This window comes from Homo sapiens, chromosome 18 (assembly GCF_000001405.40).
Source record: "Homo sapiens chromosome 18, GRCh38.p14 Primary Assembly".
Classification (NCBI taxonomy): domain Eukaryota; kingdom Metazoa; phylum Chordata; class Mammalia; order Primates; family Hominidae; genus Homo; species Homo sapiens.
This window is the reverse complement of record NC_000018.10, coordinates 4472334-4544422: the sequence shown is the minus strand read 5'-3', so window position 1 is coordinate 4544422 and position 72089 is coordinate 4472334. Positions and strand designations below refer to the sequence as shown.

The 72089-nt window shown below is 36.5% G+C and overlaps 1 long non-coding RNA gene across 1 annotated transcript, besides 2 other annotated features; it reads left to right on the top strand.

Moving 5' to 3' along the window:
- Positions 1-48029: 48029 nt before the first annotated feature.
- On the top strand, positions 48030-51172 carry LOC105371968 (uncharacterized). Its single transcript, XR_935109.2, has 3 exons — positions 48030-48238; positions 49148-49236; positions 50867-51172. It is a non-coding gene; the product is annotated as an uncharacterized LOC105371968 (long non-coding RNA).
- Positions 49017-49673: an enhancer, noted in NCBI's record as "OCT4-NANOG hESC enhancer chr18:4494750-4495406 (GRCh37/hg19 assembly coordinates)". NCBI's record gives its function as "activates a minimal SCP1, AML or CMV promoter by ChIP-STARR-seq in primed H9 embryonic stem cells {active_cell/tissue: H9 hESC(primed)}" and the evidence as "EXISTENCE:reporter gene assay evidence [ECO:0000049][PMID:30033119]".
- Positions 66190-66832: an enhancer, noted in NCBI's record as "NANOG-H3K27ac-H3K4me1 hESC enhancer chr18:4477591-4478233 (GRCh37/hg19 assembly coordinates)". NCBI's record gives its function as "activates a minimal SCP1, AML or CMV promoter by ChIP-STARR-seq in primed H9 embryonic stem cells {active_cell/tissue: H9 hESC(primed)}" and the evidence as "EXISTENCE:reporter gene assay evidence [ECO:0000049][PMID:30033119]".

Sequence of the window (72089 nt, the reverse complement as noted above, 5' to 3'; positions counted from 1 at the left end):
GTGGGGAGCGTAGACCACGTGGGTAGGCTGGACAAAGGATGATTCACATCCCAGTAGGACACAGCAGGATGGCACGAGATTGCATCACGCTACTCAGAGCTGCAAGGCAGTTGAAAACTTATGAATGGTTTACTTCTGGAATTTTCATTTACTGTTTTTGGAATGCTATTGACCTTGGGTAAATAAAGCCACAGAAAGTGAAACTGTGGATAATGGGGAGCCATAGTTCCCAATCCTGACCAATCACACAAATCACTTGTGGATTCTTCAACTTTATGCATTTCAGAACACAGAATAAATTCATCCTGAGATAAGGAAGAGCTTTCTGGCTCAGAGGTTCTCCATGTTTTTTCTTTTGCCAAATTCAGCATCCACTTGTGGGTATTGCAGTCCACTACCTTGCTCCCTTCCAAATTCTTGGTTACTAAGCAACCCAAGGAATAAGATGCTTCTTTAGTTAACAGTAACTTCTCCATTGCATTTTTAATACTTAGCATCTTCTAATATACAACATTTCCAGTTTCACTATTTGCTTTCCAACCCTGTTTCAAACAGCATGTCTGAAAATTCTTACCACTTGCTAATTACATACATAATTTCATTTTTTACTGATGTATATGCAAAAAATATGAGCTCTCTTCTGCAAAGGAGTTATATATAGTGGAGTAGAACTTGGATTCTGAAGACAAACTGCCAGTGCTCAAAGTATTGAGACCATGATCAAGTTCCTGAATCCTATAATGCCAGCTTCTTTATCTATAAAATAGGAATACTAATGGTACCAAAGCCATTGAGATGTTGGAATGATTTAGTGAGTTATGTGTGCTTAGAACCATGTCTTGTATGTAAGAACTGCATATAGGTACATTTTCTATACTCGATGTAAAATTTATAGGTATAAATGCATTTAAAATGTTATTTTTCTTTTGTAACCAGCACTAATACAAATTGTTAGTTATAAAATGCTCAAGCTGCTGTATGAAAATGATACTGAAGTGAGAAAAGTGGACATACGATAAATATCCTAGGCAGAATTTATTAAATTGTACATCTTAAATGTTCACAGCATGTTAAACAAAGAAGAATGAGCAAGCAGTACTAGAAAACATAATATTCTTTAAAAAGCAAACTAAATTTTGAGTTAAAGTGAAAATCAGTTATCATATTTCTTTGCTTTTCATTTGTCAATTTTTTTAAAGTTGAATGTAGATCTCTTAGGACACTTTCAATGAAAATTCTATGTTATATTCACAACTTCTTAAAGACAAACTACATTATCAGCAAAGCTTTAAAGGAATCAAATTCAAATATACAATTTAACTTTTATGTATTTTTTCTACTTTTCATTAAAGGTACTGAAGATTATTTCATTTCAATGTCATGCAATTTTTACATCATCTCTTTTGTATCATAATTATGCAAAGTTATTTAAATATAAATTTGTGAAACTAATATTTAATACTAATATATCTTGATGTATAAGAAAATAGACATAGTTATGGAAAAATCTGAATTCATTTGGCAACATACATTTAACAGATTTTTATTTGAATAAAAAGTTTTAAGCCAACAGAAATGTGAAAAAAATTTTTACACCTCTAGTCATATTAGTAAATTGTAATGTGTACCAACAACTTAATAGCAATTTTACATGGAGAGAAAGATTCACATATTATATGTATACTTTCAGATTTCAGAAAAGATAACAGATGAAAAGAAAATGTATAGTTTTGAATTGAAGAAATCTGGCCTATCACATTCTACCATGAATTGTATTTCTATCATCATAATTGGTTTTTATGTAATACAGAGTGCTTACTTTGTGGCAAGTATTCTAAGTACTTTAGAAATGTAAATTTATTTAGACTATATTAGCATGTATTTGTATTTCCTCAAATTTAGGCAGATAATATAGTTTATTATATATAGTAAACAAATGTTTCTGTTATACTCATGTATAAATTATGTATTATTTTAAGTTATACTAACTAAACAATATAACCACATAACTCACCAGCCTGACCCCAGAAAAGCCAGTTAGTTCACAGTGGGTAATGGTGGGATACCAGAAGCTTAACTAAGTTGGATTCGCAGTTACAGATGCTGTGGCAGATGTAATCTCGAAAACAGATGGGCACAGCCTCTGGAACTTCTCATATGTGGCTACTGATGTGGTAAATACATTCTTTTAAATTCATGACCAGAAAGAGGATTAGAAGCAGTTTGCATTCCCGTGGAATAGACGAAAATATATGTTCCTTGTCTTGCCCAGGGCCTTATATTACCTAAGTGACTCCTGTTCTCTGTCTCAGTAGAGTCTAAAGAGAGCTAATTCTCTGGACATTCTACAGACTATTACCTTTGTTCGCTGTATTAACTGACTTCGGAGTCATAGAGGGATTCTTAAATAAGACCCAAAAACGTACAAATAACACACTGATGCATTTAAAAACAATAAATTAAAAATTAAAGACCAAGAAGAGAATGGTTGTCTGTAATTTTAGGATCCAGATCATCTGATGTAGAGGAATGAAAGGAAGCCTCAAAAGTCAGGGCCTCAAAAGTCCTGGTTAGGATCTATTTCTTAAGCAGGATGTTTGGTAAATACATGTTTTATTATCTTTGTTATTGCGTAAACTTAGCATTTACTTGTTAAATCATCATTTTATGTATGAAATGTTGCACAATAAGTTTTTAATGAGCTGGTAGAGTTCTTTTAAAAGAAATGAAGATAAAATTGAACCATTATAGAAACGAATAATGAATCAAAGACATAGCAATCAGCGTAAACATCATTGGAAACATAGAAAGCTGAAGGATGGGCTTGAAACACTCATGAAAAATTAAACGGAAAAGAACATAATGTTTAAAATGTTGAGAGAAATAAATGGAACTATAGGCAAAGATGTGGAGCTTCAGACAACTCAGCATCTGCTGTCATTAAAGAAAAGAGAAAAGATAGAAGATAAATATATTTTTTAAATGTAGAGGAAAATTTCCCTGATATAGAGGAAAAGAGAAAAAGTGTACAGTGATACAAAACAATACATATCAGTAGGTAGTTTAGTAAAGTTGCTGGACTTTAACAATAAAGAAATAACTGCATGGGCATCTGAACAAAAGATTGCCCATACAATTGATAGAGTTACTACCATATTCAATAATGTGATAATAAAAAAAGTCTAAAATTTTAATGAAAGATAATTTTACCCAGAAAGTTACTATTCAAAGATCAAGAGACACATACTCTCAAATATTCAATAGTTAAAAATTTATAGTATCTATAAATATATTTCTTAAAAAACACTCATTGAGAATAAATGCCAATCAACACCAGAGTTGACTGCCAAAGCTATGATAAAGAGATGGATTTTAGCATTAAATCATTTTCATATGAAACCAAAGCTAACAACTGTGAAAATTATCAAAGAACAGAATAAAATATTATAAGTCTATATATTATAATAGTGATGATGACATAACTAACTGCATGAATATGTAGGGGAATAATAGTAGGCAATCTAGCTTTTTGTTTGTTTTTTTGAGAAGACGTCTTGCTCTGTCACCAGGTTAGAATGCAATGGTGCAATCTCAGCTCACTGCAACTCTGCCACCCGGGTTCAAGCGATTCTCCTGCCTCAGCCTCCCAAGTAGCTGGGATTAAAGGCATGTGCCACCAAGCCTGGCTAATTTTTTATATTTTTAGTAGAGACGGGGTTTCACCGTGTTAGCCAGGATGGTCTCGAACTCCTGACCTTGTGATCCGCCCACCTTGGCCTCCCAAAGTGCTGGAAATCTTACTTTTTAATAAAATAATGTTTATAACTATGAGGACAGGGAAATAAAGATGATTTAAATTTATCCAGTGGTGGCTAGTGCTGCACTTTACCAGTTAGAAAATATTTTATTTAGACATTTCATACCTTGTAAAAATTTTTTTCAAGTATTGTTTTTTCACCCTAAATATGTATTTATGTAGCTATTAATTATTTTTTCAAACATTTTATTAAAATATGTAATACCTACAGAAAAACCACAAAATGTAACTGTACAAATAGATGAATTATAACAGTGAAAATATCAATGTTAGTACCACCAGGATTAGAGCAATACCAGAATGTTAGAAGTCTCTTTCGCATCCACTCCCAATCATATTCCCCATCTCCTTCCCAGATGTAACAACTAATCTGATTTCCAACATCACAAAGTTTGTGAAATTTATATAAGTAGAAAATACTGCTAGCTTCTTTTGCCCAAACAAAGATATGCTGTTGTTGTCAGTCCTTTTCACTTTAGCTATTGTGACTTGAATTAGCAGTTCCCTGATGACTCATGAAGTTTCTCAACTGTTCATGTTTATTGGCTCTTTGGACATCTTCTTTTGTGAACTCTTCATATTTTTTCTACTTTATTCATTATCTGAGTTTTTCCTGGTTTGCAGAAGTTATTTGCATCTTCAAGATATGAGTCTTTTATGGGTTTTACTTATTTCAAATATCTTCTCCCATCAGTTTCTTCCCTTCTCGCTTTCAAAATATTCTTTTGGTTACATTTAGTTTTAAATTAGTACAATTTTTCATTCTTTCTGTTACAGTCAGTGATTTTTGTCTTTTGTTGAAGAAAACTTTGGCTATTCTAAGTTTTTTAAGATACTCTCCTATATTCTTCTAAAAGCTTTGCTCTTTTGCCTTTTGCATGCAGTTTGAACACCTTATTTGAGCAGAGATTTATGAAGGAGGTATTGAAGTAGGAGTTTGAAGACTGTAAGGGGTGATATTTCTAAATATAGTTAGTATTCATTTCTATTTAGCCACATATTTACTCTATCCATTGCTATTTGTTCCTTCCTATATCACCATACTTCCATCTGGGGTTATTTTCTCTCTGCCTTAAAAATAATTATTATATTATTTTCATTAACATGGGTTGGCTGGTGACAAATCTTTCAGTATTCCCATGCCTAAAATATCTTTAATTTTCTCCATTTTTATTGGTGGTTTTACTGGGTTAAATTTAGATTTTAGGTTGGCTTCTTTTTCTTTCAGCATTTGAGGATGTAATTCAATTGTTCTCTGGTCTCTCTTTCTCTTTTTAGTTAATAAATCAGCCTATTTTTGCTCCTTTGAAGGGAAAGATGCTTTTCCTCTCTTGTTGCTTTTATTATTTTTCTTTGTCTTTGATTTTTAACAGTGTTATTATGATGTACCTTAGCATTTTATTCATTTTTAGCATGTTTGGGATACATTTTCACTCTTAAATATGAAATTGATATCTTTCATCAGTTTCTCATTTATCAGTTTCACCCACTGTCTGTTTAAAACTATTTTTGCTCTATTCCTTCTGTCCTCTCTTTTATAAAATCTAGCTACATGTGTGTTAGAACTTTTCACTGTCACATAGTTCTCAAATACTTTTTAAATTTTTTTGTTCTTTCATCTTTATAAATATGAATGGGCATGTTATTCTGGCCTATTTTCCATTCTGCTAATTCTTTCTTCAACTATATCTAATATGCTACTGAACACATTCTTGAATTTTTAAGGGGAGATATAAAACTTCCATTTAATCCATTTTATAGTGTTTTGTTCTCTGCTATATTCTCTATCCTGTCATCCAATTTCTGAATATATTAATCACACTTATGAAACTTATGTTACAGTCTGTTTTAGTTCATTTTCACATTGCTATAAAGAAATACCTAAGACTAGGTAATTTATAAAGAAAAGAGGTTTAATTGGCTCATGGTTATTCAGGCTGTACAGGAAGCATGGTCCTGGCATCTGCCCCACTTCTGGGGAGGCCTCAGGAAACAATCATGGTGGAAGGCAAAGGGGGAGCTGGCACATCACATGGCCAGAGCAGGAGCAAGAGAGAGTGAGGGGGGAAGTGCCACACACTTTTAAACAACACGATCTCACAAGAACTCACTCACTATTGTGAGGACAGTACCAAGAGCAATGGTGCTAAACTATTCATGAGAAATTCACCCCCATGATCAAATTACCTCTTACCAGGCCCCACTTCCACCACTGGGGATTACAATTCAAGATGAGATTTGGTGGGGACACAGATCCAAACCACATCGCATTCTGTTTCAGATAAGCCCAATGTCTGAATTTCCTGTGGTTCAGTCTCTTGCTGTCCCTGTTTCTCCCTCTATGTCCCTTTGTTTTTTGGTCATGTGGTCTTATTTCTTGATATTCCTGGTTATGTTTGATTGCATGCTGGACATCGTGTATGAAAAATTTTACAGATAATTATCTTGGATACTGATAATTTTAGGCTCTGGCTGATGTTATCTTCTTCTGGAGAGATTTTGTCTTTACTTCTTGCAAGCAGTTATGCAAGGGAAGATCACCTTCATACAATCAGAGATTGAGTTTAACTTCATGGCATGCTTCAGGGTTTCTAGAAAGGAGATTTATCTGTGGTTCACTTCTATTTCTGGAGTGTAGCCAGCTCTTCCAAGGTTCTAGTGAAAAAACCCCTTTTCACTGATGGACCCTACACTTCAACTTTTATATATCAGGATATTACAACTTTGGAATCAGTGCTCAGATTTTTAGCCTCTCCTTCTGATTTGGCAAATGGCCTGGTTAAAACCTATGTGAGAATATGTTTCTCCTTTCTCTCTGAGATCTTTACACTTCAAGTCCTTGCTGTCTTGTTAGTTCTTTGATTATAGCACTTATGTTTTTTATTTCCAGCAATTATAGTTGATCTCAGTTAGAGAACTCATCAGCAGGAAGCCAGTCTTCCTTTACTGGAAATGTAAACACTCTAATTATATTTTTAAACCATTTTAAATTTAAGAAGATTTAAGGAAACTTGTTTGAATAGCAATTAGGAGTCTGGAGAGGTACCTTTTAACCTTTGCTAGTTGCAAAACCAGTAAATTTTTAGCCTAGTGTTTGAAGAAGACACTTGGGCAGAAAGCAAAAAAAAAAAAAAAAAAAAGCAATTGTTGGGGTTCCTGACCTTACTCATGCTCTAATTTTGACTCTGTGTTGCATTTATGTTCCACAAATTGTTTCAGACTCCCGACTATTTGTGTGGACTAACAGAACCGTAAAATAGAGTTCAACTTAGACTTCATCTTTAATGTTTTCTATTATTAAATCCTCTACTTCCATTTTGTCAGTATGTACTAATGTTTATTTTTTCTAGGGATTTTAAATTTACTCTCTCTTTATTTCCATTATCACTACCTTTACCATCTTTGGTATAAAACACATGAATAATCTACATGTTTAGTCTTTCAAACTATAGACTTCCCTCCGTGTAATCCATCTGACATTTTTGGTTAGCTACTCTTCCTACAACCTTTTAGCACAACATTCCTTTATTGAAAATCTAAAATGTGCCCTAACTTCATTGAATAAATTTTCATAAATTGAAATGCTCAGTACTTCAGTCAGACTGCCTAAACAAACTTCCTTATACTGCTATCCAATATCTCTCTGTTCAAGTCAAGTGTTCATTCTCCTTGATCTCTTTCACTGGGCTTTCTTTTTCTAACCTGCTTTTAGTGTTGATTTCCTCATCTCCTTTAAATGTTTAGCCTGCCCTTCTAATCTCCTTCACTCTCCACAGGTTATGCCCTGTATTTCTAAAGGAAATGTTTAAATATTCCAGCCTTTTCTCCTGTAAGGCAGGAAACTAGTAGAATTTTTACTTCACAGATATTTTTCAAGAGCACCATACCCTACCTAGGACAAGAGTGCTGGCAAGGGAACTGGGAGAATATCTCCAAGGAAACAATCAGGTTACAGAGGGTAAAGCTCCAGTTTCTACCTGCTGTTCCATATGTAGGAAATTTCTATTTATTTTCAGTGAACTTAATACTGTTAAGTGAGGTGACTCATTCTTTACAGTTGATACTTAAATCATTTTCCAACTAATCTCACTGTTTTCAAATTCATCTTTCCAGTGCCTGCTCAACTGAGCTATTTAAAACACAAATGTGAACATATTAATATATTACTATATTAATATATATTAATATTCTTCTTCAAATCTTTCACTAGTTCCTTATCACTTAAATATAAAGTCCAAGTTCCTTGGGCTTTTTATGATTTGACTCATACATATATTATCAATCTATCTATATCTAAATGTTTCATCTTATGTATATATTATGGTATTGCAGCCATAATACAGATATCCTTTAAGTGCATGTGATTACATACATGTGATTAAGTTTATGGAATTATGTTACATTATGTCTTGCAAAAAGACTACCTTTTTTGCTGGCTCAATAAAGTAAGCAGGCATGTTTGGGGAGCCCATATCTCAAAAAACTGTTGAGACCTCTAGGAAATGCAGGCAGCTTCCAACCAACAGCCAGACACAACTAGTGTCTTCAAGTCTATAGCACCAAGTGAGTGAATTCTTCCAACAACCTGAGTGAGCTTGGAAGTGGATCTTTCTCTCATGCAAGCTTCTGATAAGAAAGCAGTTCATGCTGACATCTGGATTGCAAGATTGAGACCCTGAAGCAGGGAACTCAGCTAAACCACTCCTAGACTCCTGTCCCACCAAACAGTGAGCTAATAAATGAGTGATACTTTAGGCTGTCACATTTATGATGATATCGCCACACAGCAATGGATAACTAATACTCACATCATGCTGTTTCTCACCTTCTTCTCTTAACCTTGACACTGTCACCTACTAGCCTTTGTTCAGCTAACAAACTCTTATTTGTCCTTGATGACCAATTTCATCATTTCTACAAAGCCTGTTAATTCTTTTCTAATTCTGCCCTTTTATAAAATACAAATAACCATTCATCTTGCTGCTTAACATAATTAATTTTAAACTTCAATTTTTGTACGTTTCACACTATATTAGGTATGTTTATTTTCCATTTACTAAACTTGAAGACAGAGACTATATCATATTTATCTTTGTGCCCTGGGGCTGTAATAAACTTGAAAGGCAGTCTAGGCCACAAGGACTGCAACTTTTACATGAGTCCTAGTGCTGAACTGGGCACAGAGACAGCAGACTGGGGGACACACAACCCACAAAAACACCAGTTGGGGCAGGTAACGGGGTGCTGACATCACCCCTCCCCTAATCCCAGGCTGCACAGCTCGTAGCTCTAAAAGAGACCCTTTCCTTCTGCTTGAGAGCAGAGTAAAGAGTGGGGAGGACTTTGTCTTGTATCTTGGATATTAGCTCAGCCACAGCAGGATAAGGCACTGGTCAGAGTTGAAGGCCCTCTTAACTCCAGGATGACATTTATAGGCATGCCCTGGGCCAGAAGGGGACCTGATGCCTTGAAGGGAATGACCCAGTCCTGGGAGGACTCATTACCTGCTATCTGAAGAGCCCTTGGGCCTTGAATAACCAGCAGTGATACACAGGTACTACCCTAGGGCCTTGGATGAGGCTCTGAGACTTCTTGGCTTCACATGAGACTCAGCACATTCCCAGATGTGGTGCCACAGGGCTAGACTCCTGCTAGAGAAAAACAGAGGGAAAAGTAAAGGGAACTTTGTCCTGCACCTTAGGTACCAGCTCAGCCACAGGTGGGTAGAGCACCAATCAGGCCCTTGGAATTCCTGATTTCTGAACTTGGCTCTTGGATGGCACTTCAGGACCAGCTCTGGGCCAGAGAGGAGCCTACTGCCATGAAGGGTGGGTTTCAGGCCAGGCAAAATTTACCACCAGCTGACTGAAGAGCTGTTGGGCCTTAAGGGAACATTGGCTACAGTCTGGCAGTACTTCTTGTGGACCTGTAATGGCAGTGGCCACAGGGTGAGTCTCCTCTGCCTTTGGAAAGGGGAGGGAAGAGTGGGGAGGATTGTGTCTTGTGGTTTTTAGTGCCAGCTCAACCTCAGTACAATAGAACACCAAGTAGACTTCTAAGGTTTTTGGCTCTACTCCCTGGCTCCCAGACACCACATCTAGACACATCTGGGAAGTGCCCTAAAGGGAAGGACACAGGCCTGGCAGGCTTTGCCAACTGCTGATTGTAGAGCCTCAGGCCTTTGACTGAAAACAGGCAGTAGCCAGGGAGTGGTGACAGCAGGCCTTGGGCAATACTCAATGCTGTGCTAGATTCAGGTTTGACCCAGCAGTCACAGTGATGGTGGCAACAGGGGTGTTACTGTCATTCCACCCCAGCTTCAGGACACTCAAAACAGAAAGACTCCATTTTTTTGGAAGAAAGTAAAGGAGGAGAACAAGAGTCTCTGCTGGTAATCCAGACAATTCTCCCAGATGTTGTCCAGGACCATCAAGGTGGTAGCTGTGCAAGTCTGCGAGAATCACAGTGTTACTGGGCTTAAGGTGTGATATGGCTTGTCTGTGTCCCCATCCAAATCTCATTTTGAACTGTAGCTCCCATATTTCCCACGTGTCAGGGAGGGAGCCCGTGGGAGGTCATTCAATCGTGGGAGTGGGTCTTTTGCTGTTCTCATGATAGTGAATAAGTCTCATGAGATCTGAGGGTTTTATAAAGGGGAGTTCCCCTGCATATGCTCTCTTGCCTTCCACCCTGTAAGATGTGCCTTTGCTTCTCCTTGCCTTCCACCACAATTGTGATACCTCCCCAGCCATGTGGAACTGTGAACCCATTAAATCTCTTTCCTTTACAAATTACCCAGTCTTGGGTATGTCTTTATTAGCAGCATGAGAACAGACTAATACAGTAAATTGGTACTGGGTAGTGCAGCGCTGCTGTAAAGATATCCAAAAATGTAGAAGCAACTTTGGAACTGGGTAACAGGCAGAGGTTGGAACAGTTTGGAGGGCTCAGAAGAAGATAGGAAAATGTGGAAATTTTGGAACTTCATAGAGACTTGGAGGACTCAGAAGACAGGATGATGTGGAAAAGTTTGGAACTTCCTTGAGACTTGTTGAATGGCTTTGACCAAAATGCTGATAGTGATATGGATAATAAGGTACAGGCTAAGGTGGTCTCAGATGGAAATGAGGAACTTGTTGGGAACTGGAGTAAAGATCACACTTGCTATGCAAAGAGACTGGCAGCATTTTGCCCCTGCCCTGGAGAACTGTGGAACATTGAACTTGAGAGAGATGATTTAGGGTATCTGGCAGAAACGATTCTAAGAAGCAAAGCATTCAAGAGGAAGCAGAAGATAAAAGTGCAGAAAATTTGCAGCCTGACAATTTGATAGAAAAGAAAAACCCATTTTCTGGGAAGAAATTCAAGCCAGTTGAAGAAATTTACACACGTAATGAGGAGCCTAATGTTAATCACCAACACAATGGGAAAATGTCTCCAGGGCATGTCAGAGACCTTCCAGGCAGCCCCTTCCATCACAGGCCCAGAGGCCTAGGAGGAAAAAATGGTTTTCTGGGTCTGGCCCAGGGCCCCACTTCTCTGTGCAGCCTTGGGACATGATCCCTTGTGCCAAGCTGCTTCAGTTCCAGCCAAGGCTAAAAGACACCAAGGTGCAGCTCAACCCATTGCTTCAGAGAGTACAAACCCCAAGCTTCCATGTGGTGTTGAGCCTGCAGGTGTACAAAAGTCAAGAATTGAGGCTTAGAAACCTCCATCTAGATTTCAGAGGATGTATGGAAATGCCTGGATGTCCAAGCAGAAGTTTCTTGCAGTGGCGGGGCTCTCATGAAGAACCTCTGCTAGGGCAGTGTGGAAGGGAATTGTGGGGTGCAAGCCCCCACACAGAGTCCCCACTGGGGCACTGCCTAGTGGAGCTGTGAAAATAGGGCCACCATCCTCCAGACCCCAGAATGGTAGACCCACTGACAGCTTGCACCGTGCACCTGGAAAAACTGCAGACACTCAATGTCAGCCGGGAAAGCAGTCAGAAAGTGTGCTGTGTCCTGCTAAGCCACAGGGGTTGAGCTGCTCAAGGCTGTGGGAGATGGCCTTTTTCATCAGTATGACTTGGATGTGAGACATGAAGTCAAAAGAGATCATTTTGAAACTTTAAGATTTAATGACTACCATATTGGATTTTTGAACTTCCATGGATCCTGTAGCTCCTTTGTTTTGGCCAATTTCTCCCAATTGGAATGGATGCATTTACCCAATGCCTGTATCCCCATTGTATCTAGGATTAACTAACTTGCTTTTGATTTTACAGGCTCATAGGCAAAAGGGAATTGCCTTGTCTCAGATGAGACTTTGGACTGTGGACTTTTGAGTTAATGCTGAAATGAGTTAAGACTTTGGGGGACTGTTGGCAAGGCTTGATTGGTTTTGAAATGTTAGGACATGAGATTTGGGAGGGGCAAAGGGCAGAATGATATGGTTTGGCTGTGTCCCCACCCAAATCTCATCTTCAATTGCAGTTCCCACAATTCCCATGTGTCATGAGAGGTACCTGGTGGGAGGCAATTGAATCATGGCATCACATCTTTCCCTTGCTGTTCTCATGATACTGAATAAATCTCACAAGATCAGATGGTTTTACAAAGACAAGCTTCCCTGCACATGCTTTCTTGCCTTCCACCATGTAAGACATGCCTTTGCTTCTTCTTTGCCTTTCATCATAATTGTGAAGCCTCACAAGCCATGCAGAACTATGAATACATTAAACCTTTTTCCTTTATAAATTACCCAGCCTTGGGTATGTCTTTATTAGCAGTGTGAGAATGACATAATACAGGGTGCTCTCTAAAGTAGATACAACTTAAATCACAGCACCCAAATCCTTTCAAATACATGGAAAGCCTTCTTAAGAAGGATAGGTACAAACAAACCCAGACAGTGACAACTAAAATAAATACCTAATTCTTAAATGCCCAGACATAGAAGAACATCTACAACTATCAAGATATTCCAGGGAAAAATCATCTCACCAAAGGAACTAAATAAGGCACCAGGTACCAATCCTGGAGAAACAGAGATATGTGACCTTTCAGATAGATAATTCAAAATAGCTATGTTGAAGAAACACAAAGAAATTCAAGGTAACACAGAGAAGGAATTCAGAATTCTATCAGATAAATTTAACAAAGATTAAAATAATTTAAAAGAATCAAGCAGAAATTATGGAGCTGAAAATGCATTTGGCATACTGAAGAATGCATTAGCGTCTTTTAATTGCAGAATTGATCAAGCAAAAGAATTTGTGAGCTTGAAGGCAGGCTGTTTGAAAATATACAATCAAAGGAGACAAAGAAAAAAGAATAAAAAACAATGAAGCACACTATAGAATCTAGAAAATAGCCTCAAAAAGGCAAATCTAAGAGTTATTGGACTTAAAGAGGAAGTGGAGAAATAGGTAGGGCTGGGAAGTTTAATCAAAAAAATAATGAGAGAGAACTTCCCAAACCTAGAGAAAGATATCAATATCCAAATCCAAGAAACTTATAGAATACCAGGTGAATTTAACACAAAGAAGACTACTACCTCAAGGCATTTAATAATCAACCAACCAAAGATCAAGGGTAAAGATAGGATCTTAAAAGCAGCAAGAAGAAAAAAACAAATAACATACAATGGAACCCTAATGAACTTTTCAGTGAGAACCTAATAGGCCAGGAGAGAGTGGTATGGCATATTTAAAGTGCTGGAGGAAAAAAAAGAAAACTTTTAACCTAGAATAGTATAGCTGAGTGAAAATATACTACAAACAGGAAGGAGAAATAAAGATTTTAGGAGATAAACAAAAGCTGAGGTATTGCATCAACACTACACCCATCTTCCAAGAAATGCTAAAGGGAGTGCTTCAATAAGGAAGAAAAGGATGTTACTGGCTGGGCATGGTGGCTCACACCTGTAACCCTAGCACTTTGGTAGTCTTAGGCCAGCAGATCATTTGATGTTGGGAGTTCGAGACCAGCCTGGCCAACATGGTGAAATCTTGTCTGTACTAAAAATTACAAAAATTAGCCAGATGTGGTGGTGGATGCCTGTAATCCCAGCTTCTCAGGATGCTGAAACATGAGAATTACTTGAACTCGGGAGGCAGAGGTTGCAGTGAGTCGAAATCATGCCACTTTACTCCAGCCTGGGTGATAACAGTGAGACGCCATCTCAACAAAAAGAAAAAAAACAGGAAAAGAATGTTACTGAGTAATAAATCAGTAATCACCTGAAGGTACAAAACTCACTGGTAATAGCAAATACACAGAAAAGCACAGAATATGATTACACTGTAACTGTGATGTGTAAGCTACTCTTATCCTAAGTACAAAGAATAAATGATGAAGAAATAAAAAAAAACATGACTACAATAACTTTTCAAGATAGACAGAAAAATAAGATATAAATAGAAATAACATAAAGTTTAAAAGCAGGGTGATGAAGTTTAGGCACAGAGTTTTTATTCATTTTCTTTTTTCTTAGTTGTTTATGCAAACAGTGTTAAGTGATTATAAGCTTAAAATAATGGTTTATGATAGTATTTGCGTGTGTCATGGTAACCTGAAACCAAAAAACATACAACAGAAACATAAAAAATAAAAATCAAGAAACTAAGTCTTATTACCAGAGATAATCACTTTCACCAAGGAAAAACAGGAAGAAAACAAAGAAGGAAGAGATGATCACAAAACAACCAGTAAACAAATAACAAAATGGCAGAAAAGTTTTTACTTATCAATAATAACATTGAATATAAATAGTCTAAACTCTCCAATCAAAAGACATGGGGTGGCTGAATGGATAAGAAAAAGAGACCCATAATATGTTGCCTATAAGAAACATACTTCACCTATAAAGATACACATAAACTGAAAATAAAGGGATAGAAAAAATATTCCATGCCATTGGAAATCAACAAAGAGCAGGAGTAGCTATACTTATATCAGACAAAATAGATTTAAAGACAATTCTATGAGAAGAAACAAAGAATGTCACTATATAATGATAAAGGGGTCAATTCACCAAGAGGATATAACAATCTTAAATATATATGAACCCCAAAATTAGATCACACAGCTATATAAAGAAAATACTATTAGAGCTTAAGAGAAAGGCCCCATTACAATAATAGCTGAAGACTTCAACACCCCACATCAGCATTGGACAGATCTTCCAGACAGAAAATCAGCAAGAAACATCAGACTTAATCTGCACTGTGGACCAAATGAATCTAATAGATATTTACAGAACATTTCATCCAACAGCTTCAAAATACAGATTCTCATCCTCAACACATGGATTATTCTCAAGGATAAACCATATGTTAGGTCATAAAACAATCCTTAAAACATTCAAAAAATTGACATAATTTCCGGCATCTTCTCTGACCACAATAGAATAAAACTAGAAATCAGTAACGAGAGGAATTTTGGAAACTTTGCAAACACGTGGAAATTAAACAATATGCTCCTGAATAACCAGTAGGTCAATAAGGAAATTAAGAATAAAATTGAAAAATTTCTCAAAACACATGATAATGGAAACACAACATACAAAAACCTGTGGGAGACAGCAAAAGCAGTACTAAAAAGGAAGTTTATAGCTATAAATGCCTACATTAATAAAGAAGAAAAATTTCAAATAAACAATCTAGTGATGCATCCTAAAGAATGAGAAAACCAAGAGCAAAACAAACCAAAAAAATTACTGGAAGAAAATAAAATAAAAATCAGTATAGAAGAAAATAAAATAAAAATCAGAGCAGAAACAAATAAAATGAAGAAAACAATACAAAAGATTAAGGAAACAAAAAGTTGGCTTTTTTGAAAAGTTAAAAAATAGTGATAAACCTTTAGCCAGACTAACTTAGCAAAAAAGAAAGAAGAACCAAATAAATAAAATCACAGATGAAAAGAGAAGCATTACAACTGATACCACAGAAATTCAAAACATCATTAGTGACTACTGTAACCAACTATATGCCAATTAATAGAAAAAATTTAGAAGAAATGGGCAGTTCCTAGACACATAGAAACTACCACAATTGAATCAGAAAGAAAACCAAAACTTGAACAGATCAATCATATGTAACAAGATCAAAGCCATGATCAAAAGTCTCCTTGTAAAGAAAAGCTCAGGACCCAATGGCTTTACTGCTGAATTCTACCAAACATTTAAAGAAGAACTAATGTCAATCCTACTCAAACTATTCTGAAAAACACAGGGGAAAGGAATACTTCCAAACTCAATCTGTGAGGTAAGTATTACCCGATACAAAAATCAGACAAAGACAATTCAAATAAAGAAAACTATAAGCCAATATTTCTGATGAATATTTATGCGAAAATCCTCAAAAAAATACTGGCAAACTGAATTAAACAACATATTAAAAAGATCATTCGTCATGATGGGAAAGAGAGTTTCTGGGGTGCCAGTTGAGTTGGTCTCCCCTGTGTGAGACACCCATGGGAAGTCATGGGCGGCCTCTGAGGAGAAAAGTCTCCTTATTGCCTTCACGTCTTTATGCCTCGAGAACATAACAGCTCAGCAGCATTCCACAGGTTGCTCACGGAGATAACACTACCTTTGAAGCAGTGGAGTATAATCAAACGTCTGGGCTCCTCCTGGAACCCGCTCCCACCCGTTTCAGTCCTGATAAGTTAAAGATCTTAAGTCGTTTAGACACATGCCTTTGCTCAAGGAAATTCACAGAAACTGCCACTGCTATACATCTTATTGAATGACTCACGAGTTTTCCTTCACTGATTGATCCTTTTCCTCATCCCTCCCTCCCCCTTCCATCTGCCCTAAGAAGAAAGAGCTTGTAAACCAATAAATTGGGTGGAGCTTGAGAGCTCTGGGCCGTGAGCAAGCCTCCCACTCTCCGATCCCCTCGACCCGCCTTTTAAATGCTTATTCTGTCTCTTTCTAACTCCTTTATCTCCACCGGACTCGGGGTACCCGCTGGGTAGTGTGGGGCTGGTTTCCCCAACAGTCATGACCAAGTGTGATTCATCCCCAGGATGCAAGAGTAGTTTAACATATGCAAATCAATCAGTGTGATAAATCACATCAACAGAATGAAGGACAAAAGCCATATGATCATTTCAACGGATGCTGAAAAAGCGTTTGATAAAATTCAACATTCCTTCATAATAAAAAAAAGCTCAAAAAACTAAGTATAGAAAAAGCATACCTCAACACAATAAAAACCATATATGACAGATTCACTGCTAGTATCATACTATTTAGTATCATACTGAATGGGGAAAAACTGAAAGCCTTTCCTTTAAGATCTTTGAAGTGACAAGGGTGCCAAGTTTCACCACTGTTATTCAACATAGTACTTGAAGTCCTAGCAAGAGCAATCATAACAGACAAAAATAAAAAGCATCCAGACTGGAATGGGATAAGTCAAATTATTCTTGTTTGCAGATTATATGATCTTATATTTGGAAAAACCTAAAGACTCCACCAAAAAATCTATTAGAACTGATAAACAAATTCAGTAAAGTTTCAGGGTACAAAATCAACATAGAACACTTAGTAGCATTTCTATATGCCAACAATGAACAATCTGAAAAAGAAATTTAAAAGCAGTCTCATTTACAATAGCCACAAATAAAATTAAATACTAGAAATTTACTTAACCAAAGAAGTGAAAGTTCTCTGTAATAAAAACTATGAAACACTGATGAAAGAAATTGAAGAGGACACCAAAAAATGGAAAGATGTTCTATGTTCATGAATTGAAAGAATCAATATTGTTAAAACATCCATACTAGGCTGGGCGCAGTGGCTCACGCCTGTAATCCCAGCACTTTGGGAGGCTGAGGTAGGCAGATCACGAGGTCAGGAGATCGAGACCATCCTGGCTAACATGGTGAAACCCGGTCTCTACTAAAAATACAAAAAAATAAGCTGGGCATGGTGGTGGGCACTTGTAGTTCCAGCTACTTGGAGGCTGAGGCAGGAGAATAGCATGAACCCAGGAGGCAGAGCTTGCAGTGAGCCGAGATTGCACCACTGCACTCCAGCCTGGGCAACAGAGCGAGACTCCATCTCAAAAAAAAAAAAAAAAAAAAAAAAAAGTTCATACTATCCAAAGCAGTCTACAGATTCAATGAAATCCCTATCAAAATACCAGTGACATTCTTCACAAAAAAGAAAAAAAGTCCTAAAATTTATATGAAACCACAAAAGACCCAGAATAATCAAAGCTATCCTAAGTAAAAAGAACAAAACTGTAGGAATCGTATTACCTGACTTCAAATTATACTATTGAGCTATAGTAATCAAAACAGCATGGTACTGGCATAAAAACAGACATATTGACCAATGGAACTAAAAGAAGAACCCAGAAACAAATTCATATACCTACAGTGAGCCCATTTTTGACAAAGGTGCCAAGAACATACACTGTAGGAAAAGAGAGTCTCTTCCATAAATGGTGCTGGGAAAGCTGGATATTCATATGCAGAATTATGAAACTGGCCCTCTATCTCTCACTGTATACCAAAACCAAATCAAAATGGATTAAATATTTAAATGTAAGACCTCAGACTATGAAACTACTACAGGAAAACATTAGGGAAACTCTCCAGGACATTGGTCTGGGCAAAAATGTCCTGAGTAATACTCTACAAGCATAGGCAACCAAAGCAAAAATGGACAAATGGGATCACATCAAATTAAAAAGGTTCTGCACAGCAAAGGAAACAATCAACAAAGTGAAGAGACAACCCACAGAATGGGAGAGAATATTTGCAAACAACCCGTCTGACAAGGGATTAATAACCAGGAGCTCCAACAACTTAGAGAAAAGAAATTGAATAATCCAATTGAAAAATGGGCAAAAGATCTGAATAGACATTTCTTTAAAGAAGACATACAATGGCAAACAGGCATATGAAAAGGTGCTCAACATCATTGCTCATCAGAGAAATGCAAATTAAAATTGCAATGAGATATCATCTTACCCTAGTTAAAATGGCTTATATCCAAAACATAAGCAATAACAAATGCTGGCGATAATGTGGATGAAAGGGAATGCTCATACACTGTTGGTGGAAAAGTAAGTTAATACAATTACTGTGGAGAACAGTTTGGAGAGTACTCAAAAATCTTAAAATGGAGCTACCAGATGATCCAGCAATCCCACTGCTGGGTATATACCCAAGAGAAAGGAAATCAGCATATCAAAGAAATATCTGCACTTCTATGTTTTTTGCAGCAGTGTTCACAATCACCAAGATTTGGAAGCAACCTGAGTGTCCATCAACAGATGAATAGATAAAGAAAATATGGTACATATGCACAATGAAGTACTATTCAAACATAAAAAAATGAGATCCTGTCATTTGTAACAACATGGATGGAACTGGAGATCATTTTGTTAAGTGAAATAAGCCAGGCACAGAAAGACAAATATCGCATGTTCTCACTTATTTGTGGGATTTAAAAATCCAAACAATTGAACTCACAGACATAGAGATTAGAAAAATGTTTGCCATAGGCTGGAAAGGGTAGTGATAGGTTGGAAGGAAAACAGGAACAGTTAATGGGTACAAAAAAAATAGAAAGAATGAATAAGACCTACTATTTGATAGCACAGCAGGGTGACTACAGTCAATAATAACTGAGTTGTACATTTAAAAATAACTAAACGAGTATACTTGGATTGTCTGCAACACAAAAGATAAATCCTTGAAGGGATAGATAACCCATTTTCCATGATGTTATTATTATGCATTGCATGCCTGTATCAAAACATTTTATGTATTCTATCCATACATATACTATGTACCCACAAAAATTAATAATTAAATTTAAAAAAATTTCTGTGTCCTTACTGTACTCTAAACCTCCTGTGTTTAACCTTTCATATCTTTGAGAGGAATCAAAAAGATGATTGGTTTTGTTTAATAGTTTTCTAGACCAAAAGAAAGTTTGCAACACATGACAAACAAGTGGTTTTGTTACTAGAGGAAAAAAAGTATATATTTTGATAAGACAATTTCAAATATACCAATGAATAATAAATAAAGTACCTAGGCAATTTACACAAAAAATTAATTTTGGCTATTAATTATTGTATATGCTCCGTTTCCAGTATAGATCTAAAATGCTTTACATACACATACCTTCTCATGTGAGTCTTCCAACAGTCCTATGGGACAGCGTAGCATACGGGTTAACAGCATAGATATTGAGATAATAACAATGCCTTTTTTTCCATGATGGTGTTGTGGAGATTACCTGAATTAATATATAAGGTACTCTTCGAAGAGTTCCTGGCCTTTAGGAGGTGCTGTTATTCTTACAGGAGGAATTGAGGCTTAGAGTGGTTAAGTTACTGGCTGAAGAAACATCACTACTAGGTGGAGCTGCTGAAGTTTAAATCCAATCTGTCTGACCCCCAAATCCGATGATAGTAAACACTACACTATATTGTATGATAATCTTTTTTTAAAGTTTACTTCAGTTAAAGTACAAATTAAAACAATGATCTTTCTCATTCAAATTAGCAAATATTATACAAAATGTGGAGGCAAATCTCAAAGATTCCATGTAGAAGTGAGACGATTGATAGTAGCAGTCTCTTACATTAGTGGCAGGAATTTAAATGGTTAGATCTTGATAAAAACTAACTTTATATGTAACCTACTATTTAATAATTCCCATTTTATAAATCTATTCTAAGTGAAGAAAACAAAATAATAAACTGGGCACAAAGATCTTGATTATTGCATTATCATGCCCTTGAATGTTCAAGAATAGTACAATGGTTAAAGGGTTAAAATAATACTACAAATTATATTCTTTGTACTACTAAACATTTTATTTGTATGTATTTATATTATTTAATAATACACTGCTATTAAATTCATGTTTTTAAATAATTCTGTTACAAAGAAAGATAGATAAGTCATTTGAAAACTACAATAAAATGGAGTATTTTGATCAATTTTATGAAAGAATTACCTAAGAAGGAAATTTTATACACATAATAAAATCTAGAGAGAAATAATATCATAAGGAAAACAATGCTTATCTATGGCTTGGTAAATAAGTAATATTTTAATTTTTATTTGAATGTTTATTTACCATGAAAATCTCTGTGATGAGCATGCATTAAACATAAAATCAGAAAAAGAACAATAAGTATGATTTTAAAATAAACTAAAAGTCTACTTCCAGTTTATGGGTTGTTGGAGAAAAAAATAAAGGAGTGTGAATATATTCAAAATGTGAAGAGTTTATAAGATTATAAAAGCAATATTGACTGTAGATAATGTACCAACTGATATAACAATGTTATACTTTTGCTGCCCAAAGATGACTGTTTCAGTGTTACAGGTGTTGTGACTTGGTATGAGTTCTACTACATTTCTATTTTATGATTCTGTGAATTACCAATGGATTCACAGAAAAACAAAACATGCAGCTCACATGTGCCACATTCCTCCCCATGTCCTCCCACCTCCCTGTGGTGATGGATAATGATGAGCCATGGCCAAGCATGTCCCTTCACAATCTTTGCAAGAGCCTCAAAGCACATAAGCTTATATTAATAGGGAACCCTTTATATATCTCTATGTTTAACATAGATCATAGCTGAGCTTTTCCCTTTAGCAACAATGCTACCCAGGAGAAAAGGAGATGCAAAATATTCATGTCTTCCCAAAATGTCAGTTAACAGCATGTGCATATTGCATGTCCCTAATGGCTTGGTTGGTAAATGAGCCGAAAACATCACCTTGTTACTGTGACATAGTAAATATTCTCAGTCAAAGCCTGACCTTTTGCTTTCCCTCCACAGTAAGCCTGGCTGTGTGTCTCCTTTATGGCAGCATTTGAACATATTTCAGTATTTCTAATAACTACAAGTACCCTTCCTAGAAGTAACAAACCCCTTTAATTTATCTTCACTGTCCAACTTCTTGAACGGCTGCTGTCCCTGCTTTGTAATTTCCCTTTCTTTCACTAAAGAGAAATGATTATGGTGAATTCCACCCTCATCACTCTACTAAAAAAGACTCCTGGACTTTACCAACAATGTTCCTATTGCTATATTACACGGCCACCTTCATGCCATTGTTTAACTTGATCTTAATGTAGCATTTGACACTGGAGACCACTTTCCTTAGAGCAATTTCAATTTTCTTGGCTTCTATGACACATTGCTCCTACTTTAATTCATTTTTAGGGATGCTTTTTCTCTGTCTTCTCTGCAAATGTTCCTTCCTCCATTCTGTGTCTGACACATTGCTGTCCTGGGCTCTTTGCCTTCTCACTCTCCATGCATGGTGGCTTTCATTCCCCTGGCTTCACAACTGAAAATTATGTAGCCTTCCTCCCAGGTTCAAAATTTGGAAAGGTTTATTTCTTACTTTGACATCTCTACTTTGAACTTGTACTGGGACCCCAAACTCAAAATATATAAACCTAGTAAAAAAAAAATAGGTGAGTCTTTGGGTTTGAGTTTCACTTTCCCCAATGTACTAGCTGTGTGACATTGGACGTGTTATTTAACACACTTTGAGGTTCAGTTTCTTTATTTGGTTGGTTGGGAAAATTGATAGGATAGTGTGTGAAAAGCGAACGCAGTATAGTTTGAGGCACATAGTACGTGTTCACTTGTGTCCCTTTCTTGTGACTCCATTGTCAGTGCACGATCTGCTGATATACTTGCTTGTCCAACTCAGTAACTTGAGGATCAACGTTTACTCTCCTTTCTGCCTCACATTCCACCTTCAATCACCTAGTTTTATTGATGGTCCTATTTAAATATCTCTCAAATATATTCCCTTCTTTAGATGTCCACTGGTGTTTCTCTAGTTGAGGACATCAAATACTTTTGACTGTTTTCCAGATCTTATCATTATCCTCAAAACCCATTGGTTTTTCCATCTTTGACCTCATTCACTTCAAATGCACAAACCCCAAAGTCACCCAATAAAGCTTTGTGACATTAGCCTAATTTACTCTCCTTAGCTATTAATTACCCCTTTCAGTGTAAATCCCAGGCTCTTTAATTAAACACGGAAAGGCTTTGGAGATGTCTCCCCTGCCTTATCTATATTCATTTCTTGACATTCACTTTATTATTTCCTCTAACCATACTGGGCAGTGGTCCTCTCTTGATTTTATTATATTATTGCACACTTGCATATGACAAATCTTTTTTAATGTATGCTTTTATTTCATGATTTAGAGATCTAAAAAACACAAAAATATTGTTTTGTCCACTTTAAAGGTCATATGGAATTATCAAAGGGAGAGTACAGAAAATATTCTGCATCATTATTCAATTACAAAACCAGACTGAGAAAGTAGGCTGTAAAATACTGTGATAACTTAAAAAAATACCAACAAGGACCTGCCAGTAATTACGAGCTTAACAGAATTAGCTAAAAAATTTAACACTTGGGTACAGAACATAAACCATGTGGGAGAACAGGCTTATGAGAAACATAACAACTCAAGACCATTTGCAGATTGACTGAATATTCAAGTGACACTAGATTAGAAGGCTTCATTAGGGGAATTAATTTCAATTCATTGAATTATTTTGATAGAAGATGTCTTTAAATCATAAATATATTACCTTCATGCATTTTACCTGATCCAGGACTCTTAGTGATACCTTCCCTGTGACAACCATGATTTGCCTTCCACGATACATTTCCAGAATGCAACCAACCCTTTCAGTGGGTAATGATTGTTGTTCCTAGAACACGTTATTTTCTTTTTCACTTCCTCTCATTTCATACACTACTTTCTTGCTTTAAATGTTCTTTCCTATTCTCAAATTATTTTCTTTAGATAAATTCTACCCATGCTTCACGTCATATATGTGACATCCTCTAGAAAGTCTACTCTGAAGCCTCAATACTTGGTCAGATTTCCCTCCTGTGTTTTGTCCTACTATTGCGCTTCTCACCCCTGACATGCAATCACCTTGTTTTATAGATATGTTACAGGTATACCTATATGTTATAGGTATATAGGTTATAGGTATATAGATATAGATACCCCATTATACTGTCATCTTTTTAAAGTGCTTGGTCTTAACTTATTCACCACAGTATGCCTACAAGCTAGCAAAGTGCTTGCCTCTTAAGAAGAGCTCAAACCACATTTGGAATCAGACATTTAATACTTTTAACTGTGGAAGTAAAGAATCCATGATAAAAATTATCTGCTTTCCTATAGAATTATTTTCTAATTATTTTCTAAAATAGAAAAAGATTTTCTATTTGTATAAATTTCTTTACTGCTACTAAATGCTCTGTTTTAATATTAGCCCTAATGGCATCAATTCCACGAACCTGCTCAGTGTACTCTCAGAAGGCTGTCAGCAAAGTCCTCTCTGATAAGGAAGTTTTCTTTCCTAATATGGGGACCATCGCTTTTATTTTGGTTTTTCTTTGCTTATTCAATATTTCTCACTTTTTAATTTTATTTTAATCTTATGTATTTATCCTCTTGAAATCACCAAAGGGTTTATTTTCTTTTTGCTGTTGATTCTGGAGGGAAGACAACTGACCTTCTTGTTAGCACTTATCTGATGCCTGACACAGCAAAGTCACTTCTCCCAGACATCTCTCTGATAGCCCTGGGCCAATCATTACAAACAGAACGATGCTGAAGTTTTATGTGCAAGACCATGAAAGTGGCTTATCATTCCAAAGAACTGATGTATGTTTTTAGACAATGAACAAAAAATCTGTTAAGCTTCTTGCAACTTCTTGAAGCTTTTACAGTTATAATTATTTGCTTAAAACTTACTGCCAAGAAAAGCTTTTGATTATAATTTACTAAAGTTATCTTCTTATAATGAGATTTTATTCTCTGTGTTGTTACAAAAAGAAAAAGAGCAATATTGGTGCTCCAAATAGCTGTAGAGGGAAAAAGTACAAAGAGCAACAGGAAATACAAATTGACATGAGAAAAATAAAAAGTAAGATGTTTTATTGCCTTGAGGGATTTCTAGTGTGCTGGAAAAAACAGATACAAATAGATTGAAATAATTAGAGTATATTCACATGTGGACCATAGCAGAGATGGACATGGTTTGGAGGTTCAGAGAATGAGCATGATCCTAGACATCTAGATTCATAATTCTGTTCCACTAATAATTTAGCATCGTAGCCTTATGTAAGTTTATTAATCTCTCTAAGCCTTGATTTCCTCATCTGTAAAATTAGGTTATTAATCGACTTTACCTCACAGGAAATGTATGAGGATTAAATGAGACAACATATGTGCCTGTTGCATGACAAATGTTCAATGCTTGATAACTACTATTATAATTTATAAAAGTCTAAAAGAAGACAGAGAAGTTTCTAGTCATTCCAAGAAAGGAAAACTGAGGCACAAGAGTGGGCCACAAGGGAGATCCTTGTGCTGATTTCAAGGCAGAAGGTGAGCATCAGCCATTTTGTAGTTCCCACACATTGTTGCCAGTGTGCTGACTCACCTCGTTGGCAAGAAGTAGCAGCTGAACCTAAATTGTTTTCACCTTTCCTTGGAGCCTCCTTTAGCATTTCTGACTCCTGGGCTTCAATTTAACTTCATGACAACAGGCATAGCTTCTGCAGGATACATTTGGCATCAAGGGCAGAGGCAAGAAGATAATGCTCAATCCTTCCAGATGGGTTTCTGGCTCATGCTTATGGAATCCATCCTGCCTTTGGTCTTCCTCATTTTACGTCTATTTTCCTTTCCGTCTGCACACCCTGTGAACTTCAAGATCCATGACTATATGAGGAGAGAGCAGCCTTACGGAGACTGCTTAACCACCTCCCACAATTGTGTAAGTCAATTCCCCCAATCCCCTGTAACAAATTTCTCTCTCTCTCTGGCTGTCTCTCTCTCTTTCTGTCACACATACACACACACATACACCCCTGCCCCTACTGATTCTTTTCTCTGGCTGAACCCTGACTAATACATGGCCTTTTCTACCGCTGTTGCGATTTTTCCTTATGAGGAAGTGCTCAATGGTCTTATTTTGCATTGCATACATACATCATGTCCAGAACAAAAACGTAAAAATATCCCCATCAGTATTTCCAAATACAACAACAAATTTGTGACTACAATGATAGTGAAAATACATTATATACATTTATTTCAGAACTTTATCACTTCATATCACAATCTATGAAATAAATGAAAATGTAAACATGAGTGAATGAATGAATGAATGAATGAAATATTTGAAAGTAGAACTGACTGACCAGTTGAAATAATTTCTTTAGGAGCAAGGTTGCAGTATTAGTATTTCTACCACAACAAATGTTACTTGTAGTATTAAATGGGCAAATCAGTCAGAAGATTGTTTATCAAGGACAGCCCATGTATTTTCTAATTCCTTTTGTAAGCATTAAAAGTTTTTACAGACTGACCAAACAAAAGATCAAAATAGGACACAACAGCAATACTGTTTAAATCAGACTCTTTCTTTTCTATTTCTAACAGGAGAGCCTTTGACATTAAAGAAGATCAGCAGAGTCTGAAACAAAGGAAAAGCTCAGTTAAAAAATCATAAGTAAATGATTGTCTCTCTGAAATATATACTTCATGTAGAGAAACTATTCTTGGTTCTCATAATTTTCTTTTTCTCCCACTCATGATTTGCGGTACTGCACTGGTGTCCATGGCAACATCCATAGCTAATGAGTGGATTACTACCAGTGTCCTGCCACTGTCAATCGCTACATTCTTAAAGACAAGGAAATTTCTCTCTAATTGAGTGGTTTTATTACCCTGTCTCTCCCAATAAGCAAGACCTGAATCTTCACCAAGAATACATGACATCAACACAAGATTATCTATTGCTTTATCTATTTTACCACATTGGAAAGTTTAGTCAAGATGATAACATTTATTCACAAACACTTGGACAGATTGAAAAATCTCCTTGTTCTCTTTATGTAATGAACAAGAAAATAGTAGATTAACATATGTCAAATTATTCATAGAAGGCACTGTGCCTTATGTACCATTTGATGAGTAGTTCTCAATTTTTTTCTATTAAATGACTATAACAATAAGAGCAGAAATCAGTAATAAAACATAATTTAAGAGAACGCATCCAAGTTTATGCCAGCTAAATGCGGACTACTTTTGACTTTGATAATAGTGCAAGGAAGTTAGGCAGTGCTAGAGCTAGAGTGTTTTTACACACAATGCTTTTCATGACTGATCTTGAAATCACCTTGGTTAGTCATGGTCAGCCTTCTTTTATGACACAAAAGAAAATAGAATGGAACAGACGAATCAGAATGCATCATGGTGTGGTAAGAGTTATTTTGTGAAACATGTAAATTGAAATGTAAAATGTATTTTTCACCATTGTCCTTTTCTCACACAATACTGAAGGAATAGTATCAAACTTTCTCTAGATTCTGTTCCTTTTAAATTTTGTCCTGTGAGATTATAGTCTGGTTACTACCTGAATATGCATGTGTTTTGACTTTTCTCTAGTGGCTTAGAGTCTAAATCTATTCTTCTAAAGGAGTCAGAGTTCTTCATAACCACCAAACTCCCTGTATTCATTTCCTAGGGATGCCATAAAAATTACCACAAACTAAGTGGCTTGAAACAATATAAACTTAAATTCTTTCAGTTCTGAAGTCAATAGGTCCAAAATCAAGGTGTCAGGAGGGCCATCCTCTCTCTCCTAGCTTCTGCGGTTGCCAGCAATTCTTGGTGTTAGATCTGCATAACTCCAATCTGCATCTGCGTAACTCCAATCTCTATGATGTCATGCCTGTCTGCCCTCTGTGTCTTCACATGGCATTTTCCTCTCCATGTGTGTGTCTCTTCTCCTCTTAGTCCAATCTGGAAGTGTCTTTGTTGAGATGACTAATTGGATCTGTGAGTCACATGCCTAATCTCTTCATATATATATATATATTTTGTTTGTTTGTTTGTTTTGTTTTATTTTTGTTTTGAGATGGAATCTCGCTCTATCGCCCAGGCTGGAGTGCAGTGGCACGATCTCGGCTTATTGCAAGGTCCGCCTCCCGGGTTCATGCCATTCTCCTGCCTCAGCCTCCCAAGTAGCTGGGACTACAGGCACCTGCCGCTATGCCTGACTAATTTTTTGTATTTTTAGTAGAGACAGGGTTTCACCATGTTAGCCAGGATGGTCTCGATCTCCTGACCTCATGATCCACCTGTCTCGGCCTCCCAAAGTGCTGGGATTACAGGTGTGAGCCACCGTGCCCGGCCCACCAAAATATTTTACAGAAATTCATTGGCCCTGTTTCCAGAGCAAGTTACATGGAGAGATTGAAAATTTTCAAATAATCAAGCTCTGGTTTCTTTTTGCTTAAGAGTTTGTCAATTTATTTTCTTTTGCATTTTACTGTATGTGGCAAGAAGAAACAAGGTCACATCTTTCACACATTGCTTGGAAATCTCAGCAATATATCCAAGTTCATCATCTAAAGTTATATTTTACACCCAACAGCAGAAGACAATTAGCCAAGTCTCTACCATCTTATAATGAGGATCATCTTTGCTCTGCTTTCCTTGTTTCCATCTGATGCCTTGCAAGAATCGCCTTTAACGTTCATATTTCTAGCAACATTCTGTTCATGTTGACATATGTACTCTCTAAGATAAAAGAAGCTTTGTCATTTCTGAGCATTCACCAAAATTGCCTTTAACATTTGTATTTCTACCAACGATCTCTTTAAGGCTAAGTTTTTCTAACATATACCATAAAATTCTTCCTGCTGCTATCCATTATCCAATTCCAGAGCTACTATCACATTTTTTAAGCATTTATTACAGCAGCATCCCACTCCTGGTAATAAAATTTGTATTATTTTCCTTGGGCTGACATAAGCAAAGTATTACAAATTGTGTGGCTTAGAAAATAACAGAAATTGTTGTTTTTGTTGCAGGGTTGGTTCCCCCTGAGGAAGAATCTGTCCCTTAGGTTCTGCAAATCTTTTATACACCTTTGCTTATAGATACATCATTCTAATCTATGCCTCCACCCTCCATGATGTGCTCCCCTGTGTGTCTGTGTCTGCATCATGGTGTTCTCTCCTGATCATGGTGTTCTCTCCTGATAAGGACACCAGTAATGTTGGATTCAGACACATTTTAATGAAACATGAGCTCATCTTAATTTGATTACATCTGCAAAGATCCCTCTTCCAAGTAAGATCACACTCAGGGGTAGCAGAGTTTAAGCCTTTAACATATCTTTCTGGGGGACACAATATGACCCACAAAACCCTCATATAAATTTTGGCTAATTCATTAGGCTTTTCCAGATTTCTCACTATTCATTTCTGGTACCATTTCTCTATCTTTTAACAAATGTATATTCTGGTTGGACTATGACTAGGTTGTAAGCCCTCAGATATGTAGACTGTGTTTTACTCATTTTTTATCCACCACAGTATTTGGCAGTATTTGGGACATTGCTATGCAAAGTAGAAAAATCAATAAATATATTGAAATGAATTGAACTGAATTATATTGAATATTGGTTCTCTATCCAAGAAAAGGTGATCCAATTTTAAAAATTTATGATGTGCTTGAAAAGGCAATAAATCTAAAGATAAATGTATTCTATACCGAAATACCATATTCACCCTATTAAAATCAATAAAGAGAACAAGATGGCACCATGGGAATATAATTTTGGGCAATACTTAAGCTTCTCAGGTATTCTTATTATCATATATAAACAAAATAACATTAATGTTATTGGTGAAGTATCTTTAGGCCCTAGAATGTTATAGTCAAATAGAACTACATTCTTTAACTCTTCACATACATTCATGAACATATATTCTAATCCAGATATTTTTCTAGGTTCTGGGAATGCCAGTCAAGAAACTACAGTGCCTGGACTCAGAATGGTAGTGACACAAGTGACAAGTAGTCATATTCTAGATATATTTTAAAGAAACTGTCAACAGAACCTGCTAAGAAATGGAAGTGGAGTTTCACAGATAGGGAGGACTCAAGATAACTCCATAGACTGTGGCCCAGTAACTAAAATAATGAATTTATACTATCCTGAGATGGGGTAAGCTGGGGGAGAAGGGGAAATTTTAGTGATTTTTTAAACATGTTATTACACAGATGCTTCATAGACATTCAAATGAATATGTCAAGTAAGGAGATGGATATGGGTCTGAATCTCAGGAAACAGGTATAAGTACATGTGGGACTCACAAGCATATAGGAGATATTTATCAACACAGGAATGAATGAGATGATCTGGAGAAGATGATGAATGTATATGATGAGAGGAGGTTCAAAACTAAACCTAGGGGCATCATACTACATGGAAATAAAAATGATCCAATGAAGGAGACTAAACAACAGTAACAAGTGAAGTAAGAGGGAAATCAAGAAAAGGTAATGTTCCAGAAGCCAAATGAAGAAAGCGTTTTAACCAGTCAATTGACACTGATAGGTTAAGAAAAATCAATTCCTAGCATTAGCCATTAGATTTGGTAATTAAGCTAAGTTTCTAACTAAAATTAGTGTAGAAAATAAAACAAAATACCTTTTTTTAAAAGTCTAAGGAATAATTGCAAAAACTCATAACCGAAAAGACAATGTCACAATAAATATTATTACAATAAAAGAAGAGAAAATAACATGTAGAGATTTTTAAAAGTAAGAAAAATTATGAATATTTACTATTTCAATATATTTAACATTTTCAGATGAAATAGATCATTCCCTAGAGGAAAAGTAAATTACTCCAACTAATTCAAGAAGAAATAAGAAACCTTAATCAATATCCAAGCATTAAGCTAATTCCAAATGTAACCAAATTTCTTTCTTTTCACTCAAATTATGCACTCTCATACCTTACCCATACTCATACACACACAGTCCAAACTTTAAAAAGAACTAAAAGGAAATTATTATAGAAAATATAGTAAGAGAAAAAGCCACTCAATTAATTACAAAATAATAATGCAAACTTGATGCAAATACCAGGAAGCCATTATTTTTAAAAAGTGAGTGTAGATCCAAAAATACTGAATGAACTATTAGCTAATTTGAATTTATCAGTGAGTATAAAAATACTGTATTATTATCAAATCTAACTTATTCTAGAAATTTAAAAGTATTCAGAATTAGAAAAATAGTTACTATAATATAACTTACCTCATTATCAAATTAAAGTGAAAAATCAAACATTTCTCCTAAGGCATACAAAGAAGACATTCAGAAAATGTCAATATTGAATATGGTTTATAAAACACAAAAAATGTACAAGAAAAATTTAATATCTCATTAAAAATGACACCACAACCAAAAGGAATTTATGAAGTGAAGGATAGTTCAATATTTCAAAATGGATTAATTTATCATATCAATACACGTAAATGGAAAAAAATGCAACATGATTATCTTTATGGATGTTTAAAAGGCCTTCGATAGTTCCACAAGCATTCTAAAGAAAAACACTCAAAAAGTAAAGCAGCATCTTACTTGATATGGAAACATTAAAGGCATTTCCACTAAGATCAGGAAAAAAATAAAGACATCTATATCCTTACTGTAATTTGACATTGGTTTGGAGGCATGAGCCAATGTAATCAGACAAAAGAAAAATAATTGAGGGACAATACTAGAAAACGACATGTAAACCTATCTCTATTTACTGATAATATAAAATTATTTATGTAAAACACAGTGACACAATTCACTAAATATAAAAAAGTATAAAAATCACAGTCTTTATACATACTAACCATAACATGTTAAAAATAGAATGGAAGAGAATATTCCATTTTTTATTCTAGTATGAGCTCAGCTTAACTAAGAGAACATTCCATTTTTAATGACAACAGAATAGAATGCTTAGGAAAAAAATTACAAAAATTGCTCAACTTATAGAAAGAAAATCTTAAAACACTCTTAAAAGACATAAAATAGAACCCATCAAAAAGAATATAGCTGTTCTCTTTGTCTCGAGCTACACAAAATCATACTGATGCCAATTAACCTCAAGGTAGATTTAAACGCAAACAAAAAAAAAAATTCTTCTAGGAACGTCACAATTCGATGTTAAAGTTTTTAAAGAAGAAATAAACATTCAAGAATAACAATTAAAATCCTGAAAAAGGGCCGGGCGCAGTGGCTCATGCCTGTAATCCCAGCACTTTGGGAGGCCAAGGCGGGCGGATCACTTAAGATCAGGAGTTTGAGACCAGCCTGACCAACATGGTGAAACTCTGTCTCTACTAAAAAATAATAAAACTAAAATAATAATAATAATAATAATAATAAAATAAATAAAAAATAAAAATGCACGAATTAGCCGGGAGTGGTGATGTGTGCCTGTAATCCCAGCTACTCGGAAAGCTGAGGCAGGAGAATCGCTTGAACCCGGGAGGCGGAGGTTGCAGTGGGCCAAGATTGCACCACTGCACTCCAGCCTGGGCAACAGAGCAAGACTCCATCTCAAAGAAAGAAGAAGAAGAAGAAAGAAAATCCTGAAAAAGAAAAATGAATGGTAGTAGCCCTTCCAGATACTGAAATATAACCTTAAAACTCTAACTTAAAAATTTGATTGTGGTAGAAGAACAGATAGAATGATGATGAAAGCAAAACAGCTAGCAACAGATCCCAATACACATGGAAATTGAGTACATGATAAACTGTAATCTCAAATCACTATGGGAAAAATTGTATTGGTAATAAAAGGTAATGGCCACTTCATCACCTGCACTTTCAAAGAAACACCAGAGAAAAATTCTCCAAGGCGTGTTTTCCACTGCGATGCCGAACCTCTGCCTTTAGGAGTCCCCTATTCTTGAGCAAGGCCACCTGCTTCCCCTGGACTTGAGCTAGACTCCTTGAAAAGTGGGCATTTGGAGAGATGCTAGGGATACAGATGCTGGGGGAGGGGCGGGGTGTGCACAGGGTAGTCGGGAGGGTTTGAAATGAAGATGGGATGTGCATGGAGCAGGGAAGCCCTGTGAGATAGTTCAACTTGGGATGCTCCCAACATCTTGTCATCATGATGGATGTGCTGGAGAAGGAGATACCCCAGTGAGCTGCCACAAATTCATAACTTTGCCCTTGCCTTGGGAAGATCCACAATGCCTCTCTTGGCTGCATCTTAAGGAGGGTCCTAACAAGGCCGATGGTTTTGACAGAAACAAGAGACTAAGTAAGTTCCAGGTGTCCCCTGGCGCCAGTAGGTGGAAGCTTCTGTCCCGGCCAGCCCTGCTCCAGCTCCCGTGCCCAGCTGGGCCAGTGGGAGAACTGGGAAGGAGGCTGGCCTTCCCCTTCACCGTGGCTAATGTTTGCTAGGCCAGTTATGGTCAACCAATGATATACCGTGTGTTCCCTCTTATGTTTTCCTTTTAGTTTCCCCTTTTCAGGGTTTCCAGAGAATTTTGTTGTAGTTGTTTTTCTTCCTCTATTATTGGGGTTTGAGGATTGTGGTCAGGGGAGCCCTGGCTTTCACTGAAGGAACCTCGTGGTTTCCGTGGAAGAGGCTCCCACTCCCACTTTAATGAGGGTGAAGGTTGTCAGGTCACTGTTTGACATATTCATCTCCCCACCCTCACCACCACACCACCACATCACCACCACACACCACCACACCACCACACTACCACCACATCACCACACACCACCACCACACCACCACACTACCACCACACCACCACACACCACCACACCACCACACACCACCACCACACCACCACCACACCACCACCACACCACCACACTACCACCACACACCACCACCTCACCACACCACCACCACCACACCACCACCACCACACCACCACCACACCACCACACACCACACACCACCACACCACCACACACCACACACCACCACACCACCACACACCACCACACTACCACCACAGCACCACCTCACCACACCACCACACCACCACGAAGGTTGCTTTAAAGATCAATTCTTGTTCAGAGAAGGATTTGCTAGGTTTGCAATTGGGCATTAGCATCACGACCCACGAGGGCCCTGCCCACCTATGTGTCCCACAGGGCACCTTGACTCTTCAAACCAAAATTCCTTAAAAGGGCACAGCCGAGCCTTGTCTGAAACCTCAGGGGCCTAGGATTTCTGTGGCACTTCCTGAACTCTAGGTTGCCACAGACAATGGGGTCTGAGACTAGTCAGAAGGAGGGGCTCTTCCCACAGAGACCAGCTGGTCTCTGCCTAGGACCTTCCCTCCCGCCCAGCCAGTGGGCGGCATCCCAAGCAGTGAACCGAGCTCGTGGACTGACCCGGGGCTGGGCCTCACCAGCCAGGAGAATGAGAACCACACGGCGGGGCTGGGTCAGGTAGCTCCTCCAGGGCCATTCAGATCCCAAGCATCAGGAAATCACAGAGGTACTTTCATTTTTATTTTTTTATTTTATTTTATTTTATTTTTGAGATGGAGTTAAGCTCTTGTCGCCCACGCTGGAGTGCAATGGTGCAATCTCGGCTCACTGCAACCTCCACCTCCTGGGTTCAAGCCAGTCTCCTGCCTCAGACGCCAGAGTAGCTGGGATTACAGACGCACACCACCACGTCCGGCTAATTTTTGTATTTTTAGTAGAGACGTGGTTTCACCATTTTGGTCAGGCTGGTCTCGAACTCCTGATCTCCGGTGATCCACCCACCTCGGCCTCCCAAAGTGCTGGGACTAGAAGCGTGAGCCACTGCGCCTGGCTGCTGAGATACTTTTTAAGAAGTGTAAATAATTTTCAGTTGTTTTCTAATCCTACCTTTTTCTTTTCCCCACGAATTCACATCAGTGATCCGTTCACATCAGGTAAGTCTTGAAAAAGCCTTGATGCCCCTCCCCGCTCCCCACTGGTTAACCACGTGCGTGCACCTGCCCCCCCCCCCGCCCCCGCGCCATCCTTTCTCAGTAGTTAAGATTTTCTAGGCAATACCATAGACACTTCTGACTGTGTCTCTCTCTTCAAGTGCAAGAAACTCAAAGCATCTTTAAAAAAATACAAAAATATTTCACAAAAACAAAACACACAAAAATGTCTTTTTTAGGCCAGAGTTTTCTACGGATATTAAGTAATATTTTTCTTAATCTGTATAAGTTTGATGTGTTTAATATTTCTTAATAGCAGCAGCATTTATTTACACTTTTGTAGCAACACAATATTTTTACAGAAAACAGCCAGTGCTTGGCTCAAGTCTTCACGAGGGGTTTATGCAGGGTCACCTTGGTGACCCTGTGTATCATGTACTGTATTAAAAAAAAAAAGTTACCTAGTGTCACACTTGCCGTGTTAATTAAGAAAAGACGTTGTGCGCAGTCTCCTGTATTGGTGTGGATCCAACAGCTCTCCTAGGAGTCACCTTGCATGGGGGTTGAGTTGACGGTTCTTGTTGTGATATGTAAACCCCCAAGACCAAACTTGAGGGTTTATTTAGGGTTTTCTGTTTGCCTTTTTGGTATTTGTTTCATTTTGTTTTTGTACTGTTACTTCCTTTGCAGCCAAATCAATTTCATGATGCTCAAAACTTTTACCGATGTCAAATGGAGGAAGGGAACAGGAAAAAAAAAAAAAAAAAGCAAAAAAGATTTGTACAAAGTAATAAAATTTAAAACTGAGCTTTTCTTTTTAAGGGGGGGAAGTAATGGTCATTTAGAAAAAATACAGTTGAATTCATACTTTCCACCATTTACCAAGGATAAGGTCCAAAGACATCAGAAATCTAAATGAACAAATAATAATTTCCGTAAGTATTAGCGGAAAAATGAATGAATTCCTTTATACTTAGGGTAGCAAAACTCTACCTGAATGTGATTCAAAATCTAGAAGCAATGAAAGAAAAAGAATAAATTTGGCTAGATAAAGTTATCAGAAACATGGCAAAACAAACCTAAATGTGCAAGTTATATCACAGGTAAAGACCAAAACCCTGGTTGAAAAATAGGCAAAAGAAATGAACAGTTCACAGAAAAAAAAAATGTGACCATGCTGGCTATTAACATATATATGTATGTTTATATATATATATATTCTTAATATATATATATTCTTATCTTAATATATATATTCTTATCTTTATATATATATATATATATTCTTTTCTTAACTCATAATAAAAGAAATTCAAACTAAAACCACACTAACATATCACTTCTCACCCATTGGAGTGGTCAAAATTCTTAACTTGACTAGAGTTGACAGAGAATGCTCTGTTTTTTAATTTGATAAGTACAAACTGCACAATTTTAAGTACTAGATGATAAGTACTCAATTAATTTATATTACTTTAGTTCTTTAAAAAGTTATATGTATGCCAAATATGTAAGTGTGGTTTAACAATAGAAAATCAATTAATGTAATCATCACATCTATACTATAACAAATGTACATCCACAAGTAAAAAAAAAAAAAATGAATCTAGACCCAGACCTTTCACCTTCCCAAAAAATTAATTCAAAATGGGTCATAGACCTAAATGTAAAACGCAAAACTATATAATTTTCAGAAGATAACATAGGAGATAATCTAGGTGATCATAAGTTTGGTGATGACTTTTTAGACACAACAGAAAAAGCACAGTTCATGAAAAAAAATTGGTAAGTTAGACTCCCTTAAATTAAAAAGTAATCTGGAACATTATGAAAAATGCTGAATTTGACAGAGCTGAGTAGTGGCCATATTGTGATGTTTTCATTGTGCTCTTCTGGATGTCTGAAATGTTTATTTAAAAGATAATTTAAGGCCAGGCGCTGTAGCTCACGCCTGTAATCCCAGCACTTTGGGAGGCCGAGGCGGGGAGATCACTTGAAGTCAGGAGATCGAGACCATCCTGGCCAACATGGTGAATCCCCGTCTCTACTAAAAATAAAAAAATTAGCTGGACATAGTGACGCACGGCTGTAGTCCCAGCTACTCGGGAGGCTGAGGCAAGAGAATCGCTTGAACCCAGGAGGCGGACGTTACAGTGAGCCGAGATAGCGCTATTGCACTCCAGCCGGGCAACAGAGTGAGAAGACTCTGTCTCAAAATAAATAAATAAATAAACAAATAAATAAATAAATAATAATTTAAACTAAAAAAAGACCATATTATTTCATTATAACATTTCCAAAAAATGTTTTATTTAACTCTTTACCTTCCTTTTTCAAATGTTTTTTTTATTACTAAAGCCGTGTTTTGAGTGATCTAACGTGACTTTAAAATATACATTATTTTTACTTTTGCCAACATGGTTTTAGATGCAGAATTTTGAAACAGGGATGATATTATAACTTTCTATTTGTTTTATGGCACAAGAATCCATGTTCAATAACACGGTAACAGTTTCTTTTCTTTATCTAGTTCTCTATAGGTGTATATTTGTGGTCTCCACAGATAACTACTTAGTCTATTGCTTAGTGGATTGATCTTTAAACATTATTCTATTGATCTATAAACATTACTTATAATGACATTTAATACTTGCAACCATGAGATAACACCCAAAGGAATAATTAGTAAATTTGTGTTAAATTCCTTTACAATCCATGAGGACAGAATGTCTTTCCATTCACTTGTGTCAGTGTCAATTTCTTTCATCAGTGTTTTGCAGTTTCCACTGTAGATGTCTTCACCTCCTTGGCTAAATTTATTCCTAGGTTTCTTATTACTTTTTGTAGGTGTTGCAAATGAGATTGCTTTCTTGATTTCTTTTTCAGCTAGTTTATTATGGAAGTGTAGAAATTCTACTGATTTTTGTAGGTTGATTTTGTATTCTGCAACTTTACTGAAATTGTTTATCATTTCTAAGAGGTTTTGGTGGAATCTTCCAGTTTTTCTATGTATATGATCATGTCTTCTGCAAAGAGGAACAATTTGGCTTCCTCTTTCCCAATGGGGAGATCTTTTCTTTCTTTCTCTTTCCTGATTTTTCTGGCTATGATTACCGCTAATATGTTGAATAATAGTAGTGAACATGGGCATCCTCTCCAGGATACTGTTCCACTTCTTAGAAGAAATGTTTTTCCCCATTCAGTGTAATGCTTGTTGGGAGATTGTCTTGTATAGGCTTCATTATATTGAGGTTTGCTTCTTCTATGTCTAATTTGTTGAGAGTTTTATCATGAAGGGATGTTTAATTTTACTGAGTGCTTTTTCTGCATATATTGGAATGAACATATGATTTTTGTCCTTCATTCTATTGATATGATGTATCACATTTATTGACTTGCATATGTTCAATTATCCTTGCATTCTGGGGATAAATTCCACATGATCATGTTGTATTATTTGTTTGATATGCTGTTGGGTTGGGCTTGCTAGTATTTTTTTGATGATTTTTGTATCTACGTTCATTAGGGATATTGACCTGCAGTTTTCTTTTTTGTTGTTGTTGTGTCTTTGTCTAGTTTTAGTGTCAGGGTAATGCTGGCTTCATGAGAGTGAGTTAGAAAAGCTGGGAATGGTTGCATACACTTATAGTCTCAGATACTCAAGAGGCTAATGTGGGAGGATTGCTTGAGCCCAGGAGTTCAATGCCATCCCTGCAACATAGCAAGGCCCCACCTCTAAAAAATAAAGATAAAAATACATGGATTTAGGAAGAATTCCCTCCTCTTTATTTTTTTTGATAATTGGAAAATAATTGCTGTTAGTTTTTCCTTACAAGTTTTGTAGCATTCAACAGCAAAGCCATCCAGTCCTAGACTTTTCTTTTTTTGGAAGACTTTCTATTACTAATTTAATCTTGTACTTGTTATTGTTCTGTTTAGTTTTATATTTCTTCTTGGTTCAATCTTTGTAGTTTGTGTATGTCCAGGGATTTATACATTTCCTCTAGGTTTTCCATTTTGTTAGCACATTGTCGTTTATAGTGGTTTCTAATGATCCCTTGCAGCTCTGTGGTATCAGTTGTTTGGGTTTCTGATTCCATTTATTTGGGTCTTCGCTCTTTTTTCCTGGTTAGCCTAGCTAGTGATTTATTTTTGTTTATCTTTTCAAAATTTGTTTATCTTTGTTTATATTTTCAAAAGAACAAGTTTTAGTTTTGTTAATCTGTTGTATTTTTTTTTTACTATGGATTTCATTTAGTTCTGTGCTCTGATCTGTATTATTTCTTTCCTCCTAATAATTTTGAGTTTTGTCTCTTGTTACTTTTCTAGTTCCTTGAGGTAAATCATTAGGTTGTTTATTTGAAATAGTTCTACTTTTTCTAGGTAGACATTTCTTGCTATAAACTTCTCTCTTAGCACTGCTTTTTCTGTATGGCATTGGTTTGGGTATGTTGAGCTTCCATTTTCATTTGTTTCAAGAAATATTTTTAGTTTTTCTTAATTACTTCATTGACTCAATGTTCATTCAGGAGCATGTTGTTTAATTTCCATATGTTTGTAGAGTTTCCAAAGTTCCCTTTATTATTGATTTCTAGCTTTATTCCACTGTGGTCTGAGAAGATATTCAATATGGTTTCAGTTTTTATAAATTTGCTGAAGCTTCTTTTGTGGCCTAATATATGGACTATACTGGAAAATTCTCCCTGTACTAATTAGGGTAATGTGTACATTGCTATTGAATGAAATGTTCTATAAATGTCTGTTAAGTTTATATGATGTATATTGAAGATGAAGTCTGATATTTTTTGTTAATTTCCTGTCTAGACCAGTGATCGCCAACCGTTTTGGCACGAAGGACCTGTTTCATGAAAGACAGTTTTTCCACAGATGGTGGGATGTGGAGGGGCAGTTCAGAGGTGAAGGTTTTGGGATGAAACTGTTGCACCTCAGATCATCAGGCATTGGTTAGATTCTCATATGAAGCATGCAACCTAGATTCTTTGCATGCGCAGTTCATAGTAGGGTTCACACTCCTATGATAATCTAATGCCACCACTGATCTGATAGGAGGCAGAGCTCAGGTGGTAATGCTCGCTGGCCCACCACTCACCTTCTGTTGTGTGGCTGGGTTCCTAACAGGCCACGGACCAGTACCAGGGGTTGGGAAACTTGGTCCAGATTATGTATTCACTGCTGAAAATGGGATGTTAAATCCCCAACTATTACTGTATTGAGGTTGATCTCTCTCTTCAGCTCTAACAATATTTGCTTTATATATCTGGGTGCTCTGATGTTGAGTGCATTTATATTTATAATTGCTATATTCTGTTGCTAAATTGATTCCTTTGTCATTATATAGTGACCTTCTTTACCTCTTTTTAGGTTTTCTGACTTAAAGTCTATTCTGTCTGATAAAAGTATAGCTATTCTTGTATGCTTTTGTTTTCTACTTGTTTGGAATATTTTTTTCCTATTATTTCACTTTTAGTATATGGTTGTCTTTACAGGTCATATGGTTTGGCTCTATGTCCCCACTCAAATGTCATGTGGAATTGTAATCCCCATGTGTTAAAGGTGGGGCCCTGGTAGGAGGTGATTAGATCATGGGGGTGGATTTCCCCCATGCTGCTCTCATGATAGTGAATGAGTTCTCATGAGATCTGATGGTTTAAAAGTGTGTGGCACTTCCCCCTCAACCCCACTCCACCATGGTAAGATGTGCTTGCTTCCCCTTTGCATACCACCATGATTGTAAGTTTCCTGAGGCCTCCCAGTCATGCTGCCTATTAAGCCTGCAGAACTATGAGTCAATTAAACCTCTCACTTCATAATCACCTAGTCTCAGGTAGTTCTTTATAGCAGTGTGAGAATGGAATAATATAACAGATGAAGTGAAATTTTTGTAGGAAGCACATAGTTGGTTCTTTTAAAACAATCTATTGTTAATTTTTTTAATCAAGGTATAGAAACCATTTACACTCAAGAATTTTATTGATGGGTGAGAACTTACTCCTGTCATTTTGTCAATTTTTGAAATTTTGTATATTTTTTTCTTTCTTTTCATCTTTATGATTTCTTGCCCTCTTGTAGTGATAATTTTGAACTTCTTTCTTTCTCATTTGTTAGTATGCTTTATCAGGGCATTTTATACTTTCATGTCTTTTCATGATGGTAAATATTTCCCTTTAACTTCCAGATGCAGGAGGCCCTTAAGTATTTCTTGTAGGGCCAGTCCAGTGATGATAAATTCCCTTAGTCATTGTCTGGGAAAGGCTATTTTTCTTTTAATTTTGAAGTATACTTTTGCTGGGAATAGCAGGGCAGGTTTTTTTATTTTCTTTTTTTTTCTCAGCACTTTGAATGTATCATCATCACATTCTCTCCTGGCCTGTATGCTTTCTGCTGAGAAATCCGCTATTAGTCTCATGGGGCTTCCCTTACATGTAACTTGACACATTTCTCTAACTCTTTTTAGAAGTCTCTCTGTCTTTGATTTTTGGCAGTTTGACTATAATGTGCATTGAAAAAGACCTTTTTGGGTTAAATCTATTTTGGTGTATTTGAAGTTCCTGTATCTGGATGTCTGTGTCTCATGCAAGACTTGGGGAAGTTTTCAGCTATTATTTCATTGAATCACTTTTCTATGTCTTTGCCCATCTCTTCTTTCTGAATTCCCCAAATTTGATTATTTAGTGCTTTATGGTGTTTCATATGTCACATAGGCTTTCCTCATTCTTTACTATACTTCTTTTTCTGGCTGAGTTAGTTCAAAAGACCTGCCTTCAGGTTCAGAAATTCTTTCTTCTGCTTGATATTCTACTGTTGAAGCTCTCAATTATGTTTTTTATCCCCTACATTGAATTCTTCAGTTCTCTTATTTCTGCTTGTGTTTTTTAAAATAATATCTATCTCTATTGAATTTCTTATTAAGATCATGAATTGTTTCCCTGATTTCTTTGTATTGTTTATCTCTGTTCTCCTTTATCTCACTGATTTTTAAAAATATAATGATTTTGAATTCTTTCTTCAGGCATTTCATAGATTTTCCTTTCTTTGGGATCTATTCCTTAAGATTTTTTTTTGTTTTTGTCATGATTCCTTATTTTTTAATGTTTCTTGTGTCCTTACACTGATATCTGCATTTCTGATGTAACAGTCATTTCTTCCAATTTTATGAATTGGTTTTCATGGAAAATACTTTTTTTATATATTTATATCTATAGTCTTGGTAGGACAGAGTGCTTTGCATTTGATTTGGGGTTGGTGCGGTAGTGTAGTCTCCCTATGATTTCTTTGGCTATAATCAACATCAGTGGCATATTTAAGTTTCTCAGTGGCTTAGCCTACAGATATTACTGGAGGTTGTGGTAAGGCTTTTTTGGCCACAGGGACATGAAGTGTGCCAAACCTCAGGCACCAGTAGTGGTGTGGTGGCAGGACACCATGCAGATCTACAGGCCTCTGGTTATAAAACAGATTGTGAGACCAGCAAAAGTGACATCCAGCTGAGTGAGTACCAGTCAACTCTTGAATCATGAGAAATAGCAACTTTTTAAAATACTCTTAGTTTGGGGGTAGTTTATTGCACTGCAAAAGATAACCAGAACAGAAATTAGTATCAGACGTAGGTACTGCCATAGCAAAAGATGTGGTATGGGTTTTGTTAGCAAGTAGCAGGCAGAGACTAGAAGCACTGAGGGTATTGTTAATGAAACTTGGCACCAGGAATAGCGAGTCTTGTTGGGTTGATCCTCAGGCCTCTAATTGATATGTTCAGATGCCAGTAGTAGCAACAGTGTTCCAGGCAGCTGGGCCCTTGGGACCCTGGGTGGTATATGTGGCATTGGTAGTGGTAGTAGCAGTGACAGGCCAAACATCAGCCTCCCAAGCCATTTCAGGCACCAGTGAAAACATCAGCAAGCTAAGTGCGTCTATCTCCCAGCTCCCAGACAGTGCAGATAGTATTGGTGTTTGTTGTCAGCTAAAACCTGCTCACTTGATACCACATTTAAATTTACATTTATCATGAAACTTCAAATGCTGTGGCCAATAATGTCAATAGCAGATCAACAAAAGGATTGTATTTTGCAAGAGTAATAGTTTACTTAGCATCTCTATTTACAAAAAAAAAAAGTATTTTTGGTGAAAATTTATGTGTTTTTAAGACATGTTACAAATATTAACATTAAATTAACTGGCATATTTGTATGTTCTGTAAAGCTTATTTTTAAATGATATTTTATTTTATGGAGCATAATTAATGGCCTTCAGGCAATTTTATACCTATAGTGTAGCTGTGTAATGAAGCATATTATTTTGTTATAAATATTTAAATTAAGGTTGTTACATACTGTCTACTCTATTTTTATCCAATAAACATCATTTTTCTATCTCCTTAGATTATTAAGTGCCCCTGGACTCTCCTGAAGAAGGCTCTGACAATCTGTTTAGTCATTTTTTATGACATTGCTGGCAGCAAACTATTTTCACTAGAATATGAAATGTCTGTGGTACATTAACTAAAAAGAAGAGAAAACCAATTTATGAATATCTGAGAAATCATTGCAATGGTAGCTTAAAAATATATGCTATGTTGTACAATGCAACATATATGTAAAGTTTGCTTTGGTGATTCTAGAGAAATGTATGACACAATGTTAACACACCTAAGCCAGTGTTTTCCAAAAAGCAAGTCACACACTACTGATGGAACAAAATATTATTTTAGCTAATACATAGCATAACACTGTCTAATAACTAATATTTATACTAACATGTGTGGTAACTGGACTTCAAAAATAGTCCACAATGAATCATTTCTTTCTATATTCATGTCATTATTTAGTCCTTTACCCCCTTGAATCTAGACAAGTCTTGTGACTACTTTAATCAATGGAATGTGGCACAGTGATGCTGTGCCATTTCCAGACTTAATCTTTAAAAAAGCTCTCTCCTTTTTACTTTCTGTGATTTAGAGAGCTCTAAGTTACCGACTGAGAAATATGGCTCCCCTGCTACAAAGACTATGTGGATAAACCACATGGAAAGCCATGTGAAGAGAGAAGCCTTGGGACCACATGAATAGAGAGAAAGCCCCAGCATCCCAGTGTCCCAGCTGAGCCCAGAGGTTCAGCTATTCTTACCCAGGCACCAGTGGCACAAATAAAAATCTCCAAGAACAAAAAAAGATTTCAACCTCAGCACCATCTAACTGCAATGACAAAGCAGATTGTAAGTGAGACCAGCAGAAGTACCAGCCAGCTGAGCACCAGCCAATTCTTGAATCATGAGAAATATCAAAATTATCCTTTAATACACATATTTTGGGGGCAGTTTATTGCACTGCAATAAATATTCAGAACAGAAATTGGTATCCAAAGTAGATACTGCCATGGCAAAAAAAAAAAAAATGTGGCATGAGTTTTGTTAACACGTAGGAGGCAGAGACTAGAAGCACCGAGGGTATTGTTAATAAAGCCTGCCTGATAAGACAGCCAGGAAATCATGATGGGCAGATGGAGAAAAGGGAACCCAAGTTATATGATGTTAAAAAACTAATAAAACGTCTTCCAAGATCACGTAGAAGATAGAAAAGACACCTAAGGAACTTCTGATTTGATCTAAGGAGATATATAGGCAGAAAGCTGAATGTGCCAATTGCCTTTCTTGGGCCACCTTTGATAAAGTATGAGAGGTGTTAGATAAGCTACAGAAGTAACTGCTTGGTTTTCAAACAGCATTTAGAGAGAATATAATGAAGTCAGGACTTGTTAAATATGAAAATACAACTGTTTCTCATACTAATCCTCTTTTGGAAAAAGACTCACAAAATAATAATTGGCTTTAGTGCAAACGTTACATTCTTAGTAAAATGTGGCCTCAGGTAAAGACCTGGGTTGCATCTGTAAGACTCTTTTTAAAAAGTAAGAAAATTTTAAGTCTAGGTATGGAGACCATCATATATATATATGACTTCTATGAACATAAGGCCATTCCTCATGCACCCTCACTGATAGGTAGTAAGATGTCTAAGAGAGCTTTTAAGAATATTGTAAGGATATCATTCCATACTAAGTTGATCCATGACCCAAAGTCAAGACAGACCTGTACTGAAGAGATATTGAAGAGATATGTGCTTGTGGCTTCTGTTTAATGAATATTTATATTTTTATAATTTATAATTTAATACATAGTTTTAAAAGTTCACTTAGGACCCATACTAACTCAGACTAAAGGATACACAGATCATTCAGAAAGAGTCCTATATCTCCAAAGACAGAAGGCATACTGAGAAATAACATTACACTGTAAGTGCAGGCCATTTCTCATTCAAAAGGAAGAATACACTCGGTTATCAGAACCAAAAGTCTAGAAGACAGAGCTAAGAAATTAGGAGAATCACTCATGGAGTGCAGATCTGAGTCTACAAAGGCATGTATTTCTTGCTCAGAACTAGGGCAAGTGTCAACATGTATTTGTCTGAATTAAGGATCGCTATGGACCAGTGCCTGTTATATGCCTTTCCAACTCCCCTTTTGAAATAAATTGACTATTACTATTGCATTGTTGCCATTTCTGTCTCACCTTTGTAATGTTTTGTCAATTCCAGGCCTAAAATTAAAAAGTCTTGGCATCTTCTGGTTTTGGTCTTTTGTAGCTCACCTTGAACCACTATATGAGACCACCACATAAGACTGCCTTGACCCACCACATAAGATATTAAGCTACCTCGCTGAAAGGACCATGCAGGAGACTACATAGACCTCATGGAGAGGAAGAGGCCTCAAAACTACATTGCAAGGGGGTAAGCCATACCATTGCCACAGGTGAGCCCTGCTTTCCAGAACCATCCACATCAGGTCACCAGACATGTTGGTGAAGCCATCATGGACATTCCAGCCCCAATCACCTAAAACTGCTGCTGCATGAAAGACTTTAACTGAGAAAAGCAAAAGATCTATCCAGCTAAGTCAAATCATAGGATTCTGAAAATAATTAAATGGTGATTGTTTTCAGATACTAAGTTTTGGAGTGGCTTGTTATAAAGCAACAAAACAATATGTTTTAGAAACAAATATAACTATTATGTAACACATATGATCTCCCAGATATTATTGCAATGGAGAAAGTATCCGTAGTGAGAGTTAACCACTTAATGGATTCATCCTGGAATTTCTTTTTTTTTTTTTTTTTTGAGATGGAATCTCACTCTTTCTCCCAGGCTGGAGTGCAGTGGCACCATCTCTCCTCACTGCAACCTCCACCTCCCGGGTTCAAGCGATTCGCCCGCCTCAGCCTCCCGAGTAGCTGGGACTACAGGCGCGTGCCACAACGCCTGGCTAATTTTTTGTATTTTTAGTAGAGACAGGGTTTCACCGTGTTAGTCAGGATGGTTTCGATCTCCTGACCTCATGATCCGCCCGCCTTGGCCTCCCAAAGTCCTGGGATTATAGGCGTGAGCCACCGCACCCGGCCTATCCTGGAATTTCAAACCTACCCCCGATGCCTCAAACCTACAGAAACTGACACATGCACCATAGTTTTTTAAAGGGATGCAAAGTTTAAATAATGTGGATTTCAACTAAGGATTATTAAATATTGAATTTGCAACCACATTGATGCATTTTTCTTCAGCTGCACTTTGTCATTTCTGGAGGTTGACAGTCATTGATTATAAAAAATATTTTTATTATGCATAATTGTGAATTGGAATCAAACTTATCAGTGATATTTTTGTTGGTTTTGTGTTTTATTTTGCTGCTGGTTAATCCCATCATGGATGAATGACTTAAAAGAGAATGAGTTTTTAAAGCATGAAGGCAAAGAGAGTGATGGAAATAAATGTGAGTAGTAATACTGGTGGTGTTTAAATCAGTCATGTATCTTCAAAGAGTTATGAGGACAAAGTAAATCAGTTACTTTGTGTTTTTTATAGCTATCATCTACAAATAAAACTAAAATGTCATTAAAATGTATCGAAATATTTTATGCTTCTTACTTTTATGATCTAGCAATGTGATTTACTGCATTCTGTTTTGAATCATGTATTTAGAAACACAAATTAAACGAATCCATCTCAAGTAAAATTTTCAAGTACCCAAAATACTAAGGAAAATCTATCAAAATATTTGGAATGAAGTGTAAAAAAATTCAATTATCTGAATAAGTTTTCCCCAATAAGGAACAAATGCAAAAATCATTAGAATACATACATATAGTGTCACTTTAAAACATACAAACTAGAAAATCTGTAATATTGACAGAATCTTTAGTAAACTTGCTATGAAATAAAATGATAAAAATTATATTTGGACACAGAAAAAATAAAATGATTAATAAAATTATTTCATCCAAAAAGGTGAGCTTATTTTAGTGTTACAGATATTGACAGAAACCAAAGAAATGACTACTTTCTTAAGTATGGCAAAGTAATATTTATTAATAGTTGTTTTTCAAATATGAATGAATAAAGAATTATATGAAGACAATTTTTAGGCAAACATTGAAAATATCTATGACTATAGAATAGATTTTGAATTGACAGCTTCATCTCAAATAGTAACACAGACTAAAAATGATATACTGGGTTAAGCACTGACACTAAGAACACCTCTGGTATGCTAAGAAAACCTGTTTCAGGCATTTAAGCTGTTACAACAGAAGAAAAATATATTCTGGGTTGAAAACATAAGGAAGTTTTTATCCCATTTGGTATGCACAATGTTTTCAGGAGAAGTATTTTTAAATCTGTTAAAATGATCATTTATATCAAGGGAAGACCTCTAAATACTTAACTATGCTCAGCTTTGTGAAGAGATGGAGAATGTTTACAAATAACTACTATTCCAGACTGAAGCACGTTGACTTTTCACTCAGAAAGTCTTCAGTGTTACGTTAGATAATGCAAACTTCATATTCCTCTGAAAGAAATATTTAATCAGTAATATTTATGAGCACAAATTTGCAAATTAAATTTTGCAAATATATCTGCTCATTTGAGAAATCTCAATGTGTGTGCATTAGTCAGAATGGGCTATGTTAAGCTTTGCCAGTAAGCAATTCTCAGTTGTCTTTGACTTGGAAAACATGATATATGACCTTCTTAGTTTGACCAGGGCTCTGCTCCACAATGGTGGCCTTCATTTTAGAACCCCACATGCCATGCCAGATTGCCACCATCAGAACATTGCCAATTGCCAGGGGAAAGGAAGGAAAGTGTAAGGAATTGTGCCCTGGCTCTTAATAGTTTCAGTACGGGAGTAACCCACGTCATTTCACTCACCAAAACAAGTCACGTGGCTTAACTTCAAGGGAGGTTGAAGCCTACTCCATGTGAAAAAATCCTGAGAACCAGAATATTAGGGATCTCACTAACTATTGGGTATGTTTTCTTAGAAGTCAAGTTTGTCTCTGTATAAAGCCAATATGATATAATCACATACTTTGGAGTATACATACATCTCTGATCAGCCTGAGTTGGAGTCTTTTGGTTGTTCCGGCTGTTTATAAACTGTTTTGAAGAATTTGCTTTAAAATCATTTGGATTCTTATAAAAAGGGACTGGAAAGATTTGAAAAAAAAAAGGTCTTCATAACATTTTCCAACTCAGAAGACACTGGTGAGTAGTAGATAAGCAACTTTTTCTTATCATGTGAGGGCAAAGGTAGCATATTTTTAAGGAATTGATCATCAGTATCTTAATGTATCAGAGACTAAGTAATTGTTTATTACCCTTTATGATCCAATACTTAAAGTTTTGATTCTTTAGTTAACATAAAAACTCTAAAAAAGCAAAAATGTTTTTTCCAGGAACTACATCTTCACGTCATGCCAACCAAATGTGATTTTATTGTTGAATTAATCAAAAAATTATCATTTTTCTCATTGAGTAATGTTATTTTAGGTATGCAATTTTGCAAATTGATTAGATTTAGCATTACTTACATAAAAACTTAATTGTAATTATATTTACCTTTATAGTTACTTTCTACTTATGTCAAGTGAGATGTTTTTAAATGCATGGCAGTGATATAAAGTTATTTTAATATACTCATTTTAATAAAATGTAACAAAATGTGCAGTAAACAAATGGATAGATGAGACATACATACAGCTAAAAATTGTGTAAGGGTCATCAAAATACTGCTATCTGGAAAACAGTAATCCAATGAATAAATTAAAAATGATTGTTATGAATCAAAACAGAAAAAAGAATTACCCTAAATTTGTTCTGAGTTGAAGTTGTGCTCCTTTAATTAGGATTTTTAATCATGAACAAATTTTAGAAATGCTAAAGATTTTAAGAACCACTTCCAATTAAAAGAAACTGATTTTCTAAGGCTCCTTGTTCATAAATGAATTAAAAATCATCAGAAGTGTAAAAAATAATTTGCATAAAATTATTTGAATATGCATATATTGATGCTACTTTATATAACAAAATATTTGTATTATCTAAATAAGTAAATCATTTTCAGACCTATTATTAAATTGTGACATTTTTCATCACTCTTAATTGCTTTTGCAGGTTATACTAGAAGAGTGAGCATCTTTTACCAAATAATTTAGTGTCAAGAAATTTCACTCTAAGCCACAAGTGGCCTTAAGATAGGACAGGTAAGTGCTCCCATGAGAGATGTTGAAAAGTCCTCAAACTTCTACAGAACTATAGCAAAAGTTTTGCCCTTTGTTTTTGTGTAAGTTTAACAAGGAGCCTTAGAAAAAGCACATGAAAAGATGCTCAACATCTTTTGTCATTAGGAAAATGTTAATTAAAATAACAATGAGAGGCCCAGTGTGGTGGCTCAGGCCTGTAATCCCAGCACTTTGGAAGGCCGAGGCAGGTGGATCACTTGAGGTCAGGAGTTTGAGACCAGCTTGCCAACATGGCGAAACCTCATCTCCACTAAAAATACAAAAATTAGCCAAGCATGGTGGCACACACTTGGCTGAGGCAGGAGGATTTCTTGAACCCAGGAGGCAGAGGTTGCAGTGAGCCGAGATTGCGCCACTGTATTCCAGCCTGGGTGACAGAGCAAGACTCCATCTCAAAAAAAAAATAATAACAATGAGATACCACAGTATAGTTATTTTACAATGTCTAAAAAATAAAATAAAATATATTGATAATAGTAATTGATGGTAAGGACGTGGAGCAATAAGAAGTAGTGGGAATGCAAAGCATTACAACTACTTTAGAAGCCAATTTAGCAGTTTCATACAAAGCCAAATATAGCTTCAACATATAATCTAGCAACCATGTACCTTGGTATTTAACCACCAGATTCCATCAACCAAAATGTCCTTTAATAGATGAACTGATAAACAAGCTATGGTATGCCAATGCAATGGAATGCCATTCAGCAACAAAAATAATGAATTATCAAGCCACCCAAACATATATGTGAACCTTAAATGCATATTGCTAAATCTTTTACTGAGCTTATCTGAAAAGGCCACCTATTGTATGACTCAGTTTATAGGATGTTCTGGAGAAAGCAGAAATATGGAGACAGTTACAGTTCAATTTTTCCCAGGGCTTCTTGGAGAACAGAGGACAAGGGTGATTGAATAGGTAAAGCATAGAAAGTATTTTTACCATGATGAAACTATTCTTTATGATACTGTAATCATGGGTACATGCTACTATGCATTTATCAAAAGCCACAGAACTTACAGAAATCAGAGGAAACTTAATGTATGCAAATTTTAAAAGATCATTTAGGAGGCCGGGGTAGAGTTGGGGGGGATCCCAGGAAGGAATGCAGAATGCAACAAGAGAATCTAATTGTATTACAAATGTATGAAGGAACCACACTGAAGGGAGCTGTAGTAAAAAATGCTGACCTTGGAAATGAGTGGAGTCTGTAAGACTAACTAATGGCAAAAAGAACTGTACATAAATTCTATACTCTAGTTGATAAAATGGTTTCCCATGGGGGTATAGGTTAACAATTCTGAAACATGTATGTTATATACATGTATGTTATGTATATGTATGCTGGACTTGAACAACTAAGTGGATGGCAGATGGTGGGAGCAAGGTTTCTTACTGTTAGAGAGGGAATTTACAGTTAAGCAAAGAGTAGCAGATAGAAGATCCATGTCATAGTAGATTAGAATTGGAGACATCAGTATTAGCGTATGCTTAGTTTAGTGTAGATAAAAATGGTCCCATATAGAAATATTTGTAGACGGTGCCTATACATAAATTATACACATATACATTTCTTTGTTTTATCACCAGAGAGGACCTAAAAGATGTGACACTCCACCAGCAAACAGCACATCTAGTGCCAAGATCTTAGTTTCTAAAACCTTCCTCTGATGAGAGGAACTAGTTTCTTGGAGAAATGACTGATTCCAAGACTGGGGCAGGAAATATAGATGATGAACCTAGAACACCCCGTAGTGCCAGAAAGTAAAGTGCTCAAAAACCAAAACAAAACCTCCAACAATTCACAGAGATGGAGACGTGTCAAATGATCACAGTGGCAAGAGTCATTTGAACAAAATGAATAAAGTAAGGTTGGATTATAACCCAAAATATATTTTAAAACCATGAACCTATGTTGATATAAATCATTAAATATTAAATAAGAGGAAATGGACAAATCTCCTGGACATAAAAATTCCAAGTGATTTCCGTAGATACCCTGCTCCCGAGGAGATGGAGCATAATGCTGCACTTCTGAAGAGTGGGCTGCATAGAACGGCTCCCTTCTGAAGAATACATACAGCATGGAAAGGATCAAAAAGAGTAGCTTTCCAGTGGAGAAATCTGACAAACACTGACTCCGTGAGGTGATCAAGGATTACATCCACAGTGACAAGTCATTTTGATAGTATGTATCCTTGATGAGATGTGATGAGGATGGCACTTTTTCTCTGTGCTCTTCCTACCTGTATTAGTCTGATAAAGACATACCTGAGACTGGGTAATTAATACAGGAAAAAGGTTTAATTGGACTTACAGTTCCACATGGCTGGTGAAGCCTCACAATCATGGTGGAAGGCAAGGAGGAGCATGTCATGTCTTACATGGATGGCAACAGGCAAAGAGAGAGAGCTTGTGCACGGGAACTCCTCTTTTTAAACCATCAGATCTTGTGAGGCTTACTCTCAATCACGAGAACAGCATGGGAAAGACTTGCCCCATGATTCAATTACCTGCCACTGGGTCCCTTCCACAATATGTGGGAATTCAAAATGAGATTTGGGGGGAGACACAGCCAAACCATATCACTACCAAAAATGGGTATCCCAAATCTGATCATGTGAAAGTCATCAGACAAATTCCAAGAGAGAGCATCCTATAATTTACCTGTCCTATACTCCTCAAAACTTTCAAAGTCATCAAAAACAACAAAAAGTCTGAGAAACTATGATTGCCAAAAAAAGCCTAAGAAGACATGACAACTAAAGTTAATGTCATATCCTGGATAGGATCCTGGAACAGAAATACAACATTAGGCAAAAACAGAGAACATGAATAAAGTGTGAGCTTTAGTTAATAATAATGTATTAACATTGGTTCATTGTTTGTGACAAATGTACCATACTAATGTAAGATGTTGATAATAGAAGAAACTGGGTTGAGGTATTGTCAGAACACTGTGTACTATTTTTATAATTTTTGTGTAAATCTAAAAACATTCCAAAAATTTAAAGTTTTTTAAAAAAATAAAAGCTATAGGGTTTTTTTTATTAGATAAGCAATATGAACCCTTACCCCAATTACATCTGCATATCTGAGATTTCTTTCAGCATTTTATGATTAATTAGATCACTCAAATTAGTAATGATTATCATTGTTAATTTAAAAAATGGTGGCATTACAAAGACTAGGACGTATAATGGTTTTTGGTTTAGAAATTGGAAATTGACCACCAAAAAACAAGAAACTCACTAAGTGACTTGGAAAATTATTCTGCCTGTATATATTATGGTCTTTTCTCAAATGGTGACCAGAGTAGCACTGGCAGTGGAATCACAGACTGTGCTCCCTAGACATAGTGATTCCTGGGCCAAGCTCAGAACTCATGAACCGGAATCTCAGGGTGGGGAAGCGTGGAAGAGCAGAAAAGGGAAGATCGAAAATAGTAATCTTCAATGAGACTTTCCATTTAGCCAACTGTCATTACAAATTCTGTAGTTAAGCACTTATTATTGCGGAAGTACAATATGAAGTGCTTTTAGAGTTATCAAAAGTACATTGGGTTCATATATGAACTTCATAAATAAAATTGTGCATCTCTTCTTTTAGTATGAAATAATTAAATCCAGGTTTGTATTCTCATGTATGCATATGAATTTTTACTAACATTTATGGTCCTGTCAGCACACTCTTCAAATTATGGTAAATTAGTTGATCTTGTTTTTCTAACTTATTTTCCAAAAGGCACTAACTGAAAGCGATTTTTAGGAGTTTTATACATTGGAACCATTTAAAAAAAAAACACACACTTTTGTCACCTTCACACATTCATGCACTTCATAGTTGATTCTGGCAGGTTTTTAAATAGCAATTTGAGATAAATCTTAATAAAAGAAGCATACATAACTCTAGCAAATAATTAATGTTCAATGAACTCCTATTTTGAAACCAACTGGTGAATTACTTTTTTGTTTGTATGTGTGTGTTTCTTTTTAATTTATAAATATTTCCATTTGATATTTCTTGGTTGAGTCATATTGCATTTCGATCCTTTAGTTTATACTTGGGTTGCAAGGACGGTAATAAAAACAACTATAGGTTAGCAAGCAACTACAATCACAGAAGGTGAGTTTATTTATAGCTTTACCCACAAAGCTTTCTATTTCTCTTATATATCCTCATGATTTTGAGAAATGTCACAGTAACAATTTGAATTTTAGACACAAATGAGGTGGTATATTTTTTAAAGTAATTGAGCAGTAAAACCAAGGCCAATGGATCAGAGCTACATGGAGCTCAATATAAAAACTAAGAACTTTTGAAGAAACTGAGAGTCACCCAAAGATGGCAAAACTATGTCACTAAGTGACAGCACTTGTCCTTGGAGGGATTATCAGAAGTTGAACAATTATTTGATGAAGCTGAGCTAGTAAGTAAAATAAATATTCTTGGCCAGGCGCCGTGGCTAACGCCTCTAATCCCAGCACTTTGGGAGGCCGAGGTGGGTGGATCACCTGAGGTAAGGAGTTCAAGACCAGCCGGGCCAACATGGTGAAATCCCGTCTCTACCAAAAATACCAAAATTATCTGGGCATGGTGGCATGTGCCTGTAGTCCCAGCTACTCAGGAGGCTGAGGCAGGAGAATCGCTTGAACCCAGGAGACAGAGGTTGCAGTAAGCTGAGATCATGCCACTGCACTCCAGCCTGGGCAACACAGGCAGGCTCCATCTTAAAATCAATCAATCAATCAATCAATCAATATTCTTTAAGGTCTAGTCCAGCAAGAGTTATGTGTTAAGCCACTTGAGTTTAAAAAGTGAGGAGGGGTAGAAATAATATATTTCAGTGTATTTGCGGAGATGTATATAGTCTGAAATTTTATATAGAGGTATAAAGATTTATTTTAAGTTTATATTTGTTTGTTCTGATGATAGTTACTGCATTAAAAATTATCCCCAAACTTAGAGACTTACAAAAACACTTTATTTTAATCATGAATACAGATTAGGACTTTGAGAAAGACTTATTATCTTGGAAGTTCTTCCTTTTTGGTTTCTCAGACAGTTAGCATTAGATACTGCTAGAGGCCACTGTCATCTGAAGGCTTCGCTGGATTGGACATCCAAGATGGTGCACTCACAAGGTTTACAGTGGATGCTGGCCATTGGCTAAGACCCGTGCTGAGTTGTTTACCAGAGTACCAATTTTGTCTTTCTAGCATGGTAGCCCCAGAATAGTGAGATTTCTTATGTCCACCAGAAAAAGCACAAGGTACAACATTTGTTGTCACCTGACTTCCAAAGTCACAGAATATCACTTTTGCCCCTCGCTGTTAGTTTTAAATAAGTCTCAAGTTACAGACCTGTTTAGGTTGGGATACACCGAGCCAGTGTCCTTTAGCCAGTTTAGATTGGGAGCCTCAATAAATAAAGATGGTTGATATCTCTTGATCACTCTATCAAGTTGTTGTTACTATTTACTTCCTAAGATGGAAACCAGCCCTTATCTGAGAAATGGATTTTTTTTTTTTGCTGTTGACTATAGAATGTAAAGTAATAAAAATGATTTTTAAAACAAGAAACTAATTTTATTTTTTAGCCATAAAAAGACAATGGTAAAATGACATCGTTGCACTCACCCATACAAATAGAACTCTGTCAAGTTTTATTTAACCGTTTTGCAGATGTGCTAAACTTGATAATCTATTGGCTGAGAGGGAAAAGATGCAGTATAGAACTGTCACTGAAATTTTTCATGATTACAAAGACATGTGGCACTATTTACAAATAAAAATAGTTTTCTCTTTATTACACAGAGGAAATCTATCCTTAAAATAATCAAAAACTTGGGCAAATATATATATGTATATATATATACATATAGATATATAGTCATGGAGCATTATTCACATTTGTGAAAGATTAGAAACATCTTAAATTTCCAAAGTTAGAGAGATCCATCAATGAATGCAGCAAACAATAAGTATGCTTATAAGGAACTTAAATCATATGGGAGATCATATGGGAAAATACTTATAAGAGTGCTTATGGGAAAAGTCAGAATGTAGAATTATATATGCTATATGACTTTAAATAGCTAAATGGAAAAATAATAGAAAAAAGCAGAAAATTTGTAAACTTAATAAACAAGCTATACAGAGCTTTTAAAAATCTATTTTATTTCTGCAGTGTACACATCTTCCTTTTATGATTGAGAAGGCATAAAGCAATCTTTTTGTTATAGAATGCTAAAAATAGAATATGTTTTCACAGATGTATACACACTCACACAGAAAATGAAGACTTACTATTTCCTTCCTTCATTTATTTGTCTTACTACATCATAATCTAGCTTATTTTCTGGTGATCCCAAGGCCCACATCAAATATTACTTCTTTTTCTGGTATATCCAGACAGAACTATTTGCTTCTAAAATTGTACTGATATATGACATTTTAAAACATTGAAATATAATTCTCAATCATAAAATTTACCTTTTATAGTATACAATTAGGAAGTTTTATATATTAACAAAGTTGCACAACCAGGACTACTATCTCATTCTGCAATATTTTCATCACCCCAAGAAAAAGTCCTATACCTATTAGGAGTCACACCTCATTCCCTGATGCCCCCAGCCCCTAGCAATCACTAATCCACATTCTCTCTCTATGGATTTGCCTATTATGGATATTTCATACGAATGAAATCATATATGTGGCCTTTGCTGCCTGTCTTCTTCCACTGAGCATAATAAGGGCTGGTTTCCATCTTAGGAATTAATATTATCTAGATCCATCCATGTTGTAGCATGTATCAGTACCTCATTCCTTTTATGGTTGAATAATATTCCACTGTATGAATATAATACATTTTGTTTATCCTTTCATCAGTCAGCAGACATTTGGGTTATTTTTACTTTTTTGGCTATTTTGAATAATGCTACTATGTACCTTCATATGCCAGCTTTTGTGTGAACAAGTGTTTTCAAGCCTCATGAATATGTAACTAGGATTGGATTTCCTGGATCATATAATAACTTTCTAAGGAAATGTCAAATGATCTTTCAAAGTGACTGTACCACTTTACATTGCCACCAGCACTGTACAATGGTTCTAATACTCTACATCCTTTTCAACACTGGTTATAATCTGCCTTTTCAATTATAGCCATTCTAGTAGGTATGAAGTGGTATCTCATAGTGATTTTTATTTACATTTTCCCAATGAATAATGAATTGAGCAGCTTTTCATGTGCTCGTTGACCATTCATGTATCTTATTGAGATAAATGTCTATTAAAATCCTTTACCCATTTTTAAGTTGTGTTGTCTTTTTATTGTTGAGTTGTTAGAGTTTTTTATACATTCTGGATACTGGACACTTATCAGATATATTGTTTGCAAACATTTTCTCTGATTCCATGGGTTGTCATTTTACTTTCTTGATAGTGTCTTTGAAGCATAAACTTTTTAATTTTGATGAAGTCCAATTTATCTATTTTTTCTTTGGTTGTTTTGCTTTTGGTGTAATCTCTAAGAAACTATTGCCTAATCCAAGCTCACAGAGACTTATATATACATTTTTTTTTCTAAGAGTTTTATAGTTTTAGCTCTTAAGTGTAGATCTTCAATTCATCGTGTATTAGGTTGCTATTGGTGCGCATAGGAGTTTATACAGATCTTTGAATTGCACTTAACACTGCACCATTCTTTTCTGAATATATTTTTTACTCTCTTCTAGATTTTGGTCTCCTGAAATAATTCACCTAGTGGATAGCACCGAAAAAAAATGATTATTTCCTAAAAATTCAATTATTCAACAACAAACAATGGCATTAATGTGTCAGCCAAAATTTAACTTTCTTGAAATAACTGACATATTGCCAATAATTGTTACTTTCAACTTTAAATTTACCTTATTATGATAACTGCTTTGTGAATGAGGTTATACAAAACTCATCTGAATTGAGAAAATGCTATGTTCTTTATTGTTTGGGAGGTTTTAGTTGTTTTGTTTCTTTAGTTGTTTCCTAGCTTCCAATTTCTCCTTCATCCCCAGAGAAAACTCTAAACAATGCAAAAAAATAAGCTAAATATTTATTATTAGTATATTATAGTTATTTTATTTTAATAAGTGAAACTAATATTAGTTTAACATTATTATCTAATATCAGTTAATATTAGAGTGAGAAATTGACTATTTCAGGTGAACTTTCATCATGGTGGAACAAGAGCCTGAAAATTAGAAAGCCTTCTGCTGAGGCCATAGGATGGAATCTAAAGCTTCTCTGTATCTTCAGTTTTGAAAAATCAGAAGAAAGACTTTGAAAGCACTAAGAATTTTATATCAAACAATGAGTCTTGTCTGATGCATCTACCAAACCTTTGCCTGACATTCATGATATTGTTTTCTGTTAATTAAGTTTGATAATAAAAATTTTCATTACTTCATGTAATCCTAGTCATTTGGTATCAGAAAAACTAAATAAACTACAAACTTGCCATTCATTCCTATCGATAGACAGGGAACTTGGTTGTAAAGTGCAGATGCAAAATGAGCTACTGGAATATAAAGTCTGATGAAGTGGGAGACATGGTGTAGACGCACATGGCCTTCCATATGTGAAAGAGGAGACTTGCCCAGAGGGAGAAAGCAGGAAGAAGCCAGAGTGAAGGTCTCTAAGCAGTGATCCAAGTAACAACCTAGACTAGAAGAAAGAGAAAATCTTCTCTAGGCATAAAAAACAGTGTAATAGGTAAGTGCTTAGAGGCAATTAATACTGTCAATAAAGGCTGGTTTAGGAGTATCAGGTATTGTAAAAAGAATCTGGGGCCCAACACATATGAGAAAGAACCTAAGCAAAATGTGTAAAAGTAAGCTTTCAGACAATGGAGCACATTGTAATTAAGTTTTCAAAGCATATCTGACTTGTATGTAAAATTTTTGTTTTTTGGTTTGCTTCAAATGCCAGCTCTGATCAGGAATGTTAAGCTGCTTACATACAAAAGGGGTAAAACTTAATGGATGTGTGTGTCTTTATATTAATGAGGATACATTTATAAAATAAAAAAGAAAGAATGAAGTTGTTTGCAATGCATAATAAATCATGAACCAATTGTAGAAAACAGCACTCACTTTATGGTGTCATCAGTTACATGCGTGGATCCTAACCATTTGGCTACTTATACTTAAATAAACTTAGAAAAATAAATACACCCATGTAGACATTATGTGTATCAGGGGACTACAAAACAAAGAGAAAATATCATATTTAAATTAATTAATTTTAGTTTGTAAAGTAATCATACAATATATTCAATGGCAATAACTGTTGTTGCTAAGAAAAGCCTATATTATTGCGGCTTACTAATAGTGAAAACTCACATGAGGAAGGATAACAGTAAGAGAATCACTTTATTAATTGCCTTTTATTTTCTGTTAATGAAGTAAAGTTTAACATCTATTCTACCACTGACTGTTTTCTAGTATGTACTGTTGCAATCTTAAAGAAATATGTTTTTCACTGAAATATTAATTTAATCATATTTTAAAAGTGCAAATTATATGACAGGCACAAGTCTATCATCTTATGCTATGACTGTCAACTACAGCACCAGGGAATCTAGATGAAACTTGATAAAAACACAGTTTAGGTTCTTTTGATCTTCTAAGTGTTTATTTGCATATATATTGAGATATATTTGCCTATAGAGCCTGACCTAGCTAGAAAACCTCAGACTAAATCATAGTTTATGAAAGGTACAGAGTGGCAGAGATTACTCAATGTGAAGGCACTGGGTAAAGATGAAGAAACTTGCCAAAAATCACTCAGTTAACTGATAATAGTAAACACTGCACGGATGTCCTCAGTGACTTTGCAGAGCAGCCCCAATGGGACAATTATTCTCAAGCTGTGGCAGTGGTGGTGAACAGAGACTTCCAGTTGTCTCTTGGCTTTTCCTCCCAGATGTCTAACTGAAATTGAAAAACAGGAGAGTCCAAGTGAGCTTCTGTACCCCTCCTGTGCAGGTCTCTTCTCTGGCATTGGCAGTCTTGGTCAGTGACAACACCAGTCACCTTGTTACAGAATCCAGAAACTTAACAGTTTAAAGCAGACTGTCGTGCTATAACTTCTCATTGTAATAAGCCTCTATACTTGGTTGAGTCAACCTCTTTTTTAAAATTTACTTTTAATTTTAATGTTTATTTTTTTGAGACAGAGTCTCACTCTGTCGTCCAGGCTGGAGTGCAGTGGTGCAATCTCAGCTCACTGCAACCTCCGCCTCCCGGGTTCAAGCAATTCTTCTGCCTCAGCCTCCCAAGCAGCTGGGATTAAAGGCGTGCACCTCCACACCCGGCTTTTTTTATTTTTTATTTTTTATAAAATAAAAAGAGACAGGGTTTCACCGTGTTGGCCAGGCTGGTCTCAAACTCCTGACCTCAAGTGATCCACCTGCTTCTGCCTCCCAAAGTGCTAGGATTAGAGGCGTGAGCCACTGTGCCCAGGCAACCACTTTAATGTTCCAATCATCCATTTCTTTTATTTGATCTCCAGTATGACAACCTTCACCTTCCCAAAGCTAAACCAGAACCATGGCTTCCTAGTTGACATTTCAACCTCCAGGCTTGATGACCTTCACAGAATCTATTACCAGAGGACTCATAAAACTATAAAATTCTCTGATACTGTCTTGCTTATAAGGCACCATAGCTCCTCAATGTCTGTGAAGTGAAGTCTCAATGTCTTAGCCGCTTAGAAAACATTTAAGACCTTACTTAATCAAATTTCTTCTTGCTTTTCCAGTTATATTTCTTACTTCTCCCTTTTATGCTCCAACAATGTCAAAGGATATACCTTTTCACAAAGGTATCAAGTTCCATACTCCGGGAACTCCTCTCTACCAGGACTTCTCTCATTCTCCATACCTGCCTTGCTAAGTCTTATGCACCCTACAATCCTTCTGTTTTCTATTCAAATATATCTTTCTCTGTGAACTCTTCCCTGCCTCATGACAAGGAAAACGTTCACTTTCTTCCTTGTCCACATCTCTCTCTTGCACTATCTTTGTTATATCATATAGCATACGCTTAGATAGATAATTGGTTTATGATTGCTTCTTTCTACCATAGTGTGAACATATGTGATTTAATCTTAGTACTCCTAAAATTTAAACTACTGTTCTTCATGTATTAAGTTCTCAGCATGTGTTTATGGAATTAAAGCTTCATGTAAGCTTTTATATGTGATGCATATGGTCACGTGTAATGGGCAATGGTGGTATTCATTGGGGTCAGATTGTGAAAGGTCTTGTATGACAAATGTCGAAGAGTCACTCAAAGTAATCTAGAAAATGAGAGCCTGACCTTGGCAGTGGCAAATTGGAGGGGTTTTCACAAGCATTTCTGAGGACAAGCCTAGTGCCTGTATTGATATGTGAAGTGAAGGAGGAAGAATAGTAGAAGATTCCTCTGTGGTTTCAGCTGAAGAGACTGGATAGATAGTGACACCATTGTTTGAGATAAAGAATAGAGCAGATTGGCCAAAATTAGCAGACACTATTTTCCTAATATGGAATCTCAGATGAGCAAAGAATACAGACCATGGCAATTATTTGCATACAGATAAAGGTTGTGTTTGTTGGAGCTTTACTATCACTGAGATAATTTCAATTTAGAACTGGATGACTGACTTCCACACAAAGGTTAGGGTAAATTCCCTGTAGACCAGAAGGCATTTTGAAGAGGAGTAGTATGCTGCCACCTCTGCCCTAATATCACCCTTCTTTGCCTTCTTAAAAAAAAAGTCAAAATAAACAGATAAAATATGATCCCAAAGGTGGCTGAAATATACCACCTCTCCTTTGTGTATCCTCAGAGCACCTGAAAAACAGTGAGAACTTTACTGTTGGGCCAAGGTTTGTACTTAATAAGAGGAATAATAAGATTAACATGCCTTTGTGACTACATCCGGGGATCACTTGGAATAGAGTGCTTGTTGCCAAGTAGTTATCTGAAGGGTATACACACCAAACAAAGTAATGAAATCCAAATACCAAACAAGTGCCTTTACTGTAGTTAAAGGCCAATCTGATAAGTTAATTCTGAATAATACTATATGAATGAGGTACGACTGTTTCTTCATGATGTCACTTATCCAGAAAGTTTACCCACTGAGATCACTGAAAAACTAAGCTTTTTGGTGACTCACTTTCAAGCGTCCAGAAACAAAGGCAATGTTTGAGCCATCACAAAGGATAGATCTTAATTCAAGACAGGGAGTAAAAAATCATTAAAGTGCCATATTCATATGTTTTTAAAAAGACCTTTTTTATCTTAAAGGAATATAATAGGTCTTGGGTATACCTTTGTTTTGTTCACAACACATTTTATCTTTTCATACGCATCTGTGACTCCTCTACTAGGCATTAATAATACAAGATGAACAAGTCCTCCCTCTTCTGGGCTATCTGTTCTCCATGCTTTCAACTGTTTCTCATGTTTGATGGATTCCAGTTCCTGCATCATTCTGCTTTTCCCACTCTGACCATATTCCAGTTTCATGCCAATCCACTTAATACAACTAGCAGTTGGATTCACACTGCAGCCATTGACAAGGATAAGCTGTAAACAGCAGAAGGCTCATTCCCCAAATCAGAGAACTATATGTCTTCTGCTGAAGCTAAATCTTACATTAAATTTTAAGGTAGTCATGCTTACTTTTGGCTTACATTGAGCTTATAGTAAGTTTGTATTTTTTTACATAAGCTGTTAGTAATCTTCCCCATCTACTTCATCAAGTGATCTTTTAAAAATTGGTGGGAAAACATTTTAAGAGGAAGCCATAAAGTTATTCCTATTGAGTTTCATGTCATTTCAGCTCATTGCCTGAATGCATTAGGATCTTTATCAGCAGTTGTTTGCTTCTCTAATATGATGACTTTCCTGATTCTTCTTTCAATCCAAAGTGAAAATTGTAAAATGAACATGGGGAAACCCTATTGGGTGCTACTATTGATTTTTCTGATTTTCCTCCTCAGTGACTGACATATTGCATCAATCAACACTCTTTGGATATAACTGTTCAAGTAAATATGGTTTCAACTAATCAGCCTATAATACAGCCAACACTTTTCAATCTTGTCCGTAGGATATGTGTGATGTACTTGCATGAGTTGTTGAATATTAAGATGCTCTTTGTGTATTTGTAAGCTTCTCTTGGTCTAGTCAATAATCCTATTTTGTTACAAATTATCCCATGATTATCTATTTTTATGCATCTACATTGTTTATATTGATGACCAGTTTCTTTGTTTAAGAATGATTTTATAACCCTTTGTAGAGCTTTTCTTGGAACTGATATAAAATTTGGTAATATTTATAATAATGTAAGGACTTTTTCTTTATTCTCTTTTGAAAAATATTATGGTGATATTGGTACAGCTGAAGTCACCTAACTCTTCCATCCATATATATGATTTTTAAAAAAAAATCATTAACAATATTTCTTCAATTGTATCTGCAAACTTATTCAATATATTTAACCTTAGCATCTTTTAAGTACCCAAGGCTGTCTTACTATTTCTCACCTTCATTGGACTTTAAATCTCTCTTAATAAAGTTTTAAAAAATGTTCTTTTCTATATTGCAAATTTTTCTCTGTGATTAAAATAAATAAGAACAAAAAAGGAACATAAGTTGAGTAGTTTGGTCTCATTAAACCATCTGCCCAAATGATTGTACTTAGGCCATCTTTGGTCTTGTTCTAATTTTGTTTTATAATACCCTATTTTTTTCCTTGTACTATAATCATAAGAATTGAAACTGAATCATGTTTCCATAGGCATCCTTGGTTCTATGTTTCTCTTTCAATACTTGAAATTATGATTTCCAAAATCTGAGCTCAACAGAAAGCTTCTTTTAAAACTCATTTTGTTTTTATAGAAATCTGCTCTTTTCCGTCAATTTAAGGTAACTTGGCGATTGTATTAATTTTAGAAAGTCTCATCCCTGTTGAATATTACTCTATTTGAGAGTTTCTCTCTGTTGTATCACTATGTCTGTTTCCTCTGTGAATTTGAAAGTAAGGGAGTCATATTTGATGATACCCCAATATATTTCCTGTCATTGTAATTTCTTCCCTCTGTCATTTTTACTTAACACTTTCCAATTTTTGTTTAGTGTTTCTCTTATTTTTATCAAAGTGAATGAGGCAAATAGTAAAAATTAAGCAGTATTAAAGATTTTATAATATTTCATCTCATTCCTCACCATCTCCAATCCTGCTACTGAGAAGCAAGCAGTTTTAGTAGTTCTCATAGCGATTTTTCTGGTGGTTTCATCTATAACACTAAATAACATACCAGTATTTCTTGATTTAGCAAGCAAATCTTCTATTCTCTGAACGCAAATTACCACTTTCAGATGCCCTCATGTAGCCATCCATTATGTTCTTAATTTTATTACTTACGTTATTATCTTAGTTTAGTCATTACTTGATTTTTCTTTAAATAGAATTATTTATATATCTTGATCTGTCAACTTCAGACGGTCACTTATTTTATTAACTAGTTAATTAATTTATTTTTGAGACAGAGTCTCCCTCTGTCACCCAGCCTGGAGTGTAGTAGTGCCATCTCAGCTCACTGCAACCTCTGCCTCCCGGGTTCAAGCAATTCTCCTGCCTCACCCTTCCAAGTAGCTGAGACTACAGGTGTGAATCACCATACCCAGCTAATTTTTGTATTTTTAGTAGAGACACGGTTTCACCATGTTGGCCAGGGTGGTCTTGAGCTCCTGACCCCCTGCCTCGTGATCCTCCTGCCTCGGCCTCCCAAAGTGCTGGGATTACAGGCATGAACCACCACAGCTGGCTCCAGTCACTTCTTCAGTTGAACATTCTAACATTCCAATTTTTTCCACGTCTTCTTCACATTCACCTTCTAAATTCTGTCAAAGATAGCTTTATTTTGACAATGACAACACCAATAACATTTTATGTTCTGTTTGTAACCATAACTAAGTACAACTTGATACTTGAAACCCAAAAAATAGCATTGACCTGATTGCAGTTGTGTAACTATTTCCCAGTGAAGAGCAACATGCTGGTCAAGGACACCATTCAAATCTCTACATATCCCAGGTCACATACACAGGACCGCCTGAGAATAATATTGCTTAAATACTAAAGAAATGTACTTTCTATATCTCTTCAATTGTCTGAAATCATGCCTTTTTTTTTACTTTGTTTCATAAATTAACCATGGCTCTTTAGTACAGCTCTTTGTTTTTCCTACAATTTCTTAGTACAGCTCTTTATTTTTCCTACAATTTCTCAGTGTCCCTACATTTACCTGGTTGAGAGAATAAATATATGCATTCTTCAACATAACACTAAGAAGCCCCAGTTTCCTATTTATTTCAACCACTAATTAGAAATTATCTCATTCTTTTTAAAGACATTCTTCTTAGGGTTCACTGACTTTAGGATTTAATTTGGACCAATAACTTTTTAGGCTTACACAGACAAGTCACTCGGGCATTTGTTTCACTGCGTTCCTGACTCAGTTGCACAGTTTCTCCTTCACGACTTTTACCTTTATTTTGCTGGATTACAACCTCAAAAAATTTCCTCATAAAGGGTATATTAAAAGTGAACTTATTGGTTAGGCGTGGTGGCTCACATCTGTAATCTCAGCACTTTGGGAGGCTGAGGCAGGCGGATCACCTGAGGTCAGGAGTCCGAGACCAACCTGGTCAACATGGTGAAACCACACCTCTACTAAAAATCCAAAAAAAAATTAGCCAGGCGTGGGGCATATGGCTGTAATCCCAGCTACTTGGGAGGCTGAAGCAGGAGAGTCACTTGAGGCAGAGGTCGCAGTGAGCCAAGACCTCGCCATTGCACTCCAGCCTGGGCAACAAGAAAGAAATTCCATCTCAAAGAAAAATAAAAAATAAAAAAGTGAACTTCTCCATTGCTGCAAGAATTACATCATCTTTATTGCATCCACAGTTGAGTACCAGTTTGATCATGTATAGATTTGCAGGTTAACTGTCAGTGGGATTTTGATTGTGTTGTAAGACTTATATTCTCTCTTTCTCTCTGTCTCTCTCTCTGTCTCTGTCTCTTTCTCAGATTTTAGGGTATGTATTTATTCTTAGTGCTATAAAATTTCACAGGGATGTATATATGTATGGGATTTTTAGACCCCTCTTTCTACACATTCTGGGAATCCTTTTTATTTTGCTTGTACTTTTTTTAACCAACCAAATTATGGCGTTTCTTATCATTCTCTTCATTATTTTAGCTTTCACTCTTTAAATTAGTATACAATAGAATTCACTGTGGTATATAGTTCTATGAGTTTTGAGGACAGTATAAACAAGACAACCAAGATATAAAACTGCTCTGTTGTTCCAAATGTTCCCTGTGCTGCTGCTTTGTAAGTTAACTCCTCCACCTATCTGCAACTTCTGACAACCTGTGATGTGTTCCCCATTCCTACAAATTTATCATAGGAATATAATCATACAATATGTAGGCATTTGAGTTAAGCTTCTTTCACTTAATATGATGCCGTTCAGATTCATCTGTGTTTTGTGTGTCATGAGCTTGTCTTATATTATTACTAAGTAGTATTCCACTGTATGAATGTACTAGAGTTTTTTTAATCCCTTCACCAATTAAAGGACGTTGAGTTATTTTTAGTTTTGAAAAACTGTGAATAAAGCTGCTTGTAAACAGTCACATATATATGTTTGTACAAATACAGGTTTTCATTTCATTAGGAGAAATACCTAGAAGATTTGTTCTTTATATGGTAAGCATATGTTTAAATATGTATGAAACTGATACACTCTTATAAAGTGCTGTAACATTTTGCATTCTTACCAGCCATGCATGTAAACACCTGCCATTCTACCTCCTCACTAGCATTTGGAATTGTGCCCTGTTATTAATCTTAAATATTGGTGTGGATGTCCTTTCTGTTTGTTACTTTTCCTTCTAACAGACAGGACCCTCAGCTGCAGGTCTGTTGGAATACCCTGCCGTGTGAGGCGTCAGTGTGCCCCTGCTGGGGGGTGCCTCCCAGTTAGGCTGCTCGGGGGTCAGGGGTCAGGGACCCACTTGAGGAGGCAGTCTGCCCGTTCTCAGATCTCCAGCTGCGTGCTGGGAGAACCACTGCTCTCTTCAAAGCTGTCAGACAGGGACATTTAAGTCTGCAGAGGTTACTGCTGTCTTTTTGTTTGTCTGTGCCCTGCCCCCAGAGGTGGAGCCTACAGAGGCAGGCAGGCCTCCTTGAGCTGTGGTGGGCTCCACCCAGTTCGAGCTTCCCGGCTGCTTTGTTTACCTAAGCAAGCCTGGGCAATGGCGGGCGCCCCTCCCCCAGCCTCGCTGCCGCCTTGCAGTTTGATCTCAGACTGCTGTGCCAGCAATCAGCGAGACTCCGTGGGGTAGGACCCTCCGAGCCAGGTGTGGGATATAATCTCGTGGTGTGCCATTTTTTAAGCCGGTCCGAAAAGCGCAATATTTGGGTGGGAGTGACCCGATTTTCCAGGTGCGTCCGTCACCCCTTTCTTTGACTCAGAAAGGGAATTCCCTGACCCCTTGCGCTTCCCAAGTGAGGCAATGCCTCGCCCTGCTTCGGCTCGCGCACGGTGCGCGCACCCACTGACCTGCACCCACTGTGTGGCGCTCCCTAGAGAGATGAACCCGGTACCTCAGATGGAAATGCAGAAATCACCCGTCTTCTGCGTCGCTCACGCTGGGAGCTGTAGACCGGAGGTGTTCCTATTCGGCCATCTTGGCTCCTCCCAATCCAAACCCATCTGTACATCACCATCATCAAAGACCAAAAGTAGATAAAACCACAAAGATGGGGAAAAAACAGAACAGAAAAACTGGAAACTCTAAAACACAGAGCGCCTCTCCTCCTCCAAAGGAACGCAGTTCCTCACCAGCAATGAAACAAAGCTGGATGGAGAATGACTTTGACGAGCTGAGAGAAGAAGGCTTCAGACGATCAAATTACTCTGAGCTACGGGAGGACATTCAAACCAAAGGCAAAGAAGTTGAAAACTTTGAAAAAAATGTAGAAGAATGTATAGCTAGAATAACCAATACAGAGAAGTGCTTAAAGGAGCTGATGGAGCTGAAAACCAAGGCTCGAGAGCTACGTGAAGAATGCAGAAGCCTCAGGAGCCGATGTGATCAACTGGAAGAAAGGGTATCAGCGATGGAAGATGAAATGAATGAAATGAAGCGAGAAGGGAAGTTTAGAGAAAAAAGAATCAAAAGAAATGAGCAAAGCCTGCAAGGAACATGGGACTATGTGAAAAGACCAAATCTACGTCTGATTGGTATACCTGAAAGTGATGGGGAGAATGGAACCAAGTTGGAAAACACTCTGCAGGATATTATCCAGGAGAATTTCCCCAATCTAGCAAGGCAGGCCAACGTTCAGATTCAGGAAATACAGAGAACGCCACAAAGATACTCCTCGAGAAGAGCAACTCCAAGACACATAATTGTCAGATTCACCAAAGTTGAAATGAAGGAAAAAATGTTAAGGGCAGCCAGAGAGAAAGGTCGGGTTACCCTCAAAGGGAAGCCCATCAGACTAACAGCGGATCTCTCGGCAGAAACCTTATAAGCCAGAAGAGAGTGGGGGCCAATATTCAACATTCTTAAAGAAAAGAATTTTCAACCCAGAATTTCATATCCAGCCAAACTAAGCTTCATAAGTGAAAGAGAAATAAAATACTTTACAGACAAGCAAATGCTGAGAGATTTTGTCACCACCAGGCCTGCCCTAAAAGAGCTCCTGCAGGAAGCGCTAAACATGGAAAGGAAAAACCGGTACCAGCCGCTGCAAAATCATGCCAAAATGTAAAGACCATTGAGACTAGGAAGAAACTGCATCAACTAACGAGCAAAATCACCAGCTAACATCATAATGACAGGATCAAATTCACACATAACAATATTAACTTTAAATGTAAATGGACTCAATGCTCCAATTAAAAGACACAGACTGGCAAATTGGATAAAGAGTCAAGACCCATCAGTGTGCTGGATTCAGGAAACCCATCTCACGTGCACAGACACACATAGGCTCAAAATAAAAGGATGGAGGAAGATCTACCAAGCAAATGGAAAACAAAAAAAGGCAGGGGTTGCAATCCTAGTCTCTGATAAAACAGACTTTAAAGCAACAAAGATCAAAAGAGACAAAGAAGGCCATTACATAATGGTAAAGGGATCAATTCAACAAGAAGAGCTAACTATCCTAAATATATATGCACCCAATACAGGAGCACCCAGATTCATAAAGCAAGTCCTGAGTGACCTACAAAGAGACTTAGACTCCCACACGTTAATAATGGGAGACTTTAACACCCCACTGTCAACATCAGACAGATCAACGAGACAGAAAGTCAACAAGGATACCCAGGAATTGAACTCAGCTCTGCACCAAGAGGACCTAATAGACATCTACAGAACTCTCCACCTCAAATCAACAGAATATACATTTTTTTCAGCACCACACCACACCTATTCCAAAATTGACCACATACTTGGAAGTAAAGCTCTCCTCAGCAAATGTAAAAGAACAGAGATTATAACAAACTATCTCTCAGACCACAGTGCAATCAAACTAGAACTCAGGATTAAGAATCTCACTCAAAACCGCTCAACTACATGGAAACTGAACAACCTGCTCCTGAATGACTACTGGATACATAACGAAATGAAGGCAGAAATAAAGATGTTCTTTGAAACCAACGAGAACAAAGACACCACATACCAGAATCTCTGGGACGCATTCAAAGCAGTGTGTAGAGGGAAATTTATAGCACTAAATGCCCACAAGAGAAAGCAGGAAAGATCCAAAATTGACACCCTAACATCACAATGAAAAGAACTAGAAAAGCAAGAGCAAACACATTCAAAAGCTAGCCGAAGGCAAGAAATAACTAAAATCAGAGCAGAACTGAAGGAAATATAGACACAAAAAACCCTTCAAAAAATTAATGAATCCAGGAGCTGGTTTTTTGAAAGGATCAACAAAATTGATAGACCGCTAGCAAGACTAATAAAGAAAAAAAGAGAGAAGAATCAAATAGACACAATAAAAAATGATAAAGGGGATATCACCACCAATCCCACAGAAATACAAACTACCATCAGAGAATATTACAAACACCTCTACGCAAATAAACTAGAAAATCTAGAAGAAATGGATAAATTCCTCGACACATACACTCTCCCAAGACTAAACCAGGAAGAAGTTGAATCTCTGAATAGACCAATAACAGGAGCTGAAATTGTGGCAATAATCAATAGTTTACCAACCAAAAAGAGTCCAGGACCAGATGGATTCACAGCCGAATTCTACCAGAGGTACAAGGAGGAACTGGTACCATTCCTTCTGAAACTATTCCAATCAATAGAAAAAGAGGGAATCCTCCCTAACTCATTTTATGAGGCCAGCATCATTCTGATACCAAAGCCGGGCAGAGACACAACCAAAAAAGAGAATTTTAGACCAATATCCTTGATGAACATTGATGCAAAAATCCTCAGTAAAATACTGGCAAAACGAATCCAGCAGCACATCAAAAAGCTTATCCACCATGATCAAGTGGGCTTCATCCCTGGGATGCAAGGCTGGTTCAATATACGCAAATCAATAAATGTAATCCAGCATATAAACAGAGCCAAAGACAAAAACCACATGATTACCTCAATAGATGCAGAAAAAGCCTTTGACAAAATTCAACAACCCTTCATGCTAAAAACTCTCAATAAATTAGGTATTGATGGGACGTATTTCAAAATAATAAGAGCTATCTATGACAAACCCACAGCCAATATCATACTGAATGGGCAAAAACTGGAAGCATTCCCTTTGAAAACTGGCACAAGACAGGGATGCCCTCTCTCACCACTCCTATTCAACATAGTGTTGGAAGTTCTGGCCTGGGCAATTAGGCAGGAGAAGGAAATAAAGGGTATTCAATTAGGAAAAGAGGAAGTCAAATTGTCCCTGTTTGCAGATGACATGATTGTATATCTAGAAAACCCCATTGTCTCAGCCCAAAATCTCCTTAAGCTGATAAGCAACTTCAGCAAAGTCTCAGGATACAAAATCAATGTACAAAAATCACAAGCATTCTTATACACCAACAACAGACAAACAGATAGCCAAATCATGAGTGAACTCCCATTCACAATTGCTTCAAAGAGAATAAAATACCTAGAAATCCAACTTACAAGGGATGTGAAGGACCTCTTCAAGGAGAACTACAAACCACTGCTCAAGGAAATAAAAGAGGATACAAACAAATGGAAGAACATTCCATGCTCATGGGTAGGAAGAATCAAAATCGTGAAAATGGCCATACTGCCCAAGGTAATTTACAGATTCAATGCCATCCGCATAAAGCTACCAATGACTTTCTTCACAGAATTGGAAAAAACTACTTTAAAGTTCATATGGAACCAAAAAAGAGCCCGCATCGCCAAGGCAATCCTAAGCCAAAAGAACAAAGCTGGAGGCATCACACTACCTGACTTCAAACTATACTACAAGGCTACAGTAACCAAAACAGCATGGTACTGGTACCAAAACAGAGATATAGATCAATGGAACAGAACAGAGCCCTCAGAAATAACACCGCATATCTACAACTATCTGATCTTTGACAAGCCTGAGAAAAACAAGCATTGGGGAAAGGATTCCCTGTTTAATAAATGGTGCTGGGAAAACTGGCTAGCCATATGTAGAAAGCTGAAACTGGATCCCTTCCTTACACCTTATACAAAAATCAATTCAAGATGGATTAAAGACTTAAACCTTAGACCTAAAACCATAAAAACCCTAGAAGAAAACCTAGGCATTACCATTCAGGACATAGGCATGGGCAAGGACTTCATGTCCAAAACACCAAAAGCAATGGTAACAAAAGACAAAATTGACAAATGGGATCTAATTAAACTAAAGAGCTTCTGCACAGCAAAAGAAACTACCATCAGAGTGAACAGGCAACCTACAAAGTGGGAGAAAATTTTCACAACCTACTCATCTGACAAAGGGCTAATATCCAGAATCTACAATGAACTCAAACAAATTTACAAGAAAAAAACAAACAACTCCATCAAAAAGTGGGCGAAGGACATGAACAGACACTTCTCAAAAGAAGACATTTATGCAGCCAACAGACACATGAAAAAATGCTCATCATCACTGGCCATCAGAGAAATGCAAATCAAAACCACAATGAGATACCATCTCACACCAGTTAGAATGGCAATCATTAAAAAGTCAGGAAACAACAGGTGCTGGAGAGGATGTGGAGAAATAGGAACACTTTGACACTGTTGGTGGGACTGTAAACTAGTTCAACCATTGTGGAAGTCACTGTGGCGATTCCTCAGGGATCTAGAACTGGAAATACCATTTGACCCAGCCATCCCATTACTGGGTATATACCCAAAGGACTACAAATCATGCTGCTATAAAGACACATGCACACGTATGTTTATTGTGGCATTATTCACAATAGCAAAGACTTGGAACCAACCCAAATGTCCAACAATGATAAACTGGATTAAGAAAATGTGGCACATATACACCATGGAATACTATGCAGCCATAAAAAATGATGAGTTCATGTCCTTTGTAGGGACATGGATGAAATTGGAAGTCATCATTCTCAGTAAACTATCGCAAGAACAAAAAACCAAACACCGCATATTCTCACTCATAGGTGGGAATTGAACAATGAGATCACATGGACACAGGAAGG